This window comes from Bos grunniens, chromosome 15, assembly GCF_055505025.1.
Source record: "Bos grunniens cultivar Pamir isolate PY7600 chromosome 15, Bosgru_T2T1.0, whole genome shotgun sequence".
Classification (NCBI taxonomy): Eukaryota; Metazoa; Chordata; class Mammalia; order Artiodactyla; family Bovidae; genus Bos; species Bos grunniens.
In genome coordinates this window covers 45,224,746-45,285,693 of record NC_141179.1, presented here as the reverse complement: position 1 = coordinate 45,285,693, position 60,948 = coordinate 45,224,746, and the positions used below count along the sequence as shown (strand labels likewise).

The window sequence follows — 60,948 nt, the reverse complement described above, 5'->3', positions numbered from 1 at the left end:
CTAGAAAATATAAAAAGAACTGATCAGAGTTGAAAATACAATAGCTGAAAGGAAGGAAAAAAAAAAAAAAAACACTAGAAAGAATTAATCGCAGACTAGATGGTACAGGCGCTTTCTCGGAGGCTCAGCAGTAAAGAATCTGCTTGCAATGCCAGAGCCTGTTTCTCCCTTCAGAACTGTGATAGATCTAGGATAGATAAGACTATTCCACCAAATTATCTATCCTAGAAAATACTCTGTGCATTTAAGAAGAGTGTTATTCTGCTACCATAGAATGGTATGTTCTATATGATGATGATGATATAGTTGCTAAGCCATATCCGACTCTTGTGACCCCATGGACTGTAGCCTGCCAGGCTCCTCTGTCCATGGGATTCTCTAAGCAAGAATACTGGAGTGGGTTGCCATTTCCTTCTCCAATTTCTATATTTGTCTTAGCCTATATATGTCTGCTTGATCTAACATACGGTTCAAGTCCAATATTTCCTTTCTGATACTCGGTCTGAATGATCCATCCATTGCTTAAATGGAGTATTGATCTTGTCCTAGTCTTGTATTGTTGCCTGTTTATTCCTTCAGATCTGTTAGCACTTGCTTAATATATTTACCCTGATGCTGGGAGGGATTGGGGGCAGGAGGAGAAAGGGATGACAGAGGATGAGATGGCTGGATGGCATCACCGACTCGATGGACATGAATTTGGGTAAACTCCGGGAGCTGGTAATGGACAGGGAGGCCTGGTGTGCTGCGATTCATGGGGTCGCAAAGAGTCAGATACGACTGAGCGACTGAACTGAACTGAACTGAATATATTTAGGTGCTCCATGTATACTTATAATTATTACATCTTCTTCACTAATTGATCGCATTATCATTGTATAGTGACCTTCTTTGCATCTTGTTATTATTTTTGGCTTAAAATCTATTTTGTCTGATAGAAGCAGAGCTATACCTGCTTCCTTTCGGTTTCCTCTTGCATGGAATATCTTTTTTCATCTCATCGCTTTGAGCCTATGCATGTCGTTACATCTGTAGTGAGTCTTTTACAGGCGGCATGTACTTGCCTGTTATTTTTTTTTAATCCATCTAGTCACTCTGTGGCTTTCGTTGATGAATTCAACGCATTTACATTTAGAGTAATTATTAACATGTAGGGACTTGGTAATGTTCTCTTATTAATTGCTTATGGGCACTCTTGTAATTCAGTTGTTTCTTTTTTCCTTTGTTTCTGCTTATCCTTATAAACTGGTGCTTTTCCATGGTGCTTTTCCATGCTCTGTTTTCCCTTTCTCTATCTTTTGTTAACGTACTCTAAGTTTCTGCTTTTTAGATTATCACAGAGCTTATACACAATCCATTTTAAGCTGATAACTTTTTCACATTCATAAGTTCCATCATTTATTCCCTACTTTTATATTTTTGATGTTACATTTTAAGATCTTTTAGAACTAACACCCAAAAAAGATATCCTTTTCATTATAGGGGACTGGAATGCAAAAGTAGGAAGTGAAGAAACACCTGGAGTAACAGGCAAATTTGGCCTTGGAATACGGAATGAAGCAGGGCAAAGACTAATAGAGTTTTGCCAAGAAAATGCACTGGTCATAGCAAACACCCTCTTCCAACAACACAAGAGAAGACTCTACACATGGACATCACCAGATGGTCAACAGGAAAATCAGATTGATTATATTCTTTGCAGCCAAAGATGGAGAAGCTCTATACAGTCAACAAAAACAAGACCAGGAGCTGACTGTGGCTCAGATCATGAACTCCTTATTGCCAAATTCAGACAGAAATCGAAGAAAGTAGGGAAAACCACTAAACCATTCAGGTATGACCTAAATCAAATCCCTTATGATTATACAGTGGAAGTGAGAAATAGATTTAAGGGCCTAGATCTGATAGATAGAGTGCCTGATGAACTATGGAATGAGGTTCGTGACATTGTACAGGAGACAGGGATCAAGACCATCCCCATGGAAAAGAAATGCAAAAAAGCAAAATGGCTGTCTGGGGAGGCCTTACAAATAGCTGTGAAAAGAAGAGAAGCGAAAAACAAAGGAGAAAAGGAAAGATATAAGCATCTGAATGCAGAGTTCCAAAGAATAGCAAGAAGAGATAAGAAAGCCTTCTTCAGCGATCAATGCAAAGAAATAGAGGAAAACAACAGAATGGGAAAGACTAGAGATCTCTTCAAGAAAATTAGAGATACCAAGGGAATATTTCATGAAAAGACGAGCTCGATAAAGGACAGAAATGGTATGGACCTAACAGAAGCAGAAGATATTAAGAAGAGGTGGCAAGAGTACACAGAAGAACTGTACAAAAAAGATCTTCATGACCCAGATAATCACAATTGTGTGATCACATACCTAGAGTCAGGCATCCTGGAATATGAGTCAAGTGGGCCTTAGGAAGCATCACTATGAATAAAGCTAGTGGAGGTGATGGAATTTCCGTTAAACTATTTCAAATCCTGAAAGATGATGCTGTGAAAGTGCTGTACTCAATAGGCCAGCAAATTTGGAAAACTCAGGAGTGGCCACAGGACTGGAAAAGGTCAGTGGGATTCATTCCAATCCCAAAGAAAGGCAATGCCAAAGAATGCTCAAACTACCACACAATTGCACTCATCTCATACGCTAGTAAAGTAATGCTCAAAATTCTCCAAGCCAGGCTTCAGCAATACGTGAACCATGAACTTCCTGATGTTCAAGCTGGTTTAGAAAAGGCAGAGGAACCAGACATCAAATTGCCAACATCCGATGGATCATCAAAAAAGCAAGAGAGTTCCAGAAAAACATCTCTTTCTGCTTTATTGACTATGCCAAAGCCTTTGACTGTGTGGATCACAATAAACTGTGGGAAATTCTGAAAGAGATGGGAATACCAGACCACCTGACCTGCCTCTTGAGAAATCTGTATGCAGGTCAGGAAGCAACAGTTAGAACTGGACATGGAACAACAGACTGGTTCCAAATAGGAAAAGGAGTACGTCAAGGCTGTATATTGTCACCCTGCTTGTTTAACTTCTATGCAGAGTACATCATGAGAAACACTGGACTGAAAGAAACACAAGCTGGAATCAAGATTGCCGGGAGAAATATCAATAACCTCAGATATGCAGATGACACCACCCTTATGGCAGAAAGTGAAAAGGAACTAAAAAGTCTCTTGATGAAGGTTAAAGAGGAGAGTGAAAAAGTTGGTTTAAAACTCAACATTCAGAAAACGAAGATCATGGCATCTGGTCCCATCACTTCACGGGAAATAGATGGGGAAACAGTGGAAACAGTGTCAGACTTTATTTTTCTGGGCTCCAAAATCACTGCAGATGGTGACTGCAGCCATGAAATTAAAAGACGCTTACTCCTTGGAAGAAAAGTTATGACCAACCTAGATAGCATGTTCAAAAGCAGAGACATTACTTTGCCAACAAAGGTCCGTCTAGTCAAGGCTATGGTTTTTCCTGTGGTCATGTATGGATGTGAGAGTTGGACTGTGAAGAAGGCTGAGCGCCGAAGAATTGATGCTTTTTAAGTGTGGTGTTGGAGAAGACTCTTGAGAGTCCCTTGGACTGCAAGGAGATCCAACCAGTCCATTCTAAAGGAGATCAGCCCTGGGATTTCTTTGGAAGGAATGATGCTAAAGCTGAAACTCCAGTACTTTGGCCACCTCATGCAAAGAGTTGACTCATTGGAAAAGACTGATGCTGGGAGGGACTGGGGGCAGGAGGAGAAGGGGACGACAGAGGATGAGATGGCTGGATGGCATCACTTACTCGATAGACATGAGTCTGGGTGAACTCTGGGAGCTGGTGATGGACAGGGAGGCCTGGCGTGCTGCAATTCATGGGGTCGCAAAGAGTGTGACATGACTGAGCGACTGAACTTAACTGATACTGTGTATTCACTAACAAATTATAATGCTAGATTTATTTTTAATAATCTTTTCCTTTAATCTTTATCCTATAGTTCAGTGGTTAACACACTATCATATTATAGTTCGAGTTTTCTAGATATGAGTGTTTATCTTTATCAGCTTGTTTTATATTTTCATATGTTTTCAAGTCACTAACTGATACTTTTTCATTTTAGCTTGAATTCCTTTCAGCATTTCTTGCAAGGCAGATGTAGTGGTTAGGAACGCCCTCAGCTTTTGTTTGTCTGGGAAATTATCTCTCCATTTCTGAAAGATAACTTTAGCAGATAGAGTATTCCTGACTGGCAATTTTTTCAATACTTTGAATATATCATTCCATCCTTTCCTAGACTGTAGGGTTTCTGCTGAGAAATCTACTGGAATGAGGGTTCCTTTGAAGGTTACAATCTTTTTCTCTGGTTGTTTTTGGTATTCTCTTTATCTTTGATTTTTGACAGTTTCATTACAAAATGCCTTGTACAAGGTCTTTTTGCATTGAGATAATAGGGTTCTCCATTAGCTTCGTGAACTTGGATGTCTATATCTCTCCTCAGGTTTGACACATTTTTAGCTATTATATTTTTTTTATTTATTATTTTATTTATTTATTTATTTTTGGAGGTTAATTACTTTACAATATTGTATTGGTTTTGCCATACATTGACATGAATCCGCCACAGGTGTACACGTGTTCCCCATCCTGAACCCCCCTTCCACCTCCCTCCCCATCCCATCCCTCAGGGTCATCCCAGTGCTCCAGATGTGAGGACCCTGTATCATACATCAAACCTGGACTGGCAATTCGTTTCACATATGATAATATACATGTGTCAATGCCATTCTTCCAAACCATCCCACTCTCGCCCTCTCCCACAGAGTCCAAAAGACTGTTCTATACATCTATGTCTCTTTTGCTATCTCGCATACAGGGTTATCATTACCATCTTTCTAAATTCCATATATATGCGTTCGTATACTGTATTGGTGTTTTTCTTTCTGGCTTACTTCACTCTGTATAATAGGCTCCAGTTTCATCCACCTCATTAGAACTGATTCAAATGTATTCTTTTTAATGGCTGAGTAATATTCCATCGTGTATGTGTACCACAGTTTTCTTATCCATTCGTCTGCCGATGGACATCTAGGTTGCTTCCATGTCCTGGCTATTATAAACAGTGCTGCAATTAACACTGGGGTACACACGTCTCTTTCAATTCTGATTTCCTCTGTGTGTATGCCCAGCAGTGGGATTGCTGGGTCATATGACAGTTATGCATTCCCACCAACAGTGTAAGAGAGTTCCCTTTTCTCCATACCCTCTCCAGCATTTATTGCTTGTAGACTTTTGGATAGCAGCCATTCTGACTGGCATGAAATGGTATCTCATTGTGGTTTTGATTTGCATTTCTCTAATAACGAGTGATGTTGAGCCATCTTTTCATGTGTCTGTTAGCCATCTGTATATCTTCTTTGGAGAAATGTCTGTTTAGTTCTTTGGCCCAGTTTTTGACTGGGTCTTTTATTTTTCTGGAATTGAGCTAGAGGAGTTGCTTGTATATTTTTGAGATTAATTCTTTGTCCATTGCTTCATTTGCTATTATTTTCTCCCATTTTGAAGGCTGTCTTTTCACCTTGCTAATAGTTTCCTTTGTTGTGCAGAAGCTTTTAAGTTTAATTAGGTCCCATTTGTTTATTTTTGCTTTTATTTCCAATATTCTGGGAGGTGGGTCATAGAGGGTCCTGCTGTGATTTATGTCAGAGAGTGTTTTGCCTATGTTTTCCTCTAGGAGTTTTATAGTTTCTGGTCTTACATTTAGATATTTAATCCATTTTGAGTTTATTTTTGTATATGGTGTTAGAAAGTGTCCTAGTTTCATTCTTTTACAAGTGGTTGACCAGTTTTCCCAGCACCACTTGTTAAGAGATTGTCTTTTCTCCATTGTATATTTTTGACTGCTTTGTCAAAGATAAGGTGTCCATAGGTGCATGGATTTATCTCTGGGCTTTCTATTTTGTTCCATTGATTATATTTCTGTCTTTGTGCCAGGACCATACTGTCTTGATGACTGCAGCTTTGTAAAAGAGACTGAATTCAGGCAGGTTGATTCCTCCAGTTCCATTCTTCTTTCTCAAGATTGCTTTGGCTATTCGAGGTTTTTTGTATTTCCATACAAATTGTGAAATTATTTGTTCTAGTTCCATGAAAAATACCATTGGTAGCTTGATAGGGATTATGTTGAATCTATAGATTGCTTTGGGTAGTATACTCATTTTCACAGTATTGATTCTTCCAATCCATGAACACGTTACACTTCTCCATCTATTTGTGTCCTCTTTGATTTCTTTCACCAGTGTTTTATAGTTTTCTATATATAGGTCTTTTGTTTATTTAGGTAGATATATTCTTAAGTATTTTATTCTTTTCATTGCAATGGTGAATGGAATTGTTTCCTTAATTTCCCTTTCTGTTTTCTCATTGTTAATATATAGGAATGCAAGGGATTTCTGTGTGTTAATTTTATATCCTGCAACTTTACTATATTCATTGATTAGCTCTAGTAATTTTCTGGTGGAGTCTTTAGGGCTTTCTATGTATAGGATCGTGTCATCTGCAAACAGTGAGAGTTTTACTTCTTCTTTTCCAATTTGGATTCCTTTTATTTCCTTCTCTTCTCTGATTGCTGTGGCCAAAACTTCCAAAACTATGTTGAATAGTAGTGGTGAGAGTGGGCACCCTTGTCTTGTTCCTGACTTTAGGGGAAATGCTTTCAATTTTTCACCATTGAGGATAATGTTTGCTGTGGGTTTGTCATGTATAGCTTAATTGTGTTGCGGTATGTTCCTTCTATTCCTGCTTTCTGGAGGGTTTTTATCATAAATGGATGTTGAATTTTGTCAAAGGTTTTCTCTGCATCTATTGAGATAATCATATGGTTTTTATTTTTCAATTTGTTAATGTGGTGTATTATGTTGATTGATTTGAGGATATAGAAGAATCCTTGCATCCCTGGGATAAAGCCCACTTGGTCATGATGTATGATCTTTTTAATATGTTGCTGAATTTTTTGCTAGAATTTTGTTAAGGATTTTTGCACCTATGTTCATCAGTGATATTGGCCTGTAGCTATTATATTTTAAAATAAACCTTCTTTCCCCTCTTCTCCTTCTTCTCTCCTTTCGGAACTGCAATTATTCTAATATTTGTACATTTGATGGCATCCCAAAGATGACATCATCTTTCTTTGTTCTATGTCATGCTTTTTTCTTTCTTCACCTCTGGATGGATTCTTTCAAAGTTCCTACTAGCTAGATCACTTATTCTCTCTGCCATTTGGTCTATTCTACTATTCTACTATAGATGCCCTCTATAGCATTTTTCATTTCATTTATTGAATTCTTCAGCTCCAGAATTTCTGTTGGATTCTTTTTTACATAATTTCTATCTCTTTGTTAAATGACTCACTTTTTCATATATTGTCTTTCTGTGTTTTTTAATAGCTTGTTGAGTTTCCTCAAGGTATTTCAAATTCTTTGTCAGATTTCAGTATCTTGTGCCATTGAGTTCAGTTACTGGAAGGCTATTATTATTCTTTTGGTGATGACATACTTCCTTCAGTCTTCATGTGCCTTGTAATTTTACAGTGATGGTTTTGCATTTCCTATAATATCTGGGATTTTTCCCTGAACTTGTATGGATATACCTGCTCCCAGAGGCTTGTAGACTTCTTGCTTAATTACTGAATACGGTCAGCTTAATTTCATCCCTTTAGTGTCCTTTAACATTCTTATCTGCTTCTTTTCTGATCTTCTCCCCACCCCAGTCATGGAGGTATTGCCTCAGTAACACTTTTTTAGATGGACTTCTCCAGCAGTGTCTTGAAATGCCAGGGAAGACATGCACTCACTCACTGCTATCCTTTTCCTGTGTAGGATTGGACACTGCTTGCTAGTTCCACCCCAGGCACTGTTGCCTTGGGGAAACAGCAGTATGGGCAAAGCTGTAGTCTTCACTGCACCCAAACTCACATTACTATTATTTTTCTCCAGCTGCGTGCAGGAATCCCTCACCTGGAAAGCTACATTTCCACAGTCTCGCTGATCCGTAGGTTTCTGCTCAAGTCTGCACTCCCCAGGTTTTCCTTGGCAGGGGCCAAGAATTGAGGCAAATTCACTGACCCCTGCTGGTTTTGAGGCCCATATTGGGGTCTTTCTGACCATCACTAGATGCATAGGTGGTCAAGATTCCTCCTGGATCCCTTGGTGTATGGTTCTGGATCCCACAACACCCACTGAGGCACTTTGTTGATGTATGGATGCCTAATTAGTTGTTTAAAGAGGGGAGGACAAAAAGGAGAGATGTCTCACACTACCGTGAAGCTAATCTCACTCTGGACTTAATGTAGTGGACAGTGGAAACATTGATTATAACTAAATAGAAAGATCACATGATATAACTTGTATTAAGATTAGTCTCATATTTATATTTATTAAAGGAAAAATAATATCCTTAAAAATATTATCCCTTTTTATTTAAAAATATCCACATAGAATAAAACAACTGGGAGAAGAAACACAAAGAAGTCTATAAAAATACAAATAATTTAAAATTCTATAAGGGAAACCATCTGGTTTAGAGAGCATTTTATGGGCTAATCCAGAAGTTCCAATGAAATTATGTGCAAGAAATCTGAGAATTTCAGTATAAGAGGCAACAAGACTAGGAGGGAAAGAATGGTTTAACACACCTTATAGGAGTATGCAGCATACATTGGACAAGATTGAACAACCTTAAAAAAAAAAAGAAACCTTACTTTCTGACCTAGAAAGGAGCCAGGTCATGTCAATTAGCTCCCAGTAGTCTTTCTTCTGGAAACTCTTGAACATATTTTTGAGAATAGATCCCTGAAAGGGAAGAGCTAAGCTAAATGGAGCTTTCAGATATCCTCTGAGTTAGCCTGCTGAGACTCACCTGCAGAGATATTGTGGGAAGAATCCTGTTGCTCAGATCACAAAGCAGCAGGAGCTTTACAACTACCAGCGTTACTGATTTCTGTCCTTAGATTATCTGTACATCATGGATACCATCTCTGTCAGATGATAAGATTATGGATAGCAACACTGCTCTTTATTTCCCACTCAAGGAGTTTCAGGTGCTTCCAGCAGTTATTTCCAAAGACTACATTCAAAGAGCACAGAATTTATTTGAAAAGATTTGTACTTGTAGGTGTTGCAGGAAGGCGGACCCCTTCCAGGGCCTGAAACTGGGCTCTTGTCTAACACTCGGAAATGAATTGTCCAAGGAAACACATGTGCTGACAAAGCAAGAGATTTTATTGGGAAAGGGCATCCGGATGGAGAGCAGTAGGGTAAGGAACCCAGGAGAACTGCTTTACCGCGTGGCTCGCAGTTTCGGATTTTATGGTGATGGGATTAATTTCCAGGTGGTCTTCTAATTCAGACTCTTCTAATTCAGAGTCTTTCCTGGTGGCGTACACATTGCTCAGCCAAGATGGATGTTAGCGAGAGGGATTCTGGGAAGTGGACAGACACGCAGTGTCTCCTTTCGACCCTTCCCGAACTCACCACCACAGGCTTATTAGTTCTGTATTTCTTATCAGGATCTCCTGTCATAAAACAACTCATGCAAATGGTTACTATGGTGCCTGGCCAGGGTGGGTGGTTTCAATCAGTGTGCTTCAAACCTTTTTCTTTTTTTTTGCTAATGTTCCTATCTTGGTGAATGCACATTTATTTTTTTTACACTGAATTTTTTTCTTGGAATAATGTAATAAAATTTGTGAGTCTCAAACACTATGAATATGCACTGAATTTTACTTAGTGTATTATTTATTCATCTGCAGGAGAAGTCTTCATTACACAATGTTTATTATTAAAAATAAGATTACTTTAGGACCACCAATGTGTTCTAGCCATTAATTTTGTCATGGCCTCTTTAACCTCCTTGTTTCTGAGACTGTAGATGAGGGGGTTCAACATGGGGATTATGACTGTGTAGAACACAGACACCACTTTGTTTTGTTCGGCTGAGTAGCTGGACTTGGGCATCACATAAATGAATGTGATGGTCCCATAGAACAGAGTAACTGCTGTGAGGTGAGACGTGCAGGTGGAGAAGGCTTTGCGCCGCCCCTCAGTGGAACGCATCTTCAGGATTGAGAAAAGGATGTAGATGTAAGAGAGAGCAATGATAAACACAGTGGCTACAATAATTGAGCCAGAAGAGATGGCTGGAATTATTTCAGAAGTAAAATCATGAGAACAAGAAAGTTTCCAAAGTGGTGAATAATCACAGAAAAAGTGATTGACTTCATTTGATCCACAAAAGGACAGGCTTAACAAACAGCCAGTGAATGTCCAAGCATTCACACACCCACCTAGATAGGAAGCCCCCACTAAGAGAATGAAGATTCTGGGGGATATGTGGGTGGAGTAGAGCAGGGGCAAGCAGATGGCTGCATAGCGGTCATAGGCCATGGCAGCCAGCAGGAAGCACTCAGCTGTCCCAAATGTGACCACAGAACAGAGCTGAGCAACACAACCAGCAACTTGGATAGAAGTTCCTTTCCTGAGGAAGCCCATGAGCATGACAGGTGTGACTGATGAGGAGTACCCAATGTCCACAAAGGCCAAATGGCAGAGGAAAAGGTACATTGGGGTGTGAAGCTGAGGGCTGCTTCTGATTAACATGATTAAGCTGATATTACCCATTAAGGTAACCAGATAGATTCCCAAAAACACAATAAATAAAATGGCACAAACTGTAGCATTCTCCGCTAACCCCAAAATAATGAACTCTGTCACAGTTGTATAGTTTCCAGTCCCCATCTATACTGAGAATGGTGCCCACTGAAAGAAAAACAAGTGGATATTAGAAGAAAATACTATACTCTGCATACTTAGTTTTACAATAGCTATATAAGAAAGTACCAACATATATACTCACGTGTAAATATTTGGGGGAAATGTTTTCACACATGATATCTTGCATAAAACTTGAAAATATAGATATTCATTGATATAAGGCCAGGAATACTCAGAAAAATCTGTTTTTTTAACTTAACACATTCAAGTCACATTTGCATTGTGTAGTTGGTTTAGGTGGTCCACGAGGAATAGATTCACGTGAGCACATCCTAGAGATAGCCACCAGACACTATCAGAGACCCAATAACTGTATCTTCTAAGCCAAAGACATGATGAAAGGGAGTAGAAATGCTGGAATGGGCCAGGACCCATGGAAAAGAACAACTGTTCAAAATATATGAGGTATCACTTCTTATATGAAAGAGGATGAGCAACTGAATTTAAACAGGTATCACAGTTTTCAAGCACAACAAATATACAGGAAGTTTGGACAGAGGCAGGATGTAGAACAAGGTGCTCAAACCATGATCAAATCAACCTGGAGAGACTGAGCTTTGGAAAAGGAGATGGTATCATGTCAGGATCAAGTTATCTGATTCATGATAGTGAGTCAATCCAGGTAAAGGGAACCAGACACATTGATCAGGTCACTCCAGAAAGATTCCACAAGTGCCTGAGACTTTGCATAACCTGGGGCAATGGCTGTTAGCAAAAAGGTTCCAGCTTCCTACTTCCCACAGGTACCTAACCCCATGTGAATAGCACCTGTCTGTGAAAAATCACATCTTTAGGTCAGCTTCTAGGAAACTCTTTCCCTTATCAACTTGTTTGAGAAAAAAAAAAAAAATGAAAAAGCAAGAAAAGCATGAGAGCTTTCTCACCATCACAGAATGCTAAGCTTTAAAATGCAGCCCCATCCATTCCATCTCTCTCATTTTATAAAGTTAGAAACTGAGATCTAAAGAAGTTGGGTAACTAATTTTAGGTTAAATGTCTTTCTTACAACTGAGCTGAAGTCAAATTTCATTCCTGGAGCCTTCTAACTCATTACCACATTGATAAAACACAAAATTTTCTATACTTTCTAAAGAAGAACATAGAATATCAGAAAGTAATGCTCAAAATTCTCCAAGCCAGGCTTCAGCAATACGTGAACCGTGAACTTCCTGATGTTCAAGCTGGTTTTAGAAAAGGCAGAGGAACCAGAGACCAAATTGCCAACATCTGCTGAATCACTGAAAAAGCAAGAGAGTTCCAGAAAAACATCTATTTCTGCTTTATTGACTAGGCCAAAGCCTTTGACTGTGTGGATCACAATAAACTGTGGGAAATTCTGAAAGAGATGGGAATACCAGACCACCTGACCTGCCTCTTGAGAAATCTGTATGCAGGTCAGGAAGCAACAGTTAGAACTGGACATGGAACAACAGACTGGTTCCAAATAGGAAAAGGAATACGTCAAGGCTGTATATTGTCACCCTGCTTATTTAACTTCTATGCAGAGTACATCATGAGAAATGCTGGGCTGGAAGAAGCACAAGCTGGAATCAAGATTGCCAGGAGAAATATCAATAACCTCAGATATGCAGATGACACCACCCTTATGGCAGAAAGTGAAAAGGAACTAAAAAGCCTCTTGATGAAAGTGAAAGTGGAGAGTGAAAAAGTTGGCTTAAAATTCAACATTCAGAAAACGAAGATCATGGCATCTGGTCCCATCACTTCATGGGAAATAGATGGGGAAACAGTGGAAACAGTGTCAGACTTTTTTTTTTTTTTCGGGCTCCCAAATCACTGCAAATGGTGACTGCAGCCATGAAATTAAAAGACGCTTATTCCTTGGAAGAAAAGTTATGACCAACCTAGATAGCATATTGAAAGCAGAGACATTACTTTGCCAACAAAGGTCCATCTAGTCAAGGCTATGGTTTTTCCTGTGGTCATGTATGGATGTGAGAGTTGGACTGTGAAGAAAGCTGAGCACTGAAGAATTGATGCTTTTTAAGTGTGGTGTTGGAGAAGACTCTTGAGAGTCCTTGGACTGCAAGGGGATCCAACCAGTCCATTCTGAAGGAGATCAGCCCTGGGATTTCTTTGGAAGGAATGATGCTAAAGCTGAAACTCCAGTACTTTGGCCACCTCATACGAAGAGTTGACTCATTGGAAAAGACTCTGATGCTGGGAGGGACTGGGGGCAGGAGGAGAAGGGGACGACAGAGGATGAGATGGCTGGATGGCATCACTGACTCGATGGACGTGAGTCTGAGTGAACTCCGGGAGTTGGTGATAGACAGGGAGGCCTGGTGTGCTGGGATTCATGGGGTCCCAAAGAGTCAGACACAACTGAGTGACTGAACTGAACTGAACTGATATTTGGTTCATTTATATGTTCAAAAAGTTTTTCAATTACATTAATACATTAATAATATAGGTAATATCTTTACTCTTAAAAGGATGACTTTGAAATCTAGTAATTCATATAAATAAATGGCTACAAGGTAATGGCAACTCTGTGAGGCAGATAATATATGTACTCAGTGCCCCGATACAGAAAATTGATGTGGTCATGTGTTCAACTGGACTATTAGGGTTCCTTGGTAGGTAAGAAATCAAATTTAACTAGGATTTCTTTTGGAGAGCAATAAAAGAGATAGGTATGACATTTGAGTGTAGATGCAAGTAGAGAGTGAAACCACCATTATTTAAGCAGAGCATTTAAGATGAATGAGTACATGAGACGGGTAAAGCCAACAAAAAAATGTCAGGCCCCCAGGGAAATGCTTTCATTATTCTACTAAAGAGAATGAGCTAGAAAGACAGGAGATGGTGATAGTTACAGTTTGAGATGCTTAAATGAGATCAAAAGCTGCAGTTATTGGCAAATGACACTGTCTAGTAAATCTGACAATGGAGTGACTGGATACAGTAGGGAGAAAAAGAAGATCTTTGGAAGGGAAATCAAGAAACTAAGGGGCCATAATGTTCAAAGGATCTTCTCTATGAAGATATTAAAATCACAATTCTTGTAGAGCAAGCCAAAGCCAAAAACTTTCCAAAGATGAGGAAACATAATGCTAGTTAGTAGGTGATTGCAAAAAGGTGGAGGAGGATAAGGAGGATTGGTTATAGAGGCTGATGATGTAAGCTCAACTATAAGCGTTTGTAGTCCAAAGAGAAACAATGTCTGTAGGCGCCAGTGGAGGAGAAGGAATACCAGCCTCTACCAGGCCCAGGGGTATTAAGAGTAAGAGAAAAAGCATATGTCTCTTGAGAAGACTGTAGAGAAAAAAAAAAAAATGTCCTCAGGGTTAGCAAAGCATTAATATCTATAGAAAAGAAGAGTGAAGAGAGTGGAATGCTCTAAAGAGATACTGAAGACATGAGGTTTTGTGGATAATCATTAAGTATAAGAAACATAGGAAAAAGGCTTCAGGAGTTAAAGAGAGATGGAAGCAGGACCTCTTCATTCAAGAGAAAATAAGGAGACTTGAAAATAACCTTTCTTAACTCCAGTAGAATGGAGTTAATGTTCAAAGACCAAGTAAAGAAGATAATTTGAAAAAATAATGGATAGATATTATTATGTTGTGTTTAACCTCTGAATGAACAAAAAAGGTAATGAAGGCTACTTCCAAAACTGTGGAGGAGGGGTAATAGGGAAAATCAGAGCCTATTTTGAATGTCAGTGACGGCATGGACCAAAGCATTGTAAAGATATGCCATGAGCTTTGCAGCCATATAGGCCTGGAATCAGATTCTAGCTTTACCACTGATTATCTATGAAATCTTAGACAATTTTTATAAGTTTTCAACCCTTCATTATTTATTTGTTTCTTTAAAAAATACTTCACATAATTCTTGTGTTAAATAAGATGATGTATATAATAATACAAAGTACTGCTCATAGAAATAAGTGGACTTAAGAAAGGATTATTTGCTTGAAGTAACCCAAATCTTAAGCTCTAATACAAAAATGAAAAACAAATATTATTGTATCAATAGAAAAGGAAAATTATTACCTGCAGATGTTTGTACCTCAATGATAAGGACAAACGTCAAAAACTCATTGTAAAGCAAGGCTATATTTATGAGATTCGGGGGCTTTGGGGATGTAATCCCTTGAGTACATTACTTGTTTGTGAAAATTTCACTGGAAATCTATCAGGACAGAGAAAATTTCAGGTATACCTGCTCATGTAAATATGTGTCATCTCAAGAATATCTACAAACACTTTTTGTCTGTTCATTAGAGTTTTCAAAGTGAAAACTTTTGATGCATTTCTAAACTAATTCTAACTGTATTGGAACATGCAAGAAGAAACAAAGATACAGTGTAGAAGATGTAATTTCAACTCAAAACAGAAATCCTTCTGGGAAAAATAAGTGCTTGTGTGTGCATGTGGTGGGGGAGGGGTTGGCTATGGCTAGGCAGTGAATATCAAACTAATATGAAAAGAAGGGACTCAGGATTCTCATGGTACTTAGTTTAAAATAGTTAATATCACCTGTGATCACCTAAAATAAAGTGCCCACTGAAGGCAAGTCTTTTGATGATATAATACCCTAGACAGAATGAAGAGTTTCAGAAATTCACCTACAGTGGTGTTGGATCATCTCTTCTAATCACTCCAGAAATCTCACAGAGAATTACAGATTCATATTTGTTAATCCTTTGCCTAAATAATGGAGTGAAACCAAGAGCTATCAATGACTAAGCTGTAATTCCTAGAGCAAACATTGATTCTGTTAGTTGATATATTACAACAACTGAGTTCAACATCTCTGTAGATATATAATGAGGAATTTAACTTTGATCAGAAAATAATAGAAATGAGGATATACCTGAAGGTTTTGATGACTCAAATTACCCTGAACCTCTGACTCTCCTGGAGAGTTTGCCAGTCAAAGAAGCTCCTCTTTGCCTGTATGATGAGGCTGCTCCTAACTTGTTTGAGGACACTTTAATGACTTCACCTGAGGAAGTTACCTTTCAAGGTAAATACAAACTCCTTATCCCTCATCCTTAGTTGTTTCTTTTTCTTTTTTTCTGAAGCTCCCAACATACTCAGGAGACATTAAGTCAAAGCTGAGAATATAAGATTTACATATCAAAGAGTTTTAATATTTTCCCAATTTATTTCATACTAGTGTATAGGAATGGTATAAAGGTACCAAACTGAGGGAAGAATATCCTATTAGAGTATTTGAATTTATAATGTACAGTTGACCCTTACAAAGCAGGGGTTGGGAGCACTGATTTTCCATGCAGTAGAAAAATCCATTTTTAATTTATAGTTGACCTACCTATATGAGGTTGGGTTCCTTAATTCTGCAGTTCTGGATTCAACCAACCATAAGTCATGTGGTATTGTAGTATTTAAAATTGGAAAAAATCTGTGTATAAATGAACTTCCACAATTCAAACCTGGGTTCTTCAAAGGTCCACTATAGTTGTTTGCTTAGTTAGTTAACTAGAACCTAAACTGAAGGATTCCCTGAGTAAGGTGAATTTGGAAGCCAGAAAAAATTGCCTGGTATATGCAGAAGTAATCAAATGTTTGGAAAGATATGGAAAGGTGACCTGAGTGTATCATATGCAGCCCATATGCCTTCCAAGAAGAGTTGAGAAACATCTTCTACCCCACGACACTGAGAAATTCATTGGTGAAGGAACATAATTATTTTTAAGAAGAAATGAAACAGCTATTGTCTGTAGCCCAAAGATGTGGATGCATTCATGTCAAGTCACTTCAGTCATCTCTGACTCTTTGCAACCTTATGGACTGCAGCCTGCCAGGCTCCTCTGTCCATGGGGATTCTCCAGGCAAGAATACTGGAGTGGGTTGCCATGCCCTCCTCCAGGGAATCTTTCTGACCCAGGGATCAAACCTACATCTCTTATGTCTCCTGCATTAGCAACAGATTCTTCACCACTAGTGTCACCTGGGAAGCCCAGAGATGTGGGTGGGAGATATCAAATGAGAAATAAGATCAAATTTTGAATACCATATTATAAATAATTGCCTTATCAAAATTGGTGTGGTGCTCCAAACACATGTATATGGTTGCTGCCACTTTGATAAGGCAATTATTTATAATTTGGTATCCAAAACATCTGGGATCTTCAGGGGTAGCTAATTAAGCATGGCATTCTTAAAATCATGGATAGACAGCCCAACCCACTAATGTTTCAGGCCCCAGAATTCCATTGCAGTTCACCAATCAGTGAGGGTGCTTATAGGAATCTTGTTGTAAGTAGAATTTTGACCTATTTTTATCTCATTGTGGGCCCAATATCACCCTGATTTGTTATACATAAATAACTGAAATACACCTAGGCAACAACTGTCAGAATCTCCCCCCACCCCATTTAGTTTTCCAATCCCTGGAAAAAGGCTATTTCACTGCAAGATCCAAGTGGAGACTCCTGAAATCTACTTCTCCCAGCCAATATGGTAAGTCAAAGGAACATTTCTTTCTTCTGGGAAATAAGAGATAAATACATCCATCAAAGATGCAGTGTAAGACCCTGGAAGTATTGCTGAGGCAGCAAGATCCAGTTTCTGGGGCAGCAGGGTGGTGTCTTTCATGTCCAGCGTGCAGCAGTGGTTGCACTTACAATACATGCCGAGGTCCTAATGTTGAGCAGCAACTCTGGAGGGGTGCTCACTTGCTCAATTCCTTGCAGGGGTTTGGGGCATAGCTTTCACCCGGATACTTCTGTCTTCCTGGTGGCTCTTGATCTGCTGAAAATATAGGGAGTCTATTTTTGTTGCTTACAATTGAAAATTTTCACTGGTTCATATGCATACACTATTAGCATTATTTTTGTAAGTTAGAAATGCATGAGAAGAGCAGCAGTATTGCTCACTGGAACAACAAAATTGATGAGAGTTTTTATTTAGATGGCATTCATTGAAATAACGTGGCTCAGACAGTAAAAAGTCTGCAAGGCAGGAGACTTGGGTTCGATCCCTGGGTGGAGAAGATCCCCCAGAGAAGGAAATGGCTACCCAATCTAGTATTCTTGCCTGGAGAATTCCATGGACAGAGGACCCTGGTGGGCTATAACTGAGCAACTAACATTTTCACACTTTCATTGAAATAGCACTATTACATATGTAAATATGATAATATAAATGAATATAATATAATGTAGATGACATCAGAATAGTGTTAAGGAGAAAGATCTAAACTCTGGGCTCAGATTACTTGTTTCAAATCCCATCTCAGCCACTCACTTGCTTTGTAACCTTGGCCAAGTTACTTAACTCTAAATACTCATGTTTCTCATCTATGTAATGAAGATAGTAGAACTGTTAGATATTAAGTGAGATAATATCTGTAAAAGGCTTAGAATAGTGTCTAACACGTGGCATGTGCTTAGTCACTCAGTCGTGTCTGACTCTTTGCAACCCTGTGGACTGTAGCCCACCAGGCTCCTCAGTCCGTGGGGATTCTCCAGGCAAGAATACTGGAGTGGGTTGCCGTGCTCTCCTCCAGGGGATCTTCCCAACCCAGGGATCAAACACAGGTCTCCTGCATTGCAGGAGGATCCTTTACCATCTTAGTCACCAGGGAAGCCCAAGAATACTAGAGTGGGTAGCCTCTCCTTCTCCAGGGGATCTTCCCAACCCAGGAATCAAAACAGGGTCTCCTGCATTGCAGGTGGATTCTTTACCAGCTGAGCTACCAGGGAAGCCCAACATATGGCAAGTACTCATAAATATCAGATACCATTAATATCATGAAAACAGTAACACAAGAAACTTTTAATTAGTTTTAGCCTCTCAACAACCCACTGAGAAGCACTGGTATAATCCCCACTTGACAGATGAGGAAATAGAAGCATAGGAAGGTTAAGTAATTTGCCTAAGATCATATGATTAGTAAGGGGATGAGTTTGGACTCCAACCCTGAGTAGTATGGTTCCAGAATTTTCACTCTTAGTCACAAAATTATAATTAATTTACTACTGCTACTACTACCTACTACCTGCTACTCTTATTTTTGGTTATCATTGTTATTCAGTCCTACTAACAGCTGACTCTGAAACCATGGCTGACATCATATTACGTTCATAAACAAATATATTTTCAAGCTCATTAGAGCAATGACTTACTTTAGATGTGAAAGTTATTTTCCTAAAACCAGATTTGGGTTTGGATTAGTCAACTCAGAGTAAATGGTTTTAATGACTCCTTGGGGAGCAGAGCAGCCTTCCCTCATAGACAATTTTAGAGACCATGGCGAGTCTGAAGATTAGTCCAGGGATTCACATCTATATCTGGAACTGAAGCTGAGTTGCAAAATTGAAGACTAGCCCCAGAAGACTCATAGGTGAGACACAATCTCTGCCTCCCCAGTAAACACATCTGCAAGTCATGCCTCATCCCCAGATAATGGAGGCATGTCATTACTCTTACCCCCAGAGTACAGGGGATGTCATTAATTCTTAAATATATATATGTATATGTATGTATGTATTCAAACAGAAATATAAATACTAGAGAAATACCCCTTCTTCCCCTTTGGGGACTGAAACTACCTAACTTTTTGAAATTTAACAAAACTGGCATTTTAAATAAAATTTCTAAAATCTCTACTAATCACTTTGCCGATGACTGGTGAGTACTGTCTGAATCTGTAGCTTGCCCCACCACTGAGAAGGCTACTGGTCAGGTTTCATTCGAGGGTCAACAGGCTTCAAAACAATCTCCTAGATGAGTCATATTCTGAGCTAAAGTGTGTTATAGAGTATGTTGACAAAGTAAGTTTGAAGCTTTACAAATTAAGTACTTGGGGGAGAACCATCCAAACAAATAATAATGCAATAATAAGTGCAAAAGCAACATGAAGTATGTGCAAAGAAATGAATTAAAAAGTTTCAAGTTGGACATAAGTACCTGAACAGAAGCAAAAAAGACCTTTTTATTCAGATATATGCATTTGTGAATAAGTTAAAATAAATCAGAAAATAGAAGGGAGAAAGTTATAGAATCTACTATGTAACAATAGCTTTGAAACATGAATAAATTAATTAATGCTATAGTTATAGGTATTCCGTTGGTCAATAAAGTACATTTTTCATACAAAGTCTTATTGAAATGAGCAAGACAAAAAGGATGTGAGGGTTCAGTCTAGCAATAGATGTTTTAAAATCTCTTTGAATGTCTTTGTGGGAGGAGGACACACCTAGAGTATCAGTCAAATATCAACATCTTATTACCTTATCATTCATTCATTCATCTTTATTCCTTTTATCATTATGCTTTAAATTGTATGACGTCAACAGTACCCCATGCCTGTTATATTTTAATATCTTAATTATATCAAACCATAATGTATACCAGAATTCCTTCCACTGAACACTTTCATAAGCCACCCTTTTATCAGGACATTTTTATTCTTCAAAAATCAATTGCTAAAATTAGGCTCAAATGTAAGGTATGGTATTATCAGAATGTATGCCTACAGCATAATTCAAGGGAGGGGGTGAGAGAAAGAGGACTTGATAATGTTTGTGGTGAGATTACAAGGAGGAAATATAGCATTATGTTGATTGCACACACTAACAATGTGAGAGCTGTGTTTGCAGAACTAACACCAAAAATGTGCTGAAAGCAATCTGTTTACATCTAATCTCAGTCTCTCTGATTACTCATTATTTTCCTCAATTTCTGCTATTTTCTTATTTTCCCCCCCAGATGAAAAAAAAATTCATAAACAAACAAAATAACTGGAGAAATTCTGTGCACTAGACTGAAGCACCTCCTCTCTGAGTTCTAGAAAATCAAGAACATCAAAGGTCCCTCTTGTGTTTTTCTTAGCATTGAATGACATCATTCTTGCCTGGAAACAGGAGACAATCCTGATTACTCCAATTAGACTGGAATTTATCTTGCCCCTTGCACATTTTAGTCTATGCCCCTTGCACATTCCTTGCACAGGCTGTCATTCTCTCAGGGCACTGCACAGTCTCATCTTGCAGAGAATAACTATTATCATGATGGATTCCTTTATACAGATTCATTTCTTACGTGTTCCACTCAACAGGGTTCATTGTCTCCTAACCAGAGTATCATATGGCCAATCCATGTCCATCAATTGCCTTGTGAGCTATGTGATCATGGTGTCTAAAGAAGTCCGGAATAATCTTCTGGCCTGGGCTTACCTGAGTTCAAGGACATACACAATAGTAGCCTCTCTGCTACTCTTTGCTGACTAGACCATCATCCATTTCTTTTCTTACACAACCCTGACTCAAGCTGTTAGCTGTTAGAGATTTTGCTCAAAGGAGAACAGTTGTTGTTTTTTTTTAATTTGCTGTTGTTGTTTAGTCACTAGGTTGTATCCAACTCTTTCGTGACCCCATGGATTATAACCCACCAGGCTCCTTTGCCCATGGGATTTCCCAGGCAAGGATGCTGGAGGGGTTGCCATTTCCTTTTCTAGGGGATCATCTTGACCCAGGGATCGAATCCACATCTCCTGCAATGACAGGTGAATTCTTTACCACTGATTTTTAAAATTATATTTATGTAAATATCACTGATACTATTGGGATTGTCTTCATCTCCCAGATATTTAAGGTTTTAGTCCCAAGGATTCTACCCTCTGAAGGTTTTTTTTTTTTTTTTAAGCTACATCTTCTACCTCTCATTCCTATCCAATTTTCTCTCTAATATTCCAAAACAAACTGGTTCAAGTCTTATCTCTACTTGGAGCAGATAACCAAGGCCATAGGCATGTTTTCCAATTGAGGTGCTAGAGAAAACTCTTGTGAGTCCCTTGGACAGCAAGGAGATCAAACCAGTCCATCCTAAATGAAATCAGCCCTGACTGATTTCACTGGAAGGACTGATACTGAAGCTGAAGCTCCAATACTTTGGCCACCTGAAGTGAGGAGCCACTTCATTGGAAGAGACGCTGATGCTGGGAAAGATCAAAGGCAGGAGGAGAATGAGATGACAGAGGATGAGATGGTTGGATGGCATCACCAACTCAATGGACATGAGTTTGAGCAAACTCTGGAAAATAGTGGACGGGGAAGCCTGGTGTGCTGCAGTCCATGGGGTTGCTAAGAGTTGGACACGACTGAGCTACTGAACAACAACAATAACAATACATATGCTGAACCCTCCCTAACACACCTCAAGGCAATCCAAGGAAAGGAATTTCCCAGAAACAGCACCAAAGGAAAAGACTGCTGTGTGTGCATCAAAGGAAAGCAGGACTTGCTATTAACAATTAAGCTGAACTGGGGTCCAATCTGCTTGGTATCACCTGGCCTTGGACACTGAGATAACATGTTTGAATACAAAAATAATTATCAAATTCAGAAAACCAAGATGTTTTACATAACACAAGAGTAATAGTCCATATGAGACAATAAGCTTATTGGTTCTTTATCTACTGGTTTCTCAAATTAAAAATTTCTTCATGCCATTCCTTTTTTCTCTCTTACACTCTGTGGGGCCCATGAGTGATAAATACAAAAGGTATTCATTTCTCAAACCACAAAATACACCTTGTTAATTTTGATCATCTGTAGTAAGTGCCAAAACATTTGAGTTACTTTCATCCATGAGCTTTTCTATCTAAAGGAAAATACATATCAAGTAAATTGTAATTTCCAAGTTCTGCTTAAATCATGTTCTTGGAAAATCATTTTTTGTTATAGTACATTATTGAGCAAATCATGGATCAGTATGTTGATATCATATCAGTCATTCGTCTCAGTCTCAGACAAATACAAAGCAATCAAACATTTGAATTGCAATATCTCCAGTGTAATCACAGCCCAGAGCATCTCTTTTCTCAGTCATAAAAAGAAGAGACTTTCCTCAATCTAGATAGATAAACTATTTTATGGGAAGTCATAGATCACAAATGCACAGATAGTAAATACAGGAGGGCAAATGCCTTTCTTTTTTCTGAAGGTTGAATTTGTTCACTCAAATGCTAACACCAGCCTTTCTTCTAGGCCCGTTTAAATTTTGGTCATACTGGGAGAAAATTAAAAGTGGACATTTTTAGTTTCTTCACTTATTCCACACTGTATTAATATGGGAACATTTCATCAAGGGAAATATAAATGTGTAATAAAACCTCAAACCAAATGCAAGCAGAACATCAGCTCCTCTAGGCAGACATGGTAATTCGGAGCACCCACTAACTCACAGTTCAGCAAAAGAATCATCAGGTTCATATGGGTTCCTGACTGGTTGAACAAAGTATCAGTGGTTTTGACACTGACACTTTAAAAGTTAACTCACCAAGATTCTTTCACACCTACAGAAGGCTCCTTCTCAAAGTGTGTCCCAAGCTGAAAGCATGAAAAAACATGTGCCCTTTCCTTTAACACAAGTCCTTCCTAAAAACTGGAATTAAACTCATGACCCAGCGAATCCTTAAAGAGACTCTTCTCTTCTTTAGAACCTCACTGGTGACCATCTGATGCTCCCAGACTTAGAACTTCTGTTTCCCAGTTTTGCTGAGCAATACAGCAGAGTGTAAATTCTGACTCAAAAGGACCACAGTCAGTTCTCCTCAGCTCTGTAAGACCTACAGAATCAGTCTCTCCTGATCTTTTCCCTGATAGGCATTCTACCAGGTGACGTGCACAGTGTCATCTGCTTTATGCAAGGATAGAATTTAGGAGGTCTGGTTGACTTTCCCCTCAGATATTCCATCCCTACAATTGGCTAATTATGAAAAGAAAATTCCATCAGAAAATCAATTCTCAGAAAATTCCATTGATTATCATCTGAACTGGGACTAGACAGGAAATGTGATCAATGGCAGTAGTTTAGCTGACCCTCTGCTTCTGTCCCTTACTCCAGCTCTCTAAGTCACTATTCAAGGTAGATGTGCATAGATGTCCCATTGCTTATTGTCAGGGTAAGCTGGTTGTGATCAAATATGGCATTTGATCATGGACTTCTTCAATTAGCAAATCAAACTTACATACTGTAGATAGTCTAGAAATTCTCGCCTTTAAACCAGAATGAAAAGTTATAGATTTACCTGCTGCCAGGACAAAACTGACCAGGAGAGGCTACTAGCACCATGCCACCGGGTCTGACATGAACACACTTCTGTACCCGCTTCCTCCTCTTTGAGGTGAGTCAATGGACTTGGAAAATGCTGAGGGATGGAAAACATAGGTTCTAATTGGAGAATGCTCTCACCTTAGCCCTGCCTTGCTTCGAATACTGAGGTTGGGGGCAATGTTCTTTGCAGCAGTATTTCAAGGGCTGTATTAAATCACTGCAATTAATGACCTAGAGTATCAGGTTCTAATGTCTTTTTCCCTCGTGGCCATGAGGAAAGACCAGATACAGTAAAACACTGACCTGGCTATTGTCCCAATTTTGCTCCAGAGCAGAATGGGGAAGGGAGGAAAAAGGGGAAGGAAGCCTATGGGGCCATTAAACATTTAGTCACTGACCTGATTTTGAATGGGCTTCCCTGGTGGTTCAGACGGTAAAGAATCTGCCTGCAACATAAGAGACCTGGGTTTGATCACTGGGTCACGAATGTCTTCTGTAGATGGAAATGGCTACTTACTCCAGTTCTTGGCTGGAGAATTCCATGGATAGCAGAGCTGGCGGGCTACAGTCCATGGGCTGCAAAGAGTCAGACATGACTGAGCAACTGACAATTTCACTTCACTTTCATTGGTTTTGAATATGATTTCATTCCTTAATTTGATTCAACACAAAATATGTAACAAGAAAAATGAAAACTGCTTTTCTCTTCACTACAAAAGGGGAAAAATAAATATGCTAGCTAAAACCATCTTTTCTTTGCTAGCAAAGAAAATGTCCTATATGTGATTCCTAGTCACACTATCTTTGCATAACCTTACTTAGTCCCCTATAAAACCCTCACTAGGCTCCCACCCCAGCCACAGCTTCAAAGCCATCCATCCATTGAAGATGTCCTTCCAAGAGCAGGAAGGTTATCTCCAAGTATCACACAAAAAGTTCTGGACTTGGAAGTCATCTTGAGAACGTACACCAAAGCATCATAGCCTGAGTCATCTTTAGTTACCAGGATGACTCAGGATTTTAATTCCCAAAGGTAGTTTAAATCAAATGTAAAATATATCCCAGAAACTCTGTATAAACAATTCCCTTGGTACCCAGGAAGTGGTGAAATAACAGGCGATAACATACTCGTTACACTTTAACTTTATAAATACTCACAGTTTGTGGATGTGGAACACAGAAACCAAGCCTTCCAGTCAGACATGAAGAAGCTCATTCCTCCGATTGGAAATGCTCTAAGTGGACCTTTCCAGGGCATTAGGAATCCCGACTGATTGTCTGAGAGGTACCTGTAAGTAGTCTTCACTCCCAAGGCTGTTGTAATACAAACTATAAGGTAGCCAAGATAAGAGTGTCAGTTCTGGGACTGGACAGGATGGGGCTTTGGACAGGGGTGTTTTGCTTCTGTTAGAGAAGCAAATGGGGAAGGGCTGGTTGACTCTGGCTGGGAAAAGCTGGAGGTTTTATTGGTGTATTAATCTATGAGGAAACCTTAGCAGGGACCTGAGAAACTCATGAAGGCTATGAAATCGCCTGCAAAATTTTATGTGAGTGAAACTTTCCTAGGAAGAGATACTTAGCTTTCATCAGATTCTCAAAGTAGTTCATGTGCCCCCTCTTCCCAGGGGTTAAGAATATTTCTTAATTGTTTTAATTGTTCAAACAAAGAAAGGAAAAGCACAATGCTCTGAATCATTAAATTTCAATGTATCAGTTAAACACAACAATTAATGTTAAAAGTGTCTGAGCAAACTAAGAAGAAGTATTACTGAACTCATCATACCATACCTAAAATTTTCTCATAGGAGTCTAAATTTAAAAAAATAATAAGAAGAAAAACAAGATTAAAAAACATATAAATATTGAGGAATCATAAGTGGGGAGGCAGTGTAGTTTAGGCTGAGGGCTCTGGAATCAGCCTCAGTTCAGTTCAGTCGCTCAGTAGTGTCTGACTCTTTGTGACCCCATGGACTGCAGCACACCAGGCTTCCCTATCCATCACCAACTCCCGGATCTTACTCAAACTCATGTCCATCCAGTCAGTGATGCCATCCAACCATCTCATCCTCTGTTGTCCCCCTCTCCTCCCATCTTCAATCTTTCCCAGCATCAGGGTCTTTTCAAATGAGTCAATTCTTCACATCAGGTGGCCAGAGTATTGGAGTTTCAGCTTTAGCATCAGTCTTTCCGATAAATATTCAGAACCGATTTCTTTTAGGATTGACTGGTTGGATCTCCTTGCTGTCCAAGGGACTCTCAAGAGTCTTCTCCAACACCACAGTTCAAAAGCATCAGTTCTTCCTTCCCCATCTATTTGCCATGAAGTGATGGGACCAGATGCCATGATCTGAGTTTTCTGAATGTTGAGCTTTAAGCCAACTTTTTCACTCTCCTCTTTCACTTTCATCAAGAGGCTCTTTAGTTCTTCTTCGCTTTCTGCCGTAAGTGTGGTGTCATCTGCATATCTGATGTTATTGATATTTCTCCCAGCCATCTTGATTCCAGCCTAATTTGAACCAGTCTAACTGGTTTCAAATTCTGGCTCATCTACTTTATAAGTTTGGAAAAACTGATGAACATTTCTGTGTATCAATTTCCTCATGAAGAAAACAGAAGAAATGACAATTACTGATTAAACAGAATAATACATGTAAATAAATCAGTCTCAGCACATTACAAATATTCAAATAATCATCAGTTACTATTAGCCAGTTTGAGAGTAATCAAACCACAATACTCAGTATTTTATTTTTTAAAGTGATCATAAACTTTCTCTTTGGTGGAAAATGACAAGTCAAACATTTATTATTAGATACTTGTTTCTGGAATTTATCATCAGGTGTAGCTCTATATTCTAAGAAGTAATAGACTAAGCATTAATGTTATCTATAAGCCTCAATCTTAATTGCCCTTGAAGAAAATCAGAGAGTGTACTGGTTTGAAAACTGTTAAGAAAGACTATCCAATTAGAAATTTTTTGGAATGCAGACAAGCATCTCCATAGGATAAATAATGATTCAATATTGAGCTAATGGAAAAGAAAACTTTAAAAATCTAGAAATTAGAATAGAATGCACTAACCATGTCTTTGAATCTTCAGAGGCAAATATGCAATCATTTCTATAACAGCTAACATGTTATCTAAACCTTCTATCACACAAGAGCTGTTGAATAAACCTGGAGTCTGCCCACTGGCTTTTTGGTCTCCTCCAGGGTTATTTAACCCTTCCATTATTCAGTTTGAAGTGAGAACCATCACAGTAATTGAAATGAGGTGGGAGGACTTAACCAATTCTAGAAATGAATTCAAAAGAATGTTTTCCTGCCTTTAGATGGCACAGAATCCAGAATAACAACAATTTTACTAAGATTGTTTATATGCAGTGCCTAAAGATCTCAGGGGTTTTTGTTTGTTTTAAGACTGTTATTGAGAGAGAGAAAACCACAACAAAACAGATTACCTCTGCCATAAGCCAGGTGTGTCAGAAATTACCATATTTAAAAGATTCCATACCATTTTCTGACATTTTCTGACATAAGATCTGAAGATCTTAAGACACCTAAGATTGCTGCTCCTCTCCTAACCCTTAAAGATATACTTTCCAAAGGTGTGTCCTTGAACCCTTGCTGTTACTTCTTTCTCTTTCCCCGAATGATCTCATTGGTCCCTACAGCTTTTAGCATCCTCTGTCCACTTATGACTCCCAAATCAGTATCATGAGCTCTGACAGTGCGATAGATGCCCCCATCCCCTCAAACTGAATTCAACATCCTTCCCTCCAACTCCACTCCTAGCTCATTCTATTTCTGTTAAAAGTACCAACCCTCAGTAACATTGTTATGTAAATACAGAGAGAAATTTTGCTTCTCCTTTTCCCTCAATTATGTTTCAACTTTTGAATTCTATGATATTAATTTTGATGTGTATGTATTTAAGTTGTATTATATCTTCTTGGAAAGAGACAAGGTAAAATTAAATGATCAGTTCTTAGGTTATTATTATCCTGGTCTTTCAGACTTAAAAAGAATTTCAGTCAAGCACCGGTTGCTGGCCATTTTTCTCATCATTCAATCACAGACCTTAGATTCAAATAAAAGGGACCCTGCCTTGGCTCCATTCTTTAGGGCAACTCTACGCCTCTTCCTACTCCACCATATCCCACTGGACAAGGCCACAGGGATGTGTCCACCCAGAGTCCATCCTATCCACTCCTTCAAGACCATCCAAGTAACAAGACCTTCAAATTCCTGGCCCAAACAGCCTCTAGCTTACTCCCAGAATCCATAGGAGTTTCTTTCCCAGATCACCTAGTAAGGGTGAACCTCACTACAGATGCTCACATGCGTGGTCCTCAAGGGGAGCCAAGGGATGGCTGTTTGCAGGGTGTGAACACAGGTGTTCATGCAGGCTGGCGTGTCTAGGCTTGCACAGCCACATGTGTGGCTGGACACAGGTTTTCCTTGTGCCACCTCATTCCAGCTTAGAGAGGCAAGCATCCCAAGAATTCTGCCTTCCAGGTTATTATAAAAGTGTATTTGTTAAGAGTGAAAGATAAGGTGTATTTTATTAATTTGTTGACTTTATTTTCTGACTTTTAATATTTAAGCACATGATACGTGGGCCTCCATTTGGTTTTCTTGCCTTGGGTCCTGCCAGTGTCAAAGGTGGGCCTACTCCTAGAAAGCCTATTAACCACACTAGTTATCTGTAGTTCTTTAATGCCTTGTCTTTCTCAAACACCAGTTATGTTATACTGGATGTCATCTCTGTCTATGTATTCCTGAAGCATTCTTTAAAAAGTTTAAAGGTAAAAACTGCCACTACTATCACTACTTTTTTTTTTACATTGTTCTGGAAGTACTAGCCAATACAAGAGAGAGAAGAATGAGATAGTACACAGAAATGAGGGAGGAATTTCATATCTTTTTCATATTATGTGAGTTTGTATTGGTAAAGAAAACAAGAGAATTGACTAAAAAACTATTTTTAAATGATGAGGAACAATACTAAGAAAGACAGTTATAAAATTAATTTACAGAAATCAATAGCTTTCCTATATATAAATAATAGTTATATAAACCACAAAGTTAAAAAAAATAAGATTTCACTTACAATAGCTACAAAAGGATAAAATACATGTGAATAGATTTTAAAGAAATATGCAGGATGTTTATCTGTAAGGTGTAAAGAAAACTTTAAAATTCCATTTAGGAAAGTCCTAAATAAATAAAATACACAACTTAATTATAGAAAAGAAGATTTCAGTTGTAAAGACAGCAATTCCCTCCAAGTCAACATACTCATTCAATGCAATAGCATTCTAAGTACAAATAATTTTTTTTTTAATTTGAGGGGGACTTGATAAAATAACGGCAAAGTTCCTCATACACACACACACACACAAAATACATGTGAGAATAGCCAGAAAATTTGCTACCAGGTATTAAAATCAAGATTTTAAATATTGTGTTTAAGGGTTTAGTCCTGGATCTAGAAAAGACTACAAATAAAAAGAAGCAAAAATTAACCCAAGTACTTATGAATGCTTTACTTTGTGAAAAGGCTAAAGTTTTAAATCAACAGAATCAGTTGGCAAATGATTTCTCACCAAAAAAAATGGCATCAGAACACCCAGCTAGCTTTTCAGAGAAATAAAAAGAGTTGATTACCTAATTCCTTATATCAAAATTAAACTCCAGAAATTCAAACACTGTAATATAAAAAGGAAATCTAATAAAGCTCTAGAATAGAATGAGATTATTATTTTAATAATTTTAAATTTAGGAAGGCTTAGCCAATCCTATCACAGAGACCAGAATTTAAAAGCAAAAGATAAATTTGACATCAAGCCACTTAAGATTTACTATACACAGCACAAAGAAAAATTACCATACCAATAATGAAGGACTGGGACAAGCCAAAAAAGAACTTGTAATACATATATCAAATGGCTGATCTCCTTAATAAAGAAAGAGACCTGTAAATAAAATGCTTAGAATGCTAACAACTTAATAAAAAGTTAGCAAAGGAATTGAACTTACCAAGCATAGAAAAAAATACATGCAAATAATTGGTTGAAAGATGCTAGAAAAGATAAAAATCAAGAGACACAAGTTACCAATATTTACCATCACAGCGGCCAAGGTTTAAAATTTCATAGCATCAGGTTTGTGGGAAAACCAATATTCTTGTACAAAATTGTTGGGAGTGTAACTTGGTGCCACTTACAGGTCAATTTGTAAATCTCCATCAAAAGAGAAAATGAATGAGTTCAGACATTTCTGCGTCTGTTTTAGCAGAATAAAGCTAAATGATGGCTCTTAATCACTGGGATTGTGAACCCAAATTTTGGTCATCTTGTACTGGAACAAAGAGGTAAGAAGCTTTTGTTTGTAAATATCTAATCATTTTGAAGCCATATTTTCTTTTTTTCAGCAAGAGAAAGAACAAGATGGCAAGAGGCAACCATACCACAGTGACAGAATTTGTCCTCATGGGATTCACAGACTGTCCTGAGCTTCAGCTTCCTCTCTTTGTGGTGTTCCTGGTCATTTATCTCATCACCATGGTGGGAAACCTTGGCATGATCCTGCTCATCAGGATGGATTCCAGGCTCCACACCCCCATGTACTATTTCCTCAGCCACCTGGCTTTCATTGATCTTTGTTACTCCTCTTCCGTTGGCCCCAAGATGCTGCAAAATTTATTGATAAAGAAAAAAACCATCTCCTTTTCAGGCTGTTTTGCCCAGCTCTACTTCTCCAGTGCTTTTGCCACCACCGAATGCTTCCTCTTGGCTACAATGGCCTATGACCGCTACATGGCCATCTGCAATCCCTTGATTTACACAGCCATTATGACTCAGAGGGTCTGCAAGGAGTTGGCGATCGGGGTCTATACCTATGGTTTCCTAAACTCTGTGATACAGACAGTTCTGACTTTCCAGTTGTCTTTCTGTGACTCCAACATCATCCACCATTTCTATTGTGCTGACCCCCCTCTCCTTGCCCTCTCCTGCTCTGACACCCACAGCAAAGAAAAGCAGCTCTTGATCTTCTCTGCAGTGAATCTCACTGGATCCCTCCTGACTGTCCTCATCTCCTACATTTGCATCCTCTTTTCCATCATAAAAATCCAGTCTTCTGAAGGCAAGTGCAAAGCATTTTCTACCTGTGCCTCCCACCTCACTGTGGTCATCATTTTCTATGGCACACTATTTTTCATGTACCTAAGGCAACCTAAAGCAGGGAATTCATGGAAGTACAACAAAATGGTCTCTGTGTTTTATAGTCTTATAATTCCCATGCTCAATCCCCTGATCTATAGCTTGAGGAACACAGAAGTAAAGAACACCCTGAAGAAGATGCTGGAGGGCAAGGAGTCATAGTGAGTTTTCAGTGGGTAGCTTTGGGAAATCATGATGTACTGACATGGTATAACCAATCTGTTTGAAATTTCACAAGCCTATTATCCACCATCCAACCAGAATAAACAATCAATATAATTTGGATTCTTTAAAGATGAAAAGTACTAGGCCACTTGCTTCAGACAGTAATATTTAATCCAAGTAATTATCATAGACTAATCAGAATTGATTTACAAGCTAGACTGTTAATAACTTCATATGTTGAAAATGATATTAGTAATATAGAAACTGTCAATTAGGTGGTAATATGGGAAATTCATTTTTTGAGCTCCAAAATCACGGCAGATGGTGACTGCAGCCATGAAATTAAAAGATGCTTGTTCCTTGGAAGAAAAGCTATGACCAACCTAGACAGCATATTAAAAAGCAGAGACATTACTTTGCCAACAAAGTCCATCTAGTCAAAGCTATGGTTTTTCCAGTAGTCATGTATGGATGTGAGAGTTGGACTATAAAGAAAGCTGAGCACCAAAGAATTGATGCTTTTGAACTGTGGTGTTGGAGAAGACTCTTGAGAGTCCATTGGACTGCAAGGAGATCCAACCAGTCAATCCTAAAGGAAATCAGTCCTGAATATTTATTGGAAGGACTGATGCTGAAGCTGAAACTCTAATACTCTGGCCACCTGATGTGAAGAACTGACTCATTTAAAAAGACCTGATGCTAAGAAAGATTGAAGGTGGGAGGTGAAGGAGACAACAGAGGATGAGATGGTTGGATGGCATCACTGACTCAATGGACATGACTTTGAGTAAGCTCTGGGAGTTGGTGATGAACAGGAAAGCCTGGCCTGCTGCAGTCCACGGAATCGCAGAGTCAGACACGACTGAGCAACTGAACTGAACTAAACTGATGGGAAATTCAAAAAGGTCCCAAAAAGTAACAGTCAGAGTAAAACTTAACAAATTAACAAATTTTAATTGAAATTATAAAACTGGGTATAAAACTCACACATGAAAATCTATGTTGTTAGGAACATTTTCCCACTTAAAACAGGCTATATGGTAGCAAGTCACTTGTAAATCTTAAAATATATTTCTTCATAACATTTCTATGTATGGTGGTCAGGTTTCAAGTCCTGATCACATAAAAGAATATTTAGTCTAAGTGTAATTGAAATACTGCGTGCTTAAAATGAACAGTAGAAAAAATAGTATTACTATTAGCAATAATAAGGGGGAAGGGAGAACAGAAAAACTATGAATCAGTTCAATGTGGGACTTATTTAAATGTTTGTGTAGAATAGAAAGTTTAAATAGAAGAGATAGAGAAGGTTTAGTGTACTTTCAGAGATGTTAAAAGTGGTCATTTATTTGATAGCCAGGGTTTAATTTTTCCAGTTTCTGGAAAATGCAGTTGCAGTGATGTATAGGAGGCATGGTTTTGGGAGGAGAGTCTAAAAGGAAAGAAAATTAAGGAGGAAAAGAGGAGAGCTTCCCACATTCTGACCAGGTCCAAATGTGCATGTTTCTTAAATTATTTAAATGATCTAGAGAAATACTTTAGTTTTTCAACATTTTCATATTCTTTATTGCTATTTTCACAGATATGATAATCCAACTTTCTGAGACATAAATCTACATAAGTTCTTGCTATCAGTGGGGACAGGTGAAGAAAAATCACTTTTAATTTTTTTTTTAGGCAAAAATATGAGCACTCTATAGTTTTCTCAAGCCCCAGTTCTAATACTTCTTCCAAAATAATTCTTAAGACATATAAATCTGCCATAAACCATTAGATTATCCCCCAAACCCTTTGCAAATGCAATTATTTTTGTCTTTTTAAAAATAGCTCAGAATATTTATCACCAATCAATTATAAATAAGTTTAAAATTAGTCAAGGATCCAAGGGATGCCCATTGCCCCCAGATTACAGATAATATTAAGGGATCTTTGTTGAATTGTTGCTTGTGATCTGGTAATTTAGGAAAATAAAAATAGTTCAATAGGTGTAACTCTTCTCACTCAGCTCAAAAAGGCTTTCTGGAGAGTTGCCTTCAAGCCACATTCCTAAACATATGGGTTGTTGGCTGTGGTTAAAAAGAAAGATGTTACCAGGGTAAAGGAACAGAGTGAGGATAGGTATGAAGTAAGCCCAGAGGGTAGGAGAGCTTACACAGTTTGTGTACAAGAAAGGAGCTAGCAAGGTGGACAAGATAGTGCTGAAGGATAACACAACACAGATGCTTAGACATTGATTTCATTGAAACTTACCAGGTTAACTCTTCACAGTGCACTCTAGAACCTACCACAGTTCTTGGCACGGACCAAACACACCATAACCGACTGCCAAGCTTCCATATTTAGTCCTAATTCCAATGGATGGGTGGACATGGTGCCCAGTAATGGCCCTGTGGTTGGGAAGTAATAGAGAGAAGGAAGCTACTAAGGTCATAAGATCTTTGCTTTTTTGGTTGTTTTTAACTGAGGTAAAGTTGGTATATAATACTATATTGGTTTCTGGTATATAACATAAAAATTTGATCTTTGTGTATACCACCAAATGATCACCACAATCAGAGGAAGAATGTTTTTTAATCTTCTCCCCAACAAGGCTAACATCTTTAAGACAAGAAAACACGAAGGCAACTACTCAGCCTAACCAGTGGAAGAGATGCATGTGGGAAGCTGGTATATTGGGAAGATGGTAGTAGCTGGAGTTATTGATGGACCATGACAGGCAAGGGACAATCATTATCTCAAGATAAAGAAAATGAGCAGGCATCAGCACTCAGATGATAAATTATGTTTTCAACAAGAAGTCACACTCATTTCTTAAATTTTTTTTTCAAACTATTTCACATCAGTTTAGTTTAGAAAGAGGAAACAAATAGTAAATAGACACCACATGTTTTATACATACCTCTCAGCAACAAATGACAATCATGTTCTTGAAGGACTGTTTGACCTAAGAGTACATTTCATCAGTTCTTCAGTTCTTTTTAGAGAAAACTGAAGAAATGTCATAGGACCTTTCCATAGTGCTTTCACAGCAGGTGAGTTTGTGTGCTTTGTTCAGTGTGCTTCTTTGATTTCCTATAAAGCAAAGCAGAAAATTGAGAATATTGTATTCACAGATTATGAGGGATATAAGTTCATATTTTCCTAAATTCCCCAAAAACCTAGAAAACAGAGAGAGAGGAACTGTCTGAATTACCTAAATTTTGCGCTAATATTTTCTATTTCCTTTCCCACTGAGACTCTTTAGTCTTATAAATTTGTGTCCCTGATTTGGGCCTTATAGTAAGAAAATTCTCCAGTAAATTTCTTACATTTATAAAATCTATAGCATATCATACAGGTGTTGAGATGGTTGGATGGCATCACTGACTCAATGGACATGAGTTTGAGCCATCTCAGGGAGATAGTGAAGGATAGAGAGGCTTGGCGTGCTGCCATTCATGGAGTCGCAAAGAGTCGGACACAACATAGGGACTGAACAACAATAACAAAATACAGGTGTTTAGTATTAAGATGATGATATTTAATCCGTAGAAGAAACCAGCATGATTATGCATCTTCATTCACTTATAAAGTGAGGCTGCTTCAATCAATACTCACAACAATTACACTAATTTTTTGACCAAAATAAACAAATTTCAAAATAAATAAATAAATAAATAAACAAATTCCTTCTGAAAAAGTATTGCCAAAATAATGAAAATTTTATCGATGTTAGGTTTTAAAGGTCCAACATTTCACTAAAAGTGAAAATAAAACTTTTCTCACATACAAATAAAATATTAATCCATTTTCCTTATGGTAATCCTGAAAATGAATGCTATCTGCCAGCATTCACTACAATACAATTTCCATTAACACATCTAATTGTAGCTAAAATATATGACATATGCATATGTAAATAAATCTATATTTATTTGCACATAAAATGCTGAACTTTTTAACAAACTTAAATTTCTTCTTTCTTTTTAAATTTAAATTTCTTCTTTCTTTTCATTTTTTTAAATTTTATTTTATTTTTAAACTTTACATAATTGTGTTAGTTTTGCCAAATATCAAAATGAATCCACCACAGGTATACAATACTTGATTGATTTGCCATGCTTAGAAACATACCCAAAGGATACTATTATGTTGATCATGAGAAAGGAAACTTGAGTGAAAATTCTATTCATTTTCTTTCATGTTATTTGACATACACAAGTATTCCAGAAACAAGAATTTTTAAATCTCAAAGGTGTACCACCAGACTTTCAACTCTGCTCTGGATGTATAATTCTAGCATTCTTTGGAGAGCAAAGTGGAACTGGAAAATGTTAATTCAGTGATGACGAGCAGCTCTCACCTGCAGTTAAGTGGTACATCCACCAGAGAGACAGGGAGCCACCGATGTTAGAACTTGGGGAGTTTAGGCTCCTGGGAAGGAGACAGATTTAGCCGATTCTGTAAAAATACAAACACATAACAAATAACTAAGACTTTCATCTCTGGTGAGATAGGGCGAACTGGAGAGAGGGAAAGATCATCTTAATTTCACAAAATCAAATCATTACTTTAGTGTTATTGCAACAGCCTGACAATCCCAACAGAAGACTTTATTTTGTGGTCTGAAAGAATGTATTTTATCCCTTCAAGCTCAGTTTCTTTGCTTGGGTGTGTTTACCACTCTGGCACATGGACACCTACCACCCACCTTGCGGCTTCCACCCCTCATTATAGGTAGCCCTTTCTGCTGATCACATAGGACCTATTAGAAGCAGAAGAATAGAGCAGAGAGCCAGGTAAGTACAAGCACTCTCCAGCCCACCTCTGGCTCACCGTCAGGAAGGATATTACATGACTGCATACAAGGTTTCTCATACTTGGGCAGAAATAGGGAGAACTCCCAGGTCCATCTCTGGTTTCCCACAGAAGGTTTTTATTCCATTTTCACTGCCTTTCCTCTTAGAAAGAACGATTTTTAACTCTCCTTATCCCTAGCAGGTTATCTCCTGCTATCCCTTATCCTAGGGCTTCCCTAGTAGTTCAGCAGGTAAAGATTCTGCTTGCAATGCAGGAGATCCAGGTTTGATCCCTGGGTCGGGAAGATCTACCTGAGAAGAAAATGGCAACCCACTCCAGTATTCTTGCCTGGACAACCCCATGGACAGAGGAGCCTGGCAGGCTACAGTCCATGGGGTCGCAAGAGTTGGACACGACTTAGTGACTAGACCACCACATCCTGTGCAGGCAGGAGGAGAAGGGGACGACAGAGGATGAGATGGCTGAATGGCATCACTGACTCGATGGACATGGGTTTGAGTAAGCTCTGGGAGTTGGTGATGGACAGGGAAGCCTGGCGTGCTGCAGTCCGTGGGGTCGCAAAGAGATGGACATGACTGAGTGACTAAACTGATCCCTAGCAAGTGGGCTTGCCAGGTGGCTCAGTGGTAAAGAAGCCACCTGTCAATGAAGGTGACACAGATTTTATCCCTGGGTAGGGAAGATCCCCTGGAGGAGGAAATGGCAACCCACTCCACTATTCTTGCCTTAAAAATTCCATGGACAGAAGAGCCTGTCCATGGGGTCACAGAGAGTCAGACATGACTGAGCAACTGAATAGGCACATCCCTATCAACCCATTTCATGTGAAAGCTTATATTATGAATAGCATGCTTCCTTATCCATCATGGGCCTTATCAAAACTAGCAAGTACTTTTCCATAGAAACCTTTCAGACACACAGTTTAAATTGATGTTCATTATAAGGGAGCAGCAAAGGGAAAGGAAATGTTCATTAATGTTGTTTATATTGGGGGATCATTTTTACAAAGAAATGTTCAAATCTCTTTCACAAATCTTGGGCTATCTTTCCTTCTTATATTTATCACAAATCACAGATGGGTCCTGTATTGTCCACAAGCAGAAGAAACAACTTTACCAGTTAATCTATGTTTTAATCTAAAAGTGCATTTCTTTGCTCTGTTTTAATGAATCGGGTGTTAAAACACCATTAAGCTTTTATCTCCTGGCCTATTTACATTTCCCTGTACACTAAATTGTTACATCAAAAGAATGCTGTGTATGTGTGATCACTTCACTAAACCTGTAACTGACTTCTGATAACATCTATAAATCCACATTTGGGAACTATATAACATATGCTTTCATGCCAACAAACAAAATAAATCATGCTGGGCCTGGAAAAAAAATGTATGGTCTTGGAAGTAAAGATTTTGCTTACTCCCCAACCCCCCATCCCCCCAAAAAACACAACCTCAAAAACAGGGCTTTAAAACACTGCTTTTTAGCAGTGCTGGTGATGTAGCAAGGAGGAGACGATGAACTCAAGGCTGAACTTGAGTCCTAGGTCTGTCAGAACCATGATAACAGTCAAGGGGTTTGATCCATCTGAGCCTTAGGTTCTTCATCGAGAATATGAGGAAAACAATATCTCACAGGGTAACTATACGATAAATAGCGTAGGGTGCACTGAAGGGCATTTTAAACATTTAAAAGTACAAAGTTCTTATTTCTAATAACCTACAGTCAGACTACTCCATCTGACTGTTCAACTTTCAAAATCTTTGATTTTAAAGCAAATATTTGGAAAATCACTGTCTGAAAGTCATTTTACAAAATATAGAAGTTTACAAATATCTCCAATAAAGGATTTTCTTCATTTCATCTGCCTGACTGGAAAACTTAGTACCTACAGTCCATTTCCAATTTCCAGGCCCTCCAGTACCAATGTCCGTTTGCAAGTCAGTGATTTGGACCATGGCCACACTGTCTCCTGGAAACACAGTTGCACGTGATCTGCTCAGCTCAGACAATAAAAGTCTTAATTCATAAGAAGTGTCCACTGATACTACTTTGACCCTGAACCACTACAGCACACAGGTTCCCATAGAACAAAGGTCTGATGTTCCAAAGTGGGCCACATGGAATTCCTCTACTTTTTACAGCTACAGCAGTGGAAGGCATTCTCGTCCTCAGGACTGACTTCTCTGAGCTTTTGCTGGCTTCACCTCAGTCTATGAAAGAGCACTCAGGGGTGAGCGGGGGAATGGAGGCCAGGGTGGGTGGTGGGGCCATTGTGGGGTGGAAGGGGCACATCACTTACTCTCTCCTGCTCCTTCTTCTTGGCCACTGCTTGGACTAGCAGTAAGCCTGGAAGAAGTCAGAGGAAATAGCATAGAGGAAAATAGTCAAGAGTTAAGTCCCCAGGAAGCCTTTTCTCCTACCTTCTTCCCCCTCCAGGGCTCTCTACCTTCCTGCTGTGCTGCTGCTAGGATGGAATTCCACCTCCTCTCTCATTCTGAGAAGGATGATCAGGGTCCTGGGATGTGAACATCTAAGATTGGGCAGGAGGAGAGAAAAGAGGCCAGGGGAGAGAACTAGGGAGAAGTTGATGAGTCATTTCTCAGACTCCATGGACATGCAGCTATTGCTTTACTTCTTTAAGGAAGAGAATAAAATCTTCAAAGTGCTTATGAACTACCCAGGAAAATGCAGTGTTGCCTGTTACAACACTAGATACAGTAGATGCTAAATAAAAGTTAACCAATTCTGGGCTTATTCTATTCTCTCATTCTTGCTCTCTGTCTCTGTCTGTCTCTTGCTCTCTCCTACACACACACACAGACACACACAAACACATACATCATCACCATCATCACATTCATAGAGATGCTCTGCTGGGACCACAAACACAAAATCTGAATCATCAAATTGAACATCTACTTCAGAGCCGACTTCTGCTTTTCACAGTTTTATACAGGAGACTTTCCCTCAGTCACCTGAGTTCAAAAAAGCTATAATTACTTTGACCTCTCCTTATTATTGTCACGTTTCAAAAAAGAGACAAGATTTATCCATTATTTATCTGTGCATTGATGCAAGATTGCTTGTATTAATCCCCTTACTTTCCATTCCTATTACCATCCTTCTCATTACGTTGCACCTGGACCTCCCTGTGTCTTTGCTTCGAATCTCCCAACCTGAAAGGCCCTCAGTAGCTTCACACATGTATGAGTATGGTGTATGATAATATCAGCATTTCAGACCAGTAGGGAAACGATAGACTTATCAATAGATTAGTGCAAATGCAAATCATGAACACACTTTTATGTCATATATCTTGTATCAAAGTAAATTCAAATTAACCTGATTTTAATGTAATAAACGGAAACAAAAATATTTAAACAAAATATACATAAATATTTGCTGGGCTGGGAATAGGAAAAGCTTTTCTAAGGAAAAAACTAAGGTCAGAAAATGTGAATAAAAAGTGTGACAGTTTCAGTTAAATAAAAATTTTAAATTTCTTTTGCAATAATCAGTAAACACAAACATCAAATGAGAAAATATTCCCAATGTATATATGACAAAATTAATATAGACAAATAATATAAATCAATGAGTGCACATAAAATATGAAAGACAATATACAAAATAAAAAATGTAAATAGACTACCCATGAAAGATGTTCAATTTCATTAGTAACAAGGAAACACAAATTAATACAATAAAGAGATCATTTTTCATCTATCAGATTGAGAAAGATATTCAAGAATAATAATGACCAGGTGATAGTGTAGGAGAAGAGGCATACTTACAGGCTGCTTTTGGGAGTTTCAGTTCAGTTCAGCTGCTCAGTCGTGTCCGACTCTTTGCGACCTCATGAATCACAGCACGCCAGGCCTCCCTGTCCATCACCAACTCCCGGAGTTCACCCAGACTCACGTCCATCGAGTCGGTGATGCCATCCGGCCATCTCATTCTCTGTCGTCCCCTCTTCCTCCTGCCCCCAGTCCCTCCCAGCATCAGAGTCTTTTCCAATGAGTCAACTCTTCGCATCAGGTGCCAAAGTATTGGAATTTCAGCTTTAGCATCATTCCTTCCAAAGAAATCCCAGGGCAGATCTCCTATAGAATGGACTGGTTGGATCTCCTTGCAGGCCAAGGGACTCTCAAGAGTCTTTTCCAACACCACAGTTCAAAAGCATCAATTCTTTTGCACTCAGCTTTCTTCACAGTCCAACTCTCACATCCATACATGACCACAGGAAAAACCATAGCCTTGACAAGACGGACCTTTGTTGGCAAAATAATGTCTCTGCTTTTCAATATGATATCTAGGTTGGTCATAACTTTCCTTCCAAAGAGTAAGCATCTTTTAATTTCATGGCTGCAGTCACCATCTGCAGTGATTTTGGAGCCTAAAAAAATAAAGTCTGACAAGTTTGGGAGTTTAAATTGGTATAAAATATCCGTAGAGCAATTTGATGATATTCAGCAAAAGCCTTAAAGTTAAATCTTTTTGATTCATTTTGATGGAAATGCTTCAAGAAATGCACAAAATATGTATGCATTTTACAATTGACTATAATAATGTTTGTAACAGTAAGAAATCTGTAGCATTATAAAAATACATCAATGAAGGATTGATTAAGTAAATTAAGGAATAGTGACATACTAATATGTATAATATACATAATAATGCATTGATTAAAATATGTATTATTATGTGCATTATATATAATGTAGATATACTTATTTTCATGAAAATGCTCATGATATATGCATAAAGCAAATTACCCATATGACATCATTTTATTTTTTTAATGGTATATGTGAAATATATAAATACAGACACAGATTATTGATAGTAGGTGATAATGTTTATTTCTAGGTGATAAAATTGCAGATGCTTTTAACTGATTTCTTTATTCTGAAATAAACAAAAAATAAGAAATCAATCCTATTCTGGATATCCATAGCCTTTATGTTTACCAAAATTTGTCTGCCTTATATATTTAACTCTAAATTACCTTCTTAACCCCAGGTGCCAAGCCTAGAGGCAGGAACTCAAGTTAAAAGGATGCTACCACAACCCAGATGTATAGTTAGTGACTAAGGCTAGTGGGAAGAGAGGAGAAGAATGAGATGACGGAGTAAAAGATGATGCTGGGATTTCAGATTTGTCTGCCTGGGAAGCCACTGACCAAAATGGGATGTGCTTTAGCAAAAAGATGCTGGATCTTTACACACCCAACACAGAGCCTTGAACATAACAGTGATTTGATACTCATTAAATGGGTGAATGTGATTTCATGTGATCCTTGTTATAGTCAGTTATATCAGTGCTCTATCCAAAATATTTTCTGGTGATTCCAAGAAGGCTCTAATGGAGGCAGTGTGATGCAATAGAAGACGCATTAAAATAGGAATCATGAGACTTCTTTTCCTGCCAACTAGCTACATGTTACTTCATATTTTCCTCTGCCCAGGAGTTCTCTTGTTCTGCATAGGAACTTAAATGCCACTTTTTCAAAGAAGTCTTGCCTGACTTCCAGGTCTCAAGAAAAAGAAAGAAGTCAAGTCCTTTTGCGCTAATTTATCTGGTTGTCAGAATTCAGCTGATGCCTAGAAACTCATAAATCTCTGCCTTTCCTGTCTTGACTTGCCACCAACATATTTAATTACTTTATCTCGGACTGGACTTAGGTAACATAAAGAATGCACCAAGAAGTCTGCTCAGAATATCCGGCAATATCAGCCCAAAAAAGCTAGTCCCCTATCACAGGTCTTAGTCCCTGTGCTTAACATACATTGGACTCTGCTCCCCTTCAGGCACTGCAGAAGATGTATGCAAAGTGATTTGTTTACATGGGAATATTTTACATCATCATCACAATAACAGATGCTACTCTGATTAACCATAAAATAGAAAAGTAAAGCGGAACCTAGAAAAACTAAGCGACATATCCTAGATCACATAGTGTGCAAACAGTGGAGCTCAGATTCACCCATGGAGAGGAGATGGGTCATCTGCTGTTACTTACAGAGGTACAGGCGCTGCTGCAAGATCTGAGGCACTCCTGAGATGTTCTATAGCTTTCTCCAAATTTTTTTTCACTTTCCTTTTAAGAAAAAAAAAAAAAATGAGAAACCCAGTGACCTGGCTAGCATGTTATTGGAGCGGGGACTGGATACAGCACAAAAGACTTCTAGTTCATGCTGGGTGTCTAAGTGATGGAGCTGGGTTTGGAGGCCAAACAGCTTCTCAGAGGTGCTGTAGTGGGCTGTAACCTACTGTTCCTATGCCCACCAGGACTGAACTGCTTCCCCACTGTTCTCACCACCAGGAAGCCCAGAGCTGGGATTAGCAGGAGAGTCAAGGACAAGCTGGCCTGGATGTCAACTGTTCACAAGTTACCCTAGCACAGCAAGGCTATTCACACTCAGTCTGCTATCAGCACCAGAAGCCTAACTTGCTTTTGTCCAAAGTGGTCTCAGGTTCAAAAATGTAACAAGGAGCAGAATAAAGCACATCTGTAGGCGACTGATGACTTTACATATTCTCTTGCAAACAACACACACATACAGGCTCCCAAGGACAAGAGGTAGCTCTCTTCCCAGGGGCCATGCTGGTAGATCATTTGCATCAGAGTAGATGTCTGAGCCCCATAATTCCTTTTACTTCCATATTCTGTATATTCTTAAACTACAGGCTCAGATTACTGGCATGATTGAAAAATCATTAGAGTGGACCCAATTTTTTTGACAGTTCAAATCCTATCTGAACCTCTCAGTTTTGTAGTGAAAACCAGTTTTTGAGATGTGATATATGAGGACCTAATAATTGCTAAAATTCTGGAATAAGAATTTAAAAAAGAGGGAGCAGCCTCTAAAATCTTACAAACATTTACTTGATTAGTAAAAGAGGAAGAAATAATTCAGAAACCCCTGCAAAAAAAAAAAAAAAACTAAGAAGAGCCATTTTAATTAAGAGCCTGTAAAAAATAATGCTCCCAATTATAATACCTTTTAAAAAATTTGCAGAATTCAAGCATATAATAATAAAAATATTGATTTTTAAATATTGATTTAAAATTCAAGTTGGTCTATCCAGTTAGATGTATTACACATGCCTTTTGATTATCTCAAGTCTAATTTTTTAAACTTTCTTAAGATAAATTTAACACATGTGGATTATCATTTTTAAATAACTTTTCAAAACTATCTGTGGCTTTGCAGCCAGAAGTCACTTACTTGCATGTTTTGTCACCAGGTTCATACTGTGGTATAAAGGGGGGCAGTTTGTGGAGTCTGAGTTTTAAATAACTTGAGAAAATGGGTTCTTGCAACTTTCCCTGGGGATTTAATACTAATCCTGCTATTGAGAAATTACAAGGATATTATTAGGAAAGTTTACAGCACATGTACCCCCTTGGAAAAAATGAGAATTATGGTTATAGCTTAGTCTTGGCTTTTCAGCCTTTGTAAACTATATAAGTCACATATTATTTCTGCTTTCCATAGATGATTTTATTTGTGTACATTTTTTTACTTATAAAAGCAGTGATAGCCTAAAATTACAAACCTAGAAGAAGTAATACAAAAACAAAAATTTTAGGCCAAGCTCAAAGGAAATTGCTATTGTCTCTTTCACAGGCTTCCTCCACTGCAACCAACACCTATGCTGAAAATGGTTGTTAGGTGTCTTTTGCTGTCACTGGACTATAAGCTCCTTAAGGACAGGAAATGCATCTTAATCATCTCTGGATGCTCAGCTTCTCTCATTTTGGTTGGTGTCCATTTCATTTTCCACTTATATAGTATGATCCTGGTTTTTGTAGAATAGTATACAGGATTCTTCATACTTCATATTTACAGAACAATTTAAAAGGAGAATGTGCCAGCAAAGGAAGCAAGAAAGTTGGCAAAACAACAGATAGCAGTGCCGTCTGAGAACCAGCCATGGGAGAGGGGCCCTATGGGTCCAACCCAAATACCTAGTCCTCCTGATTTGGAGAATGGATGCACCAAGACACCAGAACCTTCTGCTAACCTTTGCGACAGTCAAACACCCCTATTCTGATTCCAGGCTCACTAGATAATCAAGAAAAGGAGTGTTACCAGGTCATTTGAACTTAGATTTCTAATTTTTCTTATTATAATTGAATAAAGTAGCATTGGATATATCTATAAGTCCCTTGTGAGCTTTGTGAGGGTGACTCAGAATCCACGAATCAGATCAGCTCTGGGACAAAGAGAGAGTTTCTATGTATGGATGAGGCTGAAGTCACAAAATGGCCCCTGTTGGATAACACATCTACCTCCAAACATTTGCTTTTGCATTTTCCCAGCCTGAGGCTTGGTGCTGTTTAGATAGGCTGAATTAGACATGACCACTGGCTACAAGACTTTCACAGTCTAATAAATGAAAAGATACGGCAGGGTGGGGAGCAGAGAAAACTATAGTCCTGTGTGCTAAGATAGATTGTATGAGCACAGTAGGAGAGCAAAAGAAGGGAGCTGTCAGTTCTACCTGTTGTGTCAAGGAGAAGCCTTGGGTGTTATGGGAGAAAGCTGTGTTTTCATAAACATCCTCTAGGCATGGAGTAGCAGTCATTAGAAAGCAGTTGGGAGGAGGCACTAACTAAAGAAAACATCAGGGAATCTTGAGGTTGACCAACTTTATAGGTTAAGTAATGTATTTACAAGGCTATCTGATTGAAAGTAAGTGCTTTAAATAACAAGCTGGAATCAAGATTGCTGGGAGAAATATCAACTACTTCAGATAAGTGGATGATACCACTCTAAATGGCAGAAAGTGTAGAGCAACTAAAGAGCCTCTTGATGAGGGCAAAAGAGGAGAGTGAGAATGTTGGCTTAAAACTCAACATTCAAAAAACTACGATCATGGCATCCGGTCCCATCACTTCATGGCAAATAGAAGGGGCAAAAGTGGAAGCAGTAATAGGTTTTATTTTCTTGGGCTCTAAAATCACTGTGAATGGTGACTGCAGCCATGAAATTTAAAAACACTTGCTCCTTGGAAGGAAAGCTATGACAAACCTAGACAGCATATTAAAAAGTAGAGATATCACTTTGCCAACAAAGGTATGTACAGTCCAAGCTATGGTTTTTCCAGTAGTCATGTATGGATGTGAGAGTTGGACAATAAAAAGGGCTGAAGGCCCAGGAATTAATGTTTTTGAATTGTGGTTCTGGAGAAGACTCTTTAGAGTCCCTTGGACTTCAACGAGATCAAACCAGTTAATACTAAAGGATATCAGTCCTGAATACTCATTGGAAGGATTGATGCTAAATCTCCAATAATTTGGTCACCTGATGCAAAGAGCCAACTCATTGGAAAAGACCCTGAGGCTAAGAAAGATTGAAGGCAGGAGGAGAAGGGGGCAACAAAGAATGATATGGTTGGATGGCATCACCAACTCAATGGACATGAGTTTGAGCAAACTCCTATTTCAATTTCATAAAATAGGGTCAGTGATAGTACCAACTTCGTAGGTTTACTGAGGATAAATGAGACAGTATGTATAAAGCACTTCCAGCAGCACCTGGCACATGATAAGCATTAAAAAAATGCCCACTCTCCACGTAAGTGTGGCCACTCCAATCTGGCAGATTATAGAATAAGAGATCAAGCAATTTAGTGCATGGACTTCTTTTTTTTCTCACTTACTGAGGCTCTTCACAGCCAGAAAATGGAATGGAATGAAGGAGTGGGGGCGGGGGGGAGGGGTGCGAGTGGCATGAAAAGAAAACATTACCGTGCAAGTGAAAAGAAAAAAGAATCAAACAAAGAAAAAGGAAAGAAGAGAGAAAGGAAAACCAAAACAGAGAGTAAAGAAGAGAAATGACCCAAACTCACTGTGAGTGGGACAAAAATGACGAGCAGGGATTGTGTAGTGACAGAGGCTAAAGAAATGCCTTTCCTCTTTCTCTTGGCTTTACCACACCCAAGCCCCTCAGTTACTCTGAATTTCTTTTCTATATTTCTCAAAGTTTTATCTCATAATAGTTAACCATGCTCATTAGAGAATACTTGAATATATCAGAAAGTATTTTAAATGATATAAATGACCTGTAATCTCATCAGGCCAGAAGAACCCATTGCAAATAATATTGATTCATTCCTTCCATTTTTTTTCTAAAATATGTATATAACATAAATAAAATTAAATTCATATTTCTGGTACAACATTAGATAAAATCAGCTGAAAGGAGTTTTATAAAATTAGTAGTACATGTTTGGAATAGTCTAATTTAAGATATTGACCGTGTGGTTCACATAAAATTCACTTTTGAGTGAGTGACTCACAAAAAGTGAGACAGCATCTCAAAGACATAATCAGCCATTCTCTCTGCAGATATGACATGCAGTGGAGCAGTTTGTCTAAGTCTGAGACTCTGTGATGTGTTTCAGGATAAGAATAACATATTTATTCATTTATTTATTTTTAGTATAGTTTTCTACTTTTACATCTGTTGGGAAATTCAGGAAGACCTAGCAGTGCTATAGTCCTAGAGGAGAGGCTCAGTTTTAATCAGAGGAAGTGACTATCAGCTCTAAGCACAGATTAGGTGACATATAAATTTATGTACTCTTTTATATCCTGCTATATTACTTTACATTATCTTGTGAAAGTTGCTCAGTTCAGTTCAGTCGCTCAGTCGTGTCCGACTCTTTGCAACCCCATGAATCGCAGCACGCCAGGACTCCCTGTCCATCACCAACTCCTGGACTTCACTCAGACTCACGTCCATCGAATCAGTGATGCCATCCAGCCATCTCATCCTCTGTTGTCCCCTTTTCCTCCCACCCCTAATCTCTCCCAGCATCAGAGTCTTTTCCAATGAGTCAACTCTTCGCATGAGATGGCCAAAGTACTGGAGTTTCAGCTTCAGCATCAGTCCTTCCAAAGAAATCCCAGGGCTGATCTCCTTCAGAATGGACTGGTTGGATCTCCTTGCAATCCAAGGGACTCTCAAGAGTCTTCTCCAACATCACAGTTCAAAAGCATCAATTCTTCAACGCTCAGCCTTCTTCACAGTCCAACTCTCACATCCGTACATGACCACAGGAAAAACCATAGCCTTGACTAGACGGACCTTTGTTGGCAAAGTAATGTCTCTGCTTTTCAATATGCTATCTAGGTTGGTCATAACTTTCCTTCCAAGGAGTAAGTGTCTTTTAATTTCATGGCTGCAGTCACCATCTGCAGTGATTTTGGAGCCCAAAAAAATAAAGTCTGACACTGTTTCCACTGTTTCCTCATCTATTTCCCGTGAAGTGATGGGACCGGATACCATGATCTTCGTTTTCTGAATGTTGAGCTTTAAGCCAACTTTTTCACTCTCCTCTTTCACTTTCATCGAGAGGCTTTTTAGTTCCCCTTCACTTTCTGCCATAAGGGTGTTGTCATCTGCATATCTGAGGTTATTGATATTTCTCCCGGCAATCTTGATTCCAGCTTGTGTTTCTTCCAGCCCAGCATTTCTCATGATGTACCCTGCATAGAAGTTAAATAAGCAGGGTGACAATATACAGCCTTGACGTACTCCTTTTCCTATTTGGAACCAGTCGGTTGTTCCATGTCCAGTTCTAACTGCTGCTTCCTGACCTGCATACAGATTTCTCAAGAGGCAGGTCAGATGGTCTGGTATTCCCATCTCTTGAAGAATTTTCCACAGTTTATTGTGATCCACACAGTCAAAGGCTTTGGCATAGTCAATAAAGTAGAAATAGATGTTTTTCTGGAACTCTCTTGCTTTCTCCATGATCCAGCGGATATTGGCAATTTGATCTCTGGTTCCTCTGCCTTTTCTAAAACCAGCTTGAACACCAGGAAGTTCACGGTTCACATATTGCTGAAGCCTGGCTTGGAGAATTTTGAGCATTACTTTACTAGCATGTGAGATGAGTGCAATTGTGCAGTAGTTTGAGCATTCTTTGGCATTGCCTTTCTTTGGGATTGGAATGAAAACTGACCTTTTCCAGTCCTGTGGCCACTGCTGAGTTTTCCAAATTTGCTGGCATATTGAGTGCAGCACTTTCACAGCATCATCTTTCAGGATTTGAAATAGATCAACTGGAATTCCATCACCTCCATTAGCTTTGTTCATAGTGATGCTTCCTAAGGCCCACTTGACTTCACATTCCAGGATGTCTGGCTCTAGGTGAGTGATCACACCATCGTGATTATCTGGGTCATGAAGATCTTTTTTGTACAGTTCTTCTGTGTATTCTTGCCACCTCTTCTTAATATCTTCTGCTTCTGTTAGGACCATACCATTTCTGTCCTTTATCGAGCCCATCTTTGCATGAAATATCCCCCTGGTATCTCTAATTTTCTTGAAGAGATCTCTAGTCTTTCCCATTCTGTTGTTTTCCTCTATTTCTTTGCATTGATCACTGAGGAAGGCTTTCTTATCTCTTCTTGCTATTTGTTGGAACTCTGCATTCAGATGCTTATATCTTTCCTTTTCTCCTTTGCTTTTTGCTTCTCTTCTTTTCACAGCTATTTGTAAGGCCTCCCCAGACAGCCATTTTGCTTTTTTGCGTTTCTTTTCCATGGGGATGGTCTTGATCCCTGTCTCCTGTACAATGTCAGAGACCTCATTCCAACTCTGCAACCCCATGGACTATACATTCCGTGGATTCTATCAAATCATGAAAATAATTCTAAATGACTGCATTATCTATTCATTATGTAGATTTTAAAATTTTTCATATACCATTTATTATAATTCACTTGGTTCATTTCCATCTCTTCCACTGTTATTAATAACATTGTAGGGTACAGATCAGATCAGTCACTCAGTTGTGTCCAACTCTTTGCAACCCCACGAATCAGCACGCCAGGCCTCCCTGTCCATCACCAACTCCCAGAGTTCACCCAGACTCACATCCATCGAGTCAGTGATGCCATCCAGCCATCTCATCCTCTATTGTCACCTTCTCCTCCTGCCTTCAATCTTTCCCAGAGTCAGGGTCTTTCCCAGTGAGTCAGTTCTTCACATCAGGTGGCCAAAGTATTGGAGCTTCAACTTCAGCATCAGTCCTTCCAATGAATATTGAGGGTTGATTTCTTTTAGGGTGGACTGGTTGGATCTCCTTGCAGTCCAATGAACTCTCAAGAGTCTTCTCCAACACCACAGCTCAAAAGCATCAATTCTTCGGTGCTCAGCTTTCTTTAGCATCCAACTCTCACATCCTGACTACTGAAAAAGCCACAGCTTTGACTAGATGGACCTTTGTTGGCAAAGTAATGTCTCTACTTTTTAATATGGTGTCTAGGTTGGTCATAGCTTTTCTTCCAAGAAGCAAGTGTCTTCTAATTTCATGGCTGCAGTCACCATCTGCAGTGATTTTGGAGCCCACAAAAAATAAAGTCGGTCACTGTTTCCATTGTTTCCCCAACTACTTGCCATGAAACGATGGGACTCAATACCATGATCTTAGTTTTTTGAATGTTGAATTTTAAGCCAACTTTTCCACTCTTCTTTCACCTTCATCAAGAGGCTCTTTAGTTCTTCTTTGCTTTCTGCCATAAGGGTGGTGTCATCTGCATATCTGAGGTTATTGATATTTCCCATGGCAATCTTGATTCCAGCTTGTGCTTCATCCAGCCCAGCATTTTTCATGATGTACTCTGCATATAAGTGACTTATTTTATGCAGGATGCCAATATACAGCCTTGACATACTCCTTTCTTGATTTGGAACCAGCCTGTTATTCCATGTCCAGTTCTAACTGTTGCTTCGTGCTGCTGCTACTGCTAAGTCGCTTCAGTGGTGTCTGACTCTGTGTGACCCCATAGACGGCAGCCCACCAGGCGTCCATGTCCCCAGGATTCTCCAGGCAAGAACACTGGAGTGGGTTGGCATTTCCTTCTCCAATGCATGAAAGTGGAAAGTGAAAGTGAAGTCGCTCAGTCATGTCCGACTCTGTGCGACCCCATAGATGGCAGCCCACCAGGCTCCTCCGTCCATGGAATTTTCCAGGCAAAAATACTGGAGTGGGGTGCCATTGCCTTCTCCGCCTATAATCACTGCTGCTGCTGCTGCTACTAACACTAAACCCCGTGGCAACTAAGCATGTTCCCCACGCCCAACATGTCTGCAAACTTCTATGAATGTTCAAAACCTTCAGAAGATTACTAAAAAGATGGATCTCTGCCTCAGCTGCCTGCTGCTAACATGAGTATCTGTCACACAAAAGGAAATATACTCTGATAGGCACGAAGGAGGAGAGAAAAATCTCTCCAGAAGAAAGTAAATTTTCCAGACATGAAGGAATCACAAAAGGACAGGCAGAGCTGACCCTATGCCCTTGCTTAGGGTGGGAAGAAAGCCGGGAAAAGCAGACACTGGGAGTGCCCACTGACTAAGGGTTGCTCTGGGCTGTGAGCTCCGAGTGGTTCGGGACCAGCAACGATCCGCCCAATCACTTCCAGGAGAGCCCAGCCACTCCATGTCACCATACCTGAGCCAGCTCCTTAACGCGATTCTCCAGGGGTGCAGGCAGGCCTTCGGGAAGGGAAGAGGGCTGCCTGAATTCCTGGTCCAGTTCCACCCCAAGGGAATCGCTTTCTTCATCCATATCGCGGAAGGGGCTTCCGTCTGGAGACTCACTAAGCAGCTGCTCCAAGTCCAAATCCATCAGCAAGTTTATGGCCGTGGCCGCCTGCAGCAAGTCATTGTCAGAGGCAGAGCTGAAGAGCGAGAGCAAAGGGTAGGAGGCGCCTTCCAATTCCGGCAAGCCCTGAGCTTCCACTGATGACACTGCTATAGGCTTATGCTCTTCGTCACTCTTTCTCTGAGCCTCTTTCTCCTTTTGGAATTTCTTCAGCATCTCTTTAACACTCAAAGCCCCAGAATACTTCTTTTTCTTCTTCTCCTTACTGGCATTGAGGGCTGTAAATCCAGCTTTGGAAAACTTGGACTTTTTCGATTTCTTCTCCTTGTCATAAGTGTCATTTTTTTTCTTCTTTATCTTCTCACCACCTTCCTTCAACTTCCGCTGATGTGAAGAACTGACTTATTGGGAAAGACCCTGATGCTGGGAAAGACTGAAGGTAGAAGGAAAAGGGGACAACGAAAGATGATTGGATGGCATCATTGACTCGATGGACATGAGTTTAAGCAAGCTCCAAGAGTTGGTGATGGGCAGGGAGGCCTGGCATGCTGCAGTCCATGGGCCACAAAGAGTCAGACACGACTGGGCAACTGAACTGAACTGATAAGAACACAGTGCTTGACACTTGAACTAAGTATAATGCTAGTCATATCCCACTATTAAAAATAACAAAAGAGTGGGAGGTGTGGCAGTTTTATTTACATAATTTCCAAATCTATTCTTTAAGACTATCATAACCTTAATGACATGCACACACACACATATACACTATAGTCCATCTCAGTTATAAATACAGATCCAGAGGTTCTAAATCCAATATGTGGCACTTGAATTCAACAATGTATTAACACTCAACACCATGATCAGGTAAGGTTTGTTTCAGGGGGTTATGAGTAAGTACTCAGGTTAATATAATTGAAACCGAAACTAAAATAGCAACATGTTAATTAAAACTTAAACACTGAAACATTCCCAAAATGTAACAAACAATGCAATTAAAGAGCAGCTAGTGGTCCCCTAAAATGAGAAGAAAGTATTAATATATTTCAATTATTGTTTAAAAAACTACAGTTATTGTTTTAAAATATTAAGCATAAACAAGTAAGTAATTGGAGAAGGAAACAGCAACCCACTCCAACATCCTTGCTTGGAGAATTCCGTGCACAGAGGAGTCTGGTAAGCTACAGTCCATGGGGTCGTGAGTTGGGCACCTCTTAGCAACTAACCTAACAAACCACCACCAAGTAGTAGGGCTTCCCTGGTGACTCAGTGGTATAGAATCTGCCTGCCAATGAAGAAGATGCAGGTTCAGTCCCTGGTCCTGGAAGATCCCCTGGAGAAGGAAATGGCAACCCACTCCAGTATTCTTTCCTGGGAAATCCCATGGACAGAGGAGCTGGTGGGTTGTACTCCATAGGGTCACAAAAGTAGACCACAACTTAGCAACTAAACAACACGAACAGCACAAAGTAAGTAATACGACCTCCCACAGTCTCACTTCTTAGAACCACCATTAAAATTTTATGTATTTTCCTCCAGGGCTTTCTTCTTCAATCTTTAAAAAATTATATTAATTAACACAGTATTGTAAAAACTAAAATATTCTAGCAATACACTGAGATAAAAAGTAAAAATTTCTCTTACTCCCTCCTACTATTACTTCACAAGAGTTACTTTTAACAAAAGTTCACAAACTGGTATACATATTTCCTTTATATAAACTTCTGCTTTATATAAATATGTACTTGATATGCAAATCTAATTTTGTTAAATATATGATATCTAATATAATCTATAAATGTGCAAATATACACATAATATATATGTGTGTATATATATATATACACTTATACATGTGTCTTGCTTTTTTCACTGAATTTTGAATCTGAATGGTTTATAAGGCTGAATTAGAGAAGCCCAACTAAATATACAAATATAGCCAGGGAATTCCTTGGTGCTCCACTAATTACAACTCTGCAATTCCATTGCAGGGGCCCAGGTTTGGTCCCTGGTCCAGAAACTAAGATCCCACAACCCACAAATATGTGCCAAACATATTTGGCACAGCCAAAATATGTTTATAAATAAATACATATATATATATATGAAATCAGTTAGACCTCTGCAGTTCTTTCCCATAGAGGAAGAGCTTACCTAGAAGACTTACTGCAGAGATACAAGAGAACATGCATGGATCTAAGAAGGAGCAAATAAAGGATTAATCCAGTCTTCTCTAATCTCACCAATCAGATAAGTCATACAAAATTCTCAAACTTCCATGTGTCATTAGGAGAGAGAGGGAAATGTGCAAACCATTTTGCCAACATTCACTCTTATAGGATAAATATTCTTATTTCTTGGGCCAAGACTGGAAGGTGGGGAGGACTAAATGATTCCAGTTACACAGGACACAGGATATAGCATGGAAATACCACAATTTATTTAGTCATTTGCCTATGAATAATTTTTTATTATTCCAAATATTGCTGCAGTAAACAGTTGGATAACAAATGTTCTGGAATAAGATTCCTAAAAGTAGAATTGCTAAGTCACAGTGCATATATACTTTTATTTTTATGTATTGCTTCACTTTAATTTTATTTAATTTCATTTTAATTTGAAAACTAAGCAAAGCACATGGTGTCAAGAGTTGCAGAAGCACAGCAGAGTAGGAAGCTGAAAGGCAATAATCTCCTTCGATACTTTTACTGGCCACCACAAAACTCTAACATTTGTTACATCACTATTTTCTTGATTTATCCAAAAATGACCCTGTCTACTGTCTCCTCAACTATGAATAAATAGAGATGATGTATCATAGTCCACAGTGAGAAAATTTAATATTACAATATATAATTCTCATCTATTTAATTTAGATAGTTAAATAATTTTAATAAAATTACAATAAATCACCTTACATAACTGGATCTTCTTATACAAAAGAATGAACTAGAACATCTACCTCATACTATGTACAAATATTAACTTGAAATGAGCCAAATACTTATATGCAAGAGCTAAAAGTACAAAACCTTAGTAGAAAACATAGGTGTAAGTCTTTGCAATCTTGGATTAGGCAACGATTTCTTAGATATGACACCTAAAGCACAAGCAACCAAAAATAAATAAATAAGTAATAAATACAGCTTCATCAAAACTAAAAACCTTTGAACATTAAGGGACACTATCGATAAAATGAAAACTCAACCAAAGAATGGGAGAAAATACATGCAAACCATATATCATATGAAGAAGGTCTTATATCCAGAAAATACAAGAAAGCTTTACAACTGAAAAATAAAAATGAATAGCAATTTTTAAAATAAGCAAAATTTTTTTTTAAATAAGCAAAGTTTTTGAATAGATGTTTCCCTGATTAAGAAAATATGCCCATGGTCAATTAGCATATGAAAAAATGCTTAGTACCATTAGCCATCAATGAAATGCAAATAAAAACTACCACAAGAGGAATTTTACTTCCCATAGGGCAGCATGAGGAGCTCCAAAGGCCCATGCCCCAGTAAAACTGGTGAAAACAATATATTTTGAAAAAAATTTTTTCAAGTCTCTGAAACTGGCTCTAAAGGCATAGCAAATGAAGAAAACTTTATTCAATATTTCAATGTATTTAGGTAGGAAACATTTTTTTCTAAGATGACAGAGACTTGAATTCATAAAGGAAAATGATGACATATTTGAATCACATGTGTTTTACAAATATATGACATAATATAAAGATATGATAAGGCAACCAGTTGTGAAAAATGTTTGAATTCTATGCAATCAATCTGATATTCATATTGTATAAAAAGTACTCACAAGTCAATAAAATAATGAGTATCTAATTTATTGTATTGGAGAAGGAAATTCAACCCACTCCAGTATTCTTGCCTGGAAAATTCTATGGACAGAGAAGCCTGGCAGGTTACAGTCCAGGGATCACAAAGGCCTGGACATGACTGAACACTCAGGCACAGCACACATGTCAGTGGAATCAAGCAGTATATCATCTTTTGTGTACAGTTTCTTTCCCAGAGCATTACATCTTCAAGGTTCATCTGTGCTGTTGCATGTATCAGTGTTCCATTCCTCTTGTTTGAGAGGGTCTCCAATTTATTGTATATTTTATATATAACAAATATATATACAGATAATTATATAATATAAATATACAAAAATACTCAATTACTAGGTGAAATTTATAAATCCTTTGGAGTAGGATAATACTTTCTAAGCATGTTATTAAAGGCAGAATCACGAAGGTAAAAATTTCAAATTTAATAACATAATTTAAAATGCTCTATATGCTATAAAATCGGAGAAGGCAATGGCACCCCACTCCAGTACTCTTGCCTGGAAAATCCCATGGATGGAGGAGCCTGGTGGGCTGCAGTCCATGGGGTCGCTAAGAGTCGGACACGACTGAAGTGACTTAGCAGCAGCAGCATATGCTATAAAATAGCCAAATTCAAATTTTTAATATGCTTGTTAAAAAATGGAGGCTAAATGTTCTTAGTATACAAATACATGAAGTTCACATAAATTGAAGTTTTAACTATTATTTTATCTCTGTTGGCTCATGTCTTTCACATCCACAATTGCCATCAAAGAACAGCAGTACTGAGTTGATTCTCTTGCTCAGGTACTATGATTTCTAATACAGTATATTCATCTCAATTCCCAAGAAGAGCTGTGTTAAAGAATGTTCAAACCACAGAACAATAGAACTCATCTCCGACGCTTGTAAGGTTATGCTCAAAATCCTTCAAGCTAGGCTTCAGCATTACATGCACTGAGAACTTCTAGATGTCCAAGCTGGGTTTAGAAAAGGCAGAGGAGCCAGAGATCAAATTGCCAGCATTCACTGGATCATAGAGAAAGCAAGGGAATTCCAGAAAAACATCTACCTCTGTTTCATTGACTACACTGTTCATCGCAGCACTGTTTATAATAGCCAGGACATGGAAGCAACCTAGATGCCCATCAGCAGATGAATGGATAAGAAAGCTGTGGTACATATACACAATGGAGTATTACTCAGCCATTAAAAAGAATACATTTGAATCAGTTCTAATGAGATGGATGAAACTGGAACCTATTATACAGAGTGAAGTAAGCCAGAAAGAAAAACACCAATACAGTATACTAACACATATATATGGAATTTAGAAAGATGGTAACAATAACCCTGTGTACGAGACTGCAAAAGAGACACTGATGTATAGATCAGTCTTATGGACTCTGTGGGAGAGGGAAAGGGTGGGAAGATTTGGCAGAATAGCATTGAAACATGTATAATATCATGTATGAAACGAGTCGCCAGTCCGGGTTCGATGCACAGTACTGGATGCTTGGGGCTGGTGCACTGGGACGACCCGGAAGGAGGAGGGAGGAGGGTTCAGGATGGGGAGCGCAGGTATACCTGTGGCGGATTCATTTCGATATTTGGCAAAACTAATACAATATTGTAAAGTTTAAAAATAAAATAAAATTTTAAAAAAAAGTTAAAAAAAAAAAAAAGACTGCCAGAAGAAACATCAACAACCTCAGATATGCAGATGATACCACTCTAATGGCAGAAAGTGAAGAGGAACTAAAGAACCTCTTGATGAGGGTGAAGGAGGAGAGTGAAAAAGCCAGCTTAAAACTATTTAAAAACTTCCATGATCTTAGTCCCATCATTTCATAGCAAATAGAAGGGGAAAAGGTGGAAGCAGTCACAGCTTTACTCTTCTTGGGCTCTAAAATCATTGCAGGTGGTGACTGCAGCCATGAAATTAGAAAACTATTGTTTCTTGGCAGGAAAGCTATGACAAATCTAGACAGTGTGTTAAAAAGCAAAGACATCACTTTGCTGACAAAGATCTACATGGTCAAGGCTGTGGTCTTTCCAGTAGTCGTGTACGGCTGTGAGAGCTGGACCATAGAGAAGGCAGGGAACCCAAGAATTGATGCTTTCAAACTGTGGTCTGGAGAAGACTCATGAGAGTCCCTTGGTCAGCAGGGAAATCAAACCAATCTTAAAGGAAACCAACCCTGAATACTCATTGGAAGGACTGACGCTGAACCTGAAACTCCAATACTTTGGCCACTTGATGGGAAAAGCCGACTCATTGGAAAAGACCCTGATGCTGGGAAACATTGAAGGCAGGAGGAGAAAGGGATGACAGAGGATGAGATGGTTGGATGGCATCGCCAAAGCAATGGACATAAACTTGGGCAAACTCTGAGAGATGGTGAGGGACAGGGAAGCCTGGCATGCTGCAGTCTGTGGGGTTGCAAAGAGGCGGACACAACTTGGCAACTGAACAGCAACAACAATATTATACAAAACATATCCTGCACCCTGGCCCCAACTCATTGAAATAAACATCAGTGTATGTACTTGATATTCTCTTTATGACCTCACAGCAATCTATTCTTGCCCTTCTCTACTCTGCTCTGTGTCCCAATGGGCTGTGGACACACCACACTGCATCATTTAGGCTCCTGGATGTCTACTTTTGATTGGATCCAGCTGATCTAAGGCACTAGCAGAAGATAAGAGGGTGGGGGAGAGAGGCCAGGGTAGGTGTGTCTGACTTCCCCCCTGCCCTAGCACTATGGTTCTGACAGTGCCTGTCTCACTACAACTGGTGCTCCTGTCAGGCAACCCTCTGCCACAGCTCTACAGCTCCAGCCTTCACTGGTCTCTGGTCTCATTCCTTTTTACCATTTCTTGTCTATCGGTGTTAATAGCTTTATTTTTAGTTAATGCCTTTCCTAGTCTCTGAATCACAACATTCTTTGTGGGTCCCCTTAACTTCCCCTTTACCTTGGTAAATAGTCCCTTCATTCAGTGATCTTCAAAATCCCCATGAATGTGCCTTCTATTTCCTGCAATCCCTGGCTAAGAGACGAGAAGAATCCAAGGGCATCCAGATGTCATTTGTGATGGCGAAGAGAAGCAAAAGAAAGGGACCCATCACAGATTGGTAGGTTACTGTTTTAACAAGCAAGGGAAATTACATATGAGGCTTGTCTAGGGCTACTGCCACTACAATCTTAAAAGAGGCTTTAGTTGGGTTTATTCACATATACCATCTAGATATTCTCAACAAGGCATTGCTCTCACATCTGTGTCTTTGAAACTGGCTCCTACATTCCAAGGACAGAGGAGAGGATGAAAGTGAAAGTGTTAGTGGCTCAGTCATGTCCAACTCTTTGAAACCCTATGGACTGTAGCACACCAAGCTCCTCTGTCCATGGAATTCTCCAGGCAAGAATCCTGGAGTGGGTTGCCATTCCCCAGAAAGTCTCTAGCGGACTTCCTGACCCAGGGATCAAACCCAGGTCTCCCAAATTGCAGGCAGATTCTTTACTGTCTTAGCCACCAGGGGAGGGGATGAGGAACTTCCAATTGCCAAGGTCCAAGTCTCTAGTCCAGGGTCAACTTGTGGTCATATCCCTTTTGATGACCTCCTCCAATGTGGAGGGGCTGCAATCTTCTCTGAGTTGGTTTGATAAGAAATTCTCCCTGATCAGAATAATCTTTGTTAAAGGAAACTATAAACAAGGTGAAAAGACAGCCTTTAGAATGGGAGAAAATAATAGCAAATGAAGCAACTGACAAACAACTAATCTCAAAAATAAACAAGCAACTCCTATAGCTCAATTCCAGAAAAATAAATGACCCAATCAAAAAATGGGCCAAAGAACTAAATAGACATTTCTCCAAAGAAGACATACAGATGGCTAACAAACACATGAAAAGATGCTCAACATCACTCATTATAAGAGAAATGCAAATCAAAACCACTATGAGGTACCATTTCATGCCAGTCATAATGGCTGCAATCCAAAAGTCTACAAGTAATAAATGCTGGAGAGGATGTGGAGAAAAGGGAACCCTCTTACACTGTTGGTGGGAATGCAAACTAGTACAGCCACTATGGAGAACAGTGTGGAGATTCCTTAAAAAACTGGAAATAGAACTGCCTTATGATCCAGCAATCCCACTGCTGGGCATACACACTGAGGAAACCAGAAGGGAAAGAGACACGTGTACCCCAATGTTAACTGCAGCACTGTTTATAATAGCCAGGACATGGAAGCAACCTAGATGTCCATCAGGAGATGAATGGATAAGAAAGCTGTGGTACATATACACAATGGAGTATTACTCAGCCATTAAAAAGAATACATTTGAATCAGTTCTAATGAGGTGGATGAAACTGGAGCCTATTATACAGAGTGAAGTAAGCCAGAAAGAAAAACACCAATACATCCCAGCTCGGTGGCGCTGGGGTGTATTTTCTTGGGGTCACTGGTAGATGGAACCAATGAATACAGTATACGAATGCATATATATGGAATTTAGAAAGATGGTAACAATAACCCTGTATACGAGACAGCAAAAGAGACACTGATGTATAGAACAGTCTTATGGACTCTGTGGGAGAGGGAGAGGGTGAGATGATTTGGGAGAATGGCATTGAAATATGTATAATGTCATATATGAAACGAGTCACCAGTCCAGGTTCGATGCACTATACTGGATGCTTGGGGCTGGTGCACTGGGACGACCCAGAGGGATGGTATGGGGAAGGATGAGGGAGGAGGGTTCAGGATGGGGAACATATGTATGCCTGTGGTGGATTCATTTCGATATATGGCAGAACCAATACAATATTGTAAAGTTTAAAAATAAAATTAAATTTAAAAAAAATAAAAAGAATAATCTTTGTTAGAGGTAACCTATCTCCCCAATCATGTCATCTTTAAATGAACTCCTAGGAAGTAAGTTATTGAGCTCTGGCTATATCTGGAGAACACAAAACTGGTTCAAATTCTCCATGATGCCAGAGCACTAGAAGCAGCCAGAGTCGGGGTATGGGTAGGGGTGCTTGCTGCTGTAGCCTAGACCTCAGCTGCACTTCTCTTATTCCTTGAGACTTAGAAAAGTCTCTGAAATTTTAGCCATCGTCAAACTTATGAGACTGAGTACTGAAGAAAAAGCTTTAAATTATCATTATTTGCCAATGATGCCTGTGAAGCCCAAGAAAATCAACTAAAAAAAAAAAAAAAACTATTAGAATCAGTTTTTCTGTAAACTGACTGGTTTCCATAATGGTCATAAATGATGTATTATTTTTGGTTGTTCTTTCCTCCTAATATCTCATGACCTATCAAATAGAATCAATACCAAGCTTTAGCAATTCAAGCCAACATTTCTAGAATCTCTCCACCCAACTCCATTTTTGTTTTGAACTTCCCAGACCGTTCAGGTTCCAACAGCAATCAAGGCCTGTCTGCAACAGAAGCGATCCCTGATGAGGCACTGGAGTTAACAAGATGATCAGAGAGGCTGTCAAGGTCAACAGCAAGACAAAAGCATCTGAGCTCCTGCTGGGCCAGCAAGGGGCAGCAAGCAAATGATGAAGCAGTCATTTGGACACTGTGACATTATGATGAAGCAGGAAACATCAGATGTATGTGTGAATGCATGTGTATGAGTGTCTGTGCTTAAGATCCCAGTGGGAAAACACATGCTCTTCAAATGCCTATAACACACGTACATAAGTTGATCACATATTAGGCTTTAGTTGATCATATATCATATATACAAAGATATCAATAAAGCTCAAAAAAACAAAAATCATAGAGCATTTCACCAAAATAAAACCAAAAATTGATAACAGAAAGAAAAACAAAGGTTTTAAGCACATGGAAATAAACACAACTCATAAATGACCTGAGTTTTAAAAATAACCTCTAATTTATGGAATAATTAGAAATAAGTCATTGTCATCAAAGGAAAGCATTGCATGTAGCTATTTATTCCATGTGGCAAGCTGAAAAATTTTTGTAGCCTTAACAGTAATAATTTTTAAATGAGAATGATACAAAATAAAATATTCAATGAAAAGGCCTAGAAAATACTGACAATAATATAGCAAAAACAGTAAGTACACTAAACCATATAAAGATATGAATTATAGAAAACTAGTATAGTTAAAGGGGAGAAATCTACTTCTTTGAAATGACCAATAATTGGCACCTCCTGGGCAACTCTGCCTAAGAGATAATTTTAGAAAAAAGAAAAGGTAAAAAGAAAAGAAAAGAGATGTAGAAAGACAGAGGAGAAAGCACAAACACAATTAGAGTGCAGAAAAGATACATAAGCAGGGATAAAAATAAATCACTAGGTTCAGTATGATACCATATGTACTATTTTATAATTTTTTTAAGAAGGGGGTTATTTTCCACATTGTTCTAGAG

General features: G+C 38.8%; 2 protein-coding genes across 2 annotated transcripts; one reads left to right on the top strand and one right to left on the bottom strand.

Moving 5' to 3' along the window:
* Positions 1–9,831: 9,831 nt before the first annotated feature.
* Positions 9,832–10,770, bottom strand: LOC147357803 (olfactory receptor 5P80-like). Its single transcript, XM_086341961.1, has one exon. It carries the CDS (start codon positions 10,768–10,770, stop codon positions 9,832–9,834), a length of 939 nt encoding a protein of 312 aa, XP_086198087.1.
* Positions 10,771–30,305: 19,535 nt separating this feature from the next.
* LOC147357802 (olfactory receptor 5M5-like) lies at positions 30,306–31,252 on the top strand. Its single transcript, XM_086338375.1, has one exon. The coding sequence runs from the start codon at positions 30,317–30,319 to the stop codon at positions 31,250–31,252; it is 936 nt and encodes a 311-aa protein (XP_086194501.1). The 5' UTR covers positions 30,306–30,316.
* The last annotated feature ends 29,696 nt before the right edge of the window (positions 31,253–60,948 follow it).

What these genes read in the sequence shown, in the direction of transcription:
- LOC147357803 (XM_086341961.1), bottom strand. Translation starts at nt 10,770, where the DNA reads ATGGGGACTGGAAACTATACAACTGTGACAGAGTTCATTATTTTGGGG.
- LOC147357802 (XM_086338375.1), top strand. Translation starts at nt 30,317, where the DNA reads ATGGCAAGAGGCAACCATACCACAGTGACAGAATTTGTCCTCATGGGA.